A 64,094-nucleotide genomic window follows, 5' to 3' on the forward strand; every position below is an offset into this window, starting at 1 on the left:
TCACCTTTCTTAACTGTCTGTCGGGCTAAAGATAGAGGATAAATCACTATAGGGGGCAAAATGTGGCCAGGTAGTGACAAAAAAGGAGCGGAGGCATTATAATGCATTCCGTCGGGCCACTTGATCTATGGAGCGCCGAGTCTCAGCCCCCTGTGAGAATGGAGACCTCTGCTGTATGCCGCCCGTTTTGACGATCGATATGGGCCAGGGACAGTGAACGGAGAAAGTTCATTAAGCATGCAAAGAGGTGTCACAAATTCACAATGAAGATGTCTGAAAACAAATGCCTGCATTGATTTTCAATGGGGACCCAGACAAGTCTTTAAGCGCTGGCTCTGTGAAATGCCACGTGTACACGACATTTGGGGTCGGGATGTCTTTAGCACCCGGCCAGCAGCACAAAACACTTATCAAGTACGTGCCCTCCCTCTGATAAACCTCGAGACTGAAAGGCAGCCGTCCATCAAGCACAGTAAGCTGGGAATTGCATGTATTTATTTCTGCATCAATTTCGATTGAATTGCGGGCATCAGCCTTAATGGATCGGATCACTTACCTAAGAAGTCACACTTTATGCTATATGGTATGCTGACCTAATCTTAACCATCCTTTACCTCACTATACCAGTTAGATATATTCAGTGGTTACGGTGGTTCCAAATAGACCCTGCAGCTTGCTGCATTCATGCACTGGCAGATACAAAGCTACAGTCTACCATTCATTTTCAAAGGAAAGAGACACCTAGTGTTTATGCAGCTGCTACAAAATCTACAAAGCTACAATCCAAGTTGAGCTTGCTTCAAACTGCAGATACAAAAACCTTCAATACCTCTATGTGTTGTTTCACCGTTTCCACTCACCGGATCTCTCTACACACAATCCCTCTTTGTAATCATTGGGAGGGAGTTATATTATTTTTAAGACCTACAAAATGTCTTCTAAATCCAGTTTTCTGATAAACTTATCAGTGGACCCACAGAATTATTTGTAAAATATGTTGTTCCAGGGACCCCCCAGAAGCATTTTTTTGTTAAAAAACATTCACTGTAAAAGCATATAGCTATATTCAAAGGTTTGCACACATTTTCACAATTTAAAACAAAAGAGCAGATCTATTTTCAATTTAGCTATTTTCAAGAGCTACATTTTCCTCGGGTCTAAATGGGTTAACCGTGTGTGGGGTTTTTTTTTACATACAAATCTGCATTGATTTTTGCAGACAATGAAACAATAGCTGTGACAGCAGGTAAATGAAAAAGAGGTCTGTATTCAACAATCAAAATGAAAACAAGCACCAAAAACAAAACCCTGATCAGCTAAAGATAAATATACAGAGAAATCTGTATCAGAAGGAAGCAAAGTTAATCTAGATAAAGTGCCCCTCGAGGCACAGGTCTCCACCAAGCCAGGTCATTTTGTTCCAAAACAGGCCAATGTGAAAAGGGTGGGATATATTCCTCAGCCTAGTAGGAAAGTCTGTGAAAGATTTCACGTGAATTGCACATTTGATTTGAGGCTTTTGTTCAAAATGGGCCAATCCTCCAAACTTTGAAAGCCAATGTTAGCCAATAGAGGTTATGCGCATGCATAAAGAGAATGGTAGATCGAGTGAATGGCAAATTCATTTAATGTTGTCTAAAGTCGTTTAATGCAATCAAATAGGACTTTTCTGTTTGGATGTATGGGCTGTCAAGGCCAGAAACTAGTTTGCCACTCAGTAGGGGTTCCTGCATAATTTCCGGGTATGATGATGTCACACGAATACCCTCTATTAGGATGGAATATGAAATATCGGACGGACGGACGCACACACACAAAGTGCAAAACATACTCTCTCTCCATGACTTCGGCCTGGTGGAGACCAGAAAAAAACGACATGGCAAGACAATAACCAAACAAAATCACTCATTCATACCGAGGAATAGCTAGGGAAGAGAAGGGGTTTCAAGTGAGTTCTTCTCCTATGGTAACAGTGCCAATGTGGTTCAAAAAGGGCTGCTAGGGTTTATGGAACATCCTCAATGAGTCGTTAAAGGAGAACCTAATTTTTGCAAGTTTGATAGAATATATAATTTCGTGAATCCATCTATTGTGCTCGTTTATATATTTTTTCACTCATGAGACGCACGGTTTTCTGACAAAGCTGGATGCACCACGGTGGATTAGACTTGTACCACCGTGCCACCCCACCCCAGCACTCGTCAGACGCACGATTGATGGCAACGAGCGTGATGATCACTTCACTTCAAGAGTGTCTCTGTGAGAGCTATGCTTTGTAGATTTGTATATTTTGTAGAGATCTGCCAGTTTGACCGCAACATGAGCGCGTACAAATGGAACCAAATGGACACTTATGGGTCAATTTGGTTCCATTTGTACACTCATTGGTTATGGGGGTCCATTAATGAACCAGAATGTGTCAACCCTGAGTGGGAAGGCCTATAGCAGTCAGAGAGGCTGCCTCATTTAACAGGTTCCAGGTTTCAATGCCCACTGTTGAGCACTGAGCAGGGCACTCAACCCCTACTTGCTCACCCATTAGGAGTTGCACTCTAAACGACTATGGCTAGAAAAGGGGAAATTCAACATGGGACTTTCCTGTGACACACTCGTAGAGACAGGAATTATGGGACTTTCCTGTGACACTCGTAGAGACAGGAATTATGAAATCATATAAAACTTGCCGAAACAGTTGGTGGCAGAGCTGCAGCAGGCTGATAGCAGCTTTATTATTTTCTCTTGCCCCCTTTATGACCCTCATCAAATCCTGTAGGTCTTCTCAACGAGGAAACTTATGGCCCTTGAAAAAACAGCAGCTCGGAGAAGCAGTGGGCTATGAAGATAATCTTTTTATTGACTCCGGCTAAGAACGAAAAACAGCTACAACGTCGCCGAAGATAGAGAAAACCCCATAAAAATGCTGGACGGATCTATGCCTCGGTCCTATAGGAACAGTCAGGCAGCTGCAAACAAATAACGATCATTTTCTGTATCTCCATCAACTCTGAGGTGGTGATTGCAGTGATTACACCGTTGCATAATTCATTAGGCTTTAACAGACATTTCGAAAATGATGGATGACAACAGCTGCCACGCTGCACGCATGATGGCAAAACAGTGCACATTGCCAAACTACCCGATGAGACAGTACTGCAAATTTATTTTTTTAAAGTATAATTTGGCACGTAGAGCATTTACAAATGCACAAGACTCCAAAACAGTCTCTGAGAAAATGTAATCGAGCATTAGTTGTAACTCAGTCAAAGTGGTGCCAATGCTTTATGGGCCAATTATTATTTGTCAATCCAGGGAGGGATGTGTAGATAATTGTGTACATCAGAGGACATGAAGGTGTTTTATGCTACAAGGTTTCTGAATGCATCACTGCAACGAGAAAACCATCTGACACTAGTTTATATCCAACACATTTTGCTAGGGTATATAAGACAGGGTTAAGCAATTAAAAACAGATTGACTTTCAAAATAGTCAATGGGGCTTTGCACTCAATATCTGATTAAATACCTCATAAAAGTGAGCGACAGCTACAATACTAGAGGGAGTGACAACATTGTCCTGGTAACACCATAGGGTAAAACCGACCTATAGAATAAACATGGCTTAAAAAAGGCTCTCTTCAAAACAGGCCTGAAAATCCACCTTTCAGGATGCCAAAAGAGGGAGGTAAACCTCACGTCTCCCATAGAAAGGACATTCACTGCCTTCACCTCACCCCCCCTTTCTACTCTGTAAATATTGTATTTGTGCCTTTTCTACTCTGTAAATATTGTATTTGTGCCTTTTCTACTCTGTAAATATTGTATTTGTTTTTTTTATTGTTATGCCATGTTGTAATTGAATACATACAGTAAGACCTCAATGGGAACAAGTCATTTTTGGGTTATCCTCTTCAACCTCTTGTGCATGACTGTACTCCAAACTTTTCAACACAAGGCCCGCATGCTATATGCAAACAACACGTAGAAGGATCATCTATAAAGAATTGGGGCCTGGCAGACGGTGCAGCATGCGAGTGCCACGAGCTTGAGCAGACTGCAGAGCACATAACCTGTCCCGAGGGCCTCTCCCCAGTGGGACCATGCAGAGACGAGGGAGCAATAATTATGTCTGTACATGCACAAATGTGTCCGTGGCAGAGACTTGGGCTTGTCCATGGCAAACTTTTGATTTTCCTGTTTTACAGTACACACCATTATAATGTTCTTATTTTTTATCATAAGACGCAATTACTGAATGCCAAGTCTCATGTAGTATGACTGATTTACTATGACACTATGACAAATTATGATTCCACAGTGGTTCTCAAACGTTTTATTTGCAAGGACTCTGAGCCCCATAACTGAGTGTACAAATGAACCAAATGGATGGACCCTACAGATCTATTTGATTCCATTTGTACACGGTCGGCGTTATAGACCCGTTATTTCTTTATGTGTTTCTGGTAATATTGTCCACTCATTTAATGTCTGTGGTATTTTTGACAAAATGTCCATCACAAGCCAACGCCCGATTTGGATATTTGATAATACATAAAAGACCCAAACATGAATTTGTAGTCTCCCTGGCAATTAATCACTCTATTTTTTTTTAAATGATTGAAAAAAGCTCACAGCGCAACGCATAGATCTGCTATTTCCCTTATTTCTCAAAGTTATATTTTTTCAAGAATTTAGATTTGACATTTTTAAAAGATCATCCTGTTTTTATATACAAAAAAAATGTAGGAAACATAAATGGATATTACCTCAGATCGACCAAATGGGTCTGAGAAGCACTGATGTAATGACGCCAATTTGAAGCATAGTCACATTAGACACGGACGGTAGTACAGAAATGTTGACTCTAATGTCGCCATTTGTTGGAATATGATCTTACCTGGGCCCGAGTCTTCTCTCTGCAACTCCTTCACACTCTGTCACTCCAACATGGCGTTGTTACGCTGAAATTGGTGACCTGCTGAAATATGTGTGACAAGAGTAGACAATGAGACGTCACATAAAGTCAGTGTCCGATTGTTTGTTCATTAGCAGAGTTTAACCTACTGTAGTGGTATTTAGACCACGTATTTAAAGACCGCCGTGTACGTTTATGTGAAGTCACATATTTTGGCAGGTCACCAATTTCACAGTAACACCGCCATGCTGGAGTACACGAGTGAGTGAGCGAGGCGCCAAGGTTTTGGGTATTCGAATTTGTCTTAATCGCATGAAACCTATATAGCATCCCTCATCTGGGGCGAACATTCAACAAAAATAGCAGATTGACAGATTGTGAGCGCTATTTACGGCTATGAGATTTGGTGTTGTAGAGCAGTGGTTTTCAACCAGTGGTCCGGGGACCACCAGCGATCCTTGAGGGGGTTCCAGATGGTCCCCAGCTAAATGGAAATGGACCCTTATAGATCTTTAACTCTTGAGTGTAAAATGAAACAAATGGGTCCATTTGGTGTCATTGTACAGTTCTCAAGAGTTAAATTATTGTTAAACATCTGCATTACTTAATTTACAATAAGTCTACACAACAATTGTTATTTTGATTGCTTGCCTGTTATCTCTCGGAAATGTATCAATCAGTACAGCATGGAACGATAACAAATATTCTATAAGTTTTGGGTCTGAGAGGCAAAATATCATCAAATGGTGGTCTGTGGCTCAAATGCCAATTAAATAATGGACCTAGTATGAAAAGGGTTGAAAACCACTGTTGTATAGGGACAAACTATAGCAGACCTAATAGAGGCCTGGGAGTCCCCGACTCCCCAGCCAAGTATAGGTTTTAAAGACAGGTAAATACTCAAACATTCCTGCCCTTTGTGAAAGTTGGTGTTCTCAGGCTATAAAAGTGGTGAAGCTAATAAACTATAAACATTTTCCAGGCCAGCCAGACACAGATTACTGAACCTCCTACAGCTCGGGCTCCCGATTCAATGTATCGCAGCCAGGCAACGCTTGTGGAGAATTTAGAGAGTTTAGCCATTCATGGTGTCTGGCCCTTCAACTGGCTAATTACCCGCCTGTGAATTTATCGATGTCGTGACATTTCTGTACAACTAAAGAAATTGCTAAAGTTTTGTCAACTGCCCTGCTTTCCAATCCACTAAGCACAAGCCTTCAGCCTTAGCCAATAGCATCTCTGACCTCTGAAATACATCAGGACATAGGCCCAGTGCTACAGTATTTTATTAGCCAGACTCTGAGCCTCCAAAGAACCAGTGTGCTCAGTCGAGTGGGCTGGAAAACAGGCTAGTATTTTATAGCATGGCTCTGCAGGAGGCTATAGCCAGCTGCGCGTGCGTGCGTGTAAAATGTATTGTGCACAGACTGCACACCTCCAGGACATAGGCTACAAATAATTATTTTACGATGTTCGATATACACATTGGAGCCACGTCGAATCATGTGGCTCTCTCAGATCCACCTGGTTTGATTTGTGTTTCGGAATCATTCACAGAATATGAATAATGAAGACAAACACTTTTCTGCAGTGATCTCAGTGATCTGTGCTTTAATAGAATGTTATCAAACGATAATCACCAGTATGTTCTTATCAGGACCATGCAAGGGAGCCAGTATGGACATTTCCACATACTGCCTACCATGAGTAGGCGGGCTAGGAAATGTGGAAGTGAAATTACTGACTCCTAAGCGAAAGCGTAGTGAAACTGTGCTATACAAGACCTTTGCTTGATTGTTTACGTGGCCGGTTAAGACTGAGGTTAGGGTTAGTAGTCGCCGTGGACAACGCACCAAACGCAATGGCGTACAATGGTGTCAATATGTAGAAAATGTCCATAGTGGCTCCATAATTTGCATGCTCTTGATAAGGGCTAATGACGGAGATTAAATCATCTGATAACATCCAAAACCGCTAAAATATGGCATAAAGGTTTCCACCACCATGTTCACAGTTTGTGTTGTTGCGTGTGGCCATGACATCACTCACACACACACACACACACACACACACACAATCAGTCATGGGAAAACAGCTTCGAGGTCCCTACAGGGCCAGGGGGTGGCCCCTCATTCTCCTGTTTTGGCCGGCATCTCCAGGTCTCCTTTTTTCTTCTAAGTTGGTAAAGTACCACTGAAATGTATTTTGTTTGATATTTTGGTTGCTCACATGTACCCAGTGATTTAATACCTCTGTGGGGAAGTTGGTTAATAAAAACTGTTAAACTTGTGATTTTGTGATGTCCATCCTTTATGTTGAGGTCTCCAATTCAAGCCACTTGTATTTCTTACATACTTTGTTTGGAGACCGCAACAGTGTTGCCAACAAGGCATGAGACTCCATGTTTGCATTTGCAATCAAATCGTCACAAAGGATTAGGGGGAAATTAGAGCCTCCGACAGTTTAGTGTATATTTTCTCTGCCCTCAGTTTCTCATCTGCACACACCAGTGTTGATTTCGTTGACTAAAACTATGACGAAAAATGTTTGTCAAATAACTTTTTTCACTGACAAAAACAAACTTAAAACTAGGCTAGGATGACTAAAACCATTTCATTGACAAATTAAAACTATAGAGTAAAATGTTAGGGCGGGACTATAGTGGAGAACAGATCCTGTAAGGATGTTTGCTTGCGCTGGGTTTTTCAATCTGAAAGCAGCTCTACAAGCTCAAGGTGTTGCAGAAATAATGTCTATTTTCAGTATGGAACCAAGTGTAAAATCAGGCATTACAACGCCATCAAGGCCTGCCCAAAATACTTTTGTCGACAATGTAATTTAATCAACAAACTAAATGCAAATGTATTAAAAAAACATTCAACTAAAAGCAAATCTATCACTGTATTTTGCCTTTTATAATTATTTCTCCCACTCAATATGTTTCTAAAGGATGTTGCATGTTGCTGCAATTATTTTTGTAGAGAAGTTTTAGTCATCATAGCCTATCATTTTTTTTGTCAGTGAAAAAATATAATTAGTTGACTAACACTTTGTCAGTTTTAGTGGACGAGTATAACTTAACTCGTCCACGAGCGTCATGTGAACCATGACAAACTGGTCAGGCTACTACTTTGCCTCACTCTCAAAACCCACCTCACCCCTGCCCACTTTGACAGGCTGGAATAGCTTATGGTTGACGACAGAGTACAGCGTCTTGCAATGGGTCTGGTCCATAAGATTCGATACACCACCAAGATATACCCATACCTAAAAATATTTCCTTAATGTCAACAACAAAGTCCACACCCACAAGCCACAACACCAGAGGGAGTTCAACAAACCATGTGCAGGGGAGAAAGAACACATTACACAACGGAGTTACATGGAAATACAAAACATGTCTAAGCGCCGCTTCAGTGTGCACCATCATCAAACACAGTGCAACATCAAAGAGAATACCTCGTTTCGTTAGTCGTTCATCGTTGGCCGCGTTGTGGAACGGCGGTTCTTCTTGTTGAGTAATAGTTGCTTAAAGTCTTCAGACTGTATTTTGACCGTCTCTCCTTGGCTTCTTCAGACTCAACGTCTTTAACTTTAGCAGCGCGATATAACACTAAGCAAGTCTACAGAGCTTACTCATGCAGTGCAATCATATCTCGAGTCAGAGTGACAGGTTTGTTTACGCACCTGTGTGCAAACATGCTATTAAGCATAAATCAATAATGTGCTATTCTAGTGCTATTGTAGCCTACAGGGAACTTTTGTTCCACCCTTATCACATCATGCTTTTAAAAATGTAACCAAATTATTGTATATAGGATTTATACCTTATGAACTGAGACACGGAGACATTAAACTCTTTACACAATGTATTCCCTCCATTTTCAGTACACAACCACACCACACAATTTGCGCGCGCCTCAGAACTGGTGTCACCTCACTAAAGGTCCGACTATCCCCCCAGACTGACAAATAAATCAATCATGCCCTTTTTCTTCACAGTGTACCCAAAGCCAGTGTACCCAATAAATATAAAACCTCTTACATTACATTAGTGACAAATAAAAACCTTTTGGATCTTGATTCATTGGCAGAACTAAATGACACAAGTTCACACAACCCATTTAGGACTGATAGGCCAATTCTAAAAATGCCTTCTAAATACTGACCTGATCCTGATGAAGTTTTTTTTTTTAATCTAATATTTATTTGCTTTGTTTAATTGCATCCCCACATTGGGGATTTTCAATGAGGCAAAGTGTTGTTTTGTTTCCAAAAGTGAATACAGTGAATTACAAACAAATAATGCATCTCGCCAGCTGATAGGGAGTCCCTATGAATCACTGCAATTATTTTTTATAATTTGGCACAATTGTGATTCATGGGCTTGGATCCAGGCTATTAGTATAGTTTGCACTTTGCACTTGGAAAGTATATGAATGAGTAGGGAAATTAAACTAAATCTAAATATGTGTTGTTTAAGACAAACAGTAGAATGAAAATGCATGATGCAAAGCTTATGCTAATAAGCACTGATGAAAACAGCAGGTAAATGCAGTCATTTCTAATTTAACCACTTGAACAATTGCCAAAAATAGCTATAATCTACAAGTTTATATAAACCAGCAACTGGCCGGTGTAAAATAATAAAAACAAAACTGTTGCTTCTGCTGTGAGGGTCATCTGAGGTCACCTGATCATCACAGAGATAGCCTCACTACCAGGCTTTCATTTTCGTCGGTGCAAAAAATGAAAGCCTGGAGGAACGCATTGGCCGCTCTGGGCTATAAGTGGGAGTCAACCCTTCTGGGTGGCCGTCGCTCCAAATTATATGTGACGTAGCGCTGCACTGGGGGGGAGAGGAGGGGCCGGGGTGACTGACAGATCGGTGAGATCCAATCAGGGCGTGCGCAAATCTCTGCTGCGACCCACCCCTCTAGACCAGAAACCTAACACATTAGCTCAGGCTATCACAGAGATCACTCATCCCACCCGTCTCCTCTGATACAAAGTCTCCTCTCCTCTCCCTGTGCAACTCGCTTACAGGGAGGTGCTCCATTTGCACTCTGTCTTCTCTCTCATTTGGCTTTCTTCTGTACACTTCCCATCTCTGGTAATGGCGTTTACCCAAAGATTGGTAAACGCCATTACCAATCTTTTCCCCGCTCCCATCCACGTACTACTTAGTCTACTTTACACCTCCTACCACCATCTCCATCAATCTCTCTCTGCTCCCTCCCACCTTTTCAATCCATTCCATACATCTAAGGATTCGGTCTCACTGGGACCGGCACTCAGGTGTCGTTGCCCCTCCTGAGTGATTTATCGTCTTTCAAAATTGCTCCTGTGCTCAATGCACTCTGGTTCCCCAATTCCACACACACACACAGTCACACACACACGCACACACACACACACACACACACACACACACACACACACACACACACACACACACACACACACACACACACACACACACACACACACACACACACACTTCAACCCCGTCCGGGAAGAAAGAGTCAGTGGAAAACAGGGGAGAGAAACTGGGAGATAAGCAAATTTCCACCCATTTGGGACCTTACAGTACTGGCAGCTAAAGCGGTGGGGCCTTGGAATGGTTTTCATCTCTTGCTATTCCTGGTTGGAACCCCATTCAATTGGCAGAGGAAACCCTGCAATAGTCTATGATTGATTTGACAATGGGAAGAGAGTGGGCTGGTGGACGCAGGCATTAGGAATCTTTTGGTTTGCGGATAAATAACATTACGGTTATAGCTAAACTGCACACTCTCTTCGCTAACAAGCCAATTAGACAGACCACAAACAAAGGAAGTGGACTACCCTATGATGATAAAAAGAAAAGCAAGGACCAGCTCCCAGGAGCGATGTACAAGATATTCCCAGCAGGGACTGTATTCCTTCGATGTGGTCTCCCTTTCACGCTCAGAGATGTGACGCAACCTGGGGGCAATAATTAGGCTATGCCTCCCGGCCCTATATCTTTGTCCTTATCTGTAGGCGTCTCAGTTGCTTTCTTCTTCGGTGTAACAAATGGCACATAATGGGCAATTAGGACTGTGAACTCTACACACATGGGGGTCGACAGGTATGTCGGAGAGAAGACCATGCAGGGCCGACTTAAAGGGCCATTTCACTGCTGGAAGAAACTGCGATCAGTCAAGGTTAATATTTGTAGTAGATAACAGTAGCACAATTTGAAATTTGCACCCTATGGCCAGACAAACAATGAAGTCTGTGGATTGCTGAATTCCTACAATGCCCATAATGCTTTATTGCACTTCCCCTAGGAAGTGAGGGGGGAGGCTACATGGAGGTGTGACTTTGTAGTCCAGGAAGGAAGGTACCGTGCAGCTTGATTCATACTTTGTCATACAAACGTGTTGCTGTGCCAGAAATAGCCGATCTACAAGTTGTCAGCTTCTCGATCGGCTATTTTCTGCAGGCGATACCGTTGTGTGACAATGAATAAATAAATGAAGCAGAAGTCTGGCTCACGACCTGTCCCGGGCCATAATCTTTTTGAAGAGACAGATTTTCCCCCGTGCATTTTTGATGGAGGGCACGTACACCTCACTCTTTCAACACTGTCCCAAATTTATGCTAATCCCCCTGGCACCTCCTTGAAATCGCAGCACATATGAAAACTGATTGCCTTGTTTATTTCCAATCCGGTGTTATCTCTCCTGGCAACGGGTGCAAACTCCTGTCAGGGGCCGAATGTTAATGTTTTTTTAACTGCCCAGAAATTGGAATGGGGGGGGGGAATGCTTATGCAAGACAGTGAGAGAGTTGGTAGAGGGAGAGAATGAGACTGAGAGAGCGGTGTTCCCGTTCTCCTTCATTTTGTAATTGAAAAAACAGATGATATTGGCGTTAACGGTCTTTCAAAGCACTTTTTCATCCACTATAGTGTTTACTGCCATTATTTGTTTCTCCTCTAGAACTGTAATGCCACACTTCCCAAGTTCACACCTGGACAGACGCACATAAGATCAAAAAGATCGTCTCCTTCAGCAGTTGTCAGCGCATCATAGTGTGATGGGTTGCGCACAGCTCCCCAGGTTATTTTGGTTCATTGCAAAGACGGTTCGAATCCCATTCCCCATCATAATGTGTAGCCTTTGTAAATTATACTATTTACAGCCTATTCTGCATTTGTCAGACTTAACACGCTCGTGGAAAAGTTTGAGATGTTTTCACATGTTTTCTGCCAGAACTTTCAAATCTTACATTGGATCAGTATGCACGCAACGTTGGGAAAGTTTAAATGCCAACGAGGTCAGTCTGCTAATGGGGCACGAATATGTATTTGGAATACATGAATACAGCAGATCACAGACATATAGAGCTAGTTTCTGCCGGACAGCAACAATATATTATATTGATATTGTGATGAAGAAAATTCATATTATCGTCACAATATAAATATTGAGGCATTTGGGCAAGAACAATGTGATATTTGATTGTCCATATCACCCACTGTAGTTCTCTTTCAAAGGCTTCTCCTGGTGCAAACAATGCAAACTTCAAATCCCAGAATGCTTTACTGTAGTAGACTAGGTCAGGGGTGAGTCCATGATGGAAACATTTGCAACACCCTCCATTGACGGCCATCCAAATCGAAAAGTTTGATCTGCTTCCAACACTAAAAAGTATCACCGCTTTGCAGATTGAAAGAGGATACTTCAAGGTTCCCTTACAGATGGCAATGTTGGTGAGTTTAACGTCGATTAATAGCAGATCAGACTTTTCTGAAGCATTATTGATTTCAGCTGTTTATAGTACACTTACGTTTTTCAGAAAACTGTTGGGATTTAAGACATTTTGTAGAATCGGCCTCAAGTCTTAATGGGTTAAGGCCCGTGTTGACAGGTAGAGCTCACAGAGGGAGATTAAGAGGTTAAGATTAAGATTAAGATCAATGAAGAGGCCAGTCTTTAGTGTGAGAGGGAGATGTGACCAGGCAGCACGCGTGCTGAGCCATGACCCTGACACAATGGGACGATGACGATGCTCTCTTCTCTCCTCTCTTCTAGGGCCGGAGGAAGATGAATCTAACGTTGAAATAGATTTTAGAATGGTGGCTATATTCGCCAGTTCAACTTGTATGCCCTACTTACACTTAATACTCACAAGCCTTAAAATCAGGGACGGCTGCTGGCATAAGCAGTCTGTGGGGTTGGTTGCGTATAGGGCCACAATCACACACTGTGATGATGATGTGGTCAAGAAGAGGAGCCTGGTTTCATCTGATGTGCGTCTATGGTTTCTGCAGGAGCAGGAAGAAAGGCCAAACTCAAAAAAATACCAGCAGGAGTATCAAACCACGGCTTCATGTGCATGATTGAAAGTGTCACGGTTAAAGAAATGAAAAGCAGAGCATCCGGTATGAAAGCACATCAAACAGCAGTAGGTATAACACCACGATTTAATGGTGAATGAAAAACGAATCGTATATAGAGACTATAGACCAGTGGGTGTTGAGTCACCATCGTGTGCACGATACCAAAATGAGCTTGTAGATCCGTTGAGAACCACACTGTGTTAGAGCATCTCGTGGCCCAATTATGTTCCCCTGGCCCAGCAGTTATGAAACAGTGATTTGGTATTACCGTAACCAGGTCAGTGATATAGCCTATACGAGGCTCAGTCAGTATGCCACATGAGATGCATACATACATCTACCCGAGTGCCTTTATTATGCAACATGTCACCCGAGCAGCGTTAAGGTACAGCCTGTTGACACATTGAGGACAGTGTGCCACATATTGTGCCTTGGAGCATGGGGATCACAGAGCCATTAGGCTACATGTATATATTGCATTAAATAAATTAGGTTAGCCAGACATTGCGTGCGTGCGCGTGTCTCTCTCTCTCTCTCTCAAAGTGGTCGACCAGAGTCCAACTACTATGGCTCTGCACACCTCTAGGCTATACCTGTTATGGGTACTTTCTCCTTATAGTCCCTTCACATCCCACCCTCACATTAACCTGTGGGTTGGGGGCCCACTGGTGGGCCTTGAGGATATTGCAAGTGGGTCCCCGGATAATTGACAAAGCACTGTAAGATTTTAATGATAATATAAAATGAATATAAAAAAACCTATTTAGTTCCTCTGATCCAAGCCGCACGCACCGCAGTCAATTGATTGATGATTGAGGATGAAAGGCATGTGGCCCGTTCTGACCGCGGCAGCCGTTCGGCCTAAGTGGTCAGGTGGGTGGGCCGCCAACACTTTCAAGATTTTCAAGCGGGCCCTGCTCCAGAAATGGTTGAGAACCACTGTCTTATGACATCATTGTAACTCACAGGTGTATACCTGTCAATGCCCGTGATATATATAATCTTGCAACGCTTTAACCTTTAGTCTCAGCTCTTCTTCCCAGCCACTCACATTTTCTTTACAAATGACTTGTAACCGGCAGCTCCCGTCAGAAACCTATACCCCTGACCTTTTTGTCTCGTGTATGAAAAGTGCCCTTTTCAAATGGCAAATCAAAAACATGTGTTTCCGCACACGTTGCATGTATCTATCTATTATCTGGCTGAAGAAACGAATGCCCTGAATGATTTCTCAAAAGGATAGACACTCAGAACTGATCAGGTGGGCTGACGATACGTTGGGATCGAGCTTGTGTTTGTTGGAGATCAACACACGGACCCCCCATGTTGTTCCATTGGACCCCAGGGGTCCTTGAGGAGTTACGGGCCTGTAACTGTCTGAAGAGTGTAAGAATGTGTTTCATTTGGATTTGTCACGTCACGCCTCCATATATGGTGACGCCTCGTGACACATCACACCTCCATATGGTCACGCCTCTTGACATGTCATGTCACGCCAGCATATACGTATGAAGATCACAACACTATCCTCATCAAACCATGGATAGCCAAATATGGAGAAGACTGGATCACCTCAAACCTCAAACTCTTAGATCTCCATATGGAGCTGACCTGTTCTGACATTCCATATGTTTATCCTTCCCCACCATGGGCTATAGCCCATATCGTACGGCATATTATAGCACGCCGTTTTTTATCATTTTGAGGATTTGAAAAAAAGACGAAAATCACTCTGCTCGGAGTGAATTTAGACTTTTATTTATCCTCTTTTTTCATCATTTTTGACCATGGGCTATAGCCCATATCGGACGGCCTACTATAGCATATATGGGGCTGATGTCACGTGATGCGGCTTGCCTGGGGTGACCAACCAACCACGGGAAATGCACGATTATAGTAAATGGGACCTGGGGTCGCAATAACCCATATAGCCTACATTTGGGTCATTTAAAAATAGCAGATCTACAAGTTCACAATGTGACGAAGTGTGAGCTTGTAGATCTGCTATTTTCAAAAGATCTTTTATACATTAGATTTTTATCTCTGGGATCCTGATATTAACCATGCGAACAGTCTATGGTAGAACCAGTGTAAGTTCCACATCATTGTCATGTCCTTTTGCTGAACTGCAGGTATATGAGGTAGGAGATGCTGCCCCCATGTGGAAAAGAAATGACCCATCATATTTTCACCTGTGCTTGTGGGTTTTATATGGCTTTAAATGTTCTGATGAATTGAAAATGGAGGGCCCTGATGTATAGTATGAGTCATAAAGTAATTATGTCGTAAAAACAATTGATTGGAGAGTCTCTTCATCTGTGATTTACAACAGCTGGTCACCACAATAGGCCTCTCCCGTACACTCTCAGTAACCTCAGTAGTTAATTTAACTCTGAGTCAGATTTTAGTGTGTAAAAACCTCAATGAGAAGTGCCCTTCTCAGAAAGTCCCTAATAGGCTACCCTAATAATACTAGGGAATACTATTCATAACTGTGACACTTTGCAGAAATTCACCATGTTTGTGTGCCTCAATGGCCAAGCGGATAAGTCAAATGATATCCGTAGTATACCTAGTAGAAGTGTGCCGGTTCAAACCCGACATACTCCTAGTAGGCGGTGATGGTTCAAATCACTGACACCTAGAGTAGGAGTGGTCCAGTGGATAAATCAGATGATATCCATAGAATACCTAGTACAATTATGCTGGTTCAAAACCGACATACTCCTAGTAGGCGGTGCTGGTTCAAATCACCAACACCTAGAGTAGGGGCAGGTAGGTAGGAGGAGAGTAGGGGTCAGGTAGGTAGGAGGAGAGTAGGGGTCAGGTAGGAGTAGAGTAGGGGTCAGGTAGGAGTAGAGTAGGGGTCAGGTAGGAGGAGAGCAGGGGTCAGGTAGGAGGAGAGCAGGGTGGTCAGGTAGGAGGAGAGTAGGGGTCAGGTAGGAAGAGAGTAGGGGTCAGGTAGGAGGAGAGCAGGGGGAGCGTAGGAAGGGGAGGGGCCAGGCAGGGGGAGAGTAGGAAGGGGAGGGGCCAGGCAGGGGAGAGTAGGAAGAGGACGGGCCAGGCAGGGGGAGAGTAGGAAGGGGAGGGGCCAGGCAGGGGAGAGTAGGAAGAGGACGGGCCAGGCAGGGGGAGAGTAGGAAGGGGAGGGGCCAGGCAGGGGAGAGTAGGAAGAGGATGGGCCAGGCAGGGGGAGTGTAGGAAGGGGAGGGACCAGGCAGGGGGAGAGTAGGAAGGGGAGGGGCCAGGCAGGGGGAGAGTAGGAAGGGGAGGGGCCAGGCAGGGGAGAGTAGGAAGAGGACGGGCCAGGCAGGGGGAGAGTAGGAAGGGGAGGGGCCAGGCAGGGGAGAGTAGGAAGAGGACGGGCCAGGCAGGGGGAGAGTAGGAAGGGGAGGGGCCAGGCAGGGGGAGAGTAGGAAGGGGAGGGGCCAGGCAGGGGAGAGTAGGAAGGGGAGGGGCCAGGCAGGGGGAGAGTAGGAAGGGGAGGGGCCAGGCAGGGGGAGAGTAGGAAGGGGAGGGGCCAGGCAGGGGGAGAGTAGGAAATTGCGGATTGTTTAAAAAAAAAGAAAAAAACGATGGGTTATAGCCCATCGTTTTTTGATTTTTTTAGAAAAATTGTTTGTTGTTTGAGTGTTCCGGAGGAGTTGGGGAGGAATTGCGGAGTGTTGCGGAAAAATTGCGGCCTGTTTGGGAGGAATTGCGGAGTGTTGCGGAAAAATTGCGGCCTGTTTGGGAGGAATTGCGGAGTGTTGCGGAAAAATTGCGGCCTGTTGGGGAGGAATTGCGGAGTGTTGCGGAAAAATTGCGGCCTGTTTGGGAGGAATTGCGGAGTGTTGCGGAAAAATTGCGGCGTGTTGCGGAAAAATTGCGGAGTGTTGCGGAGGAGTTGCGGAGTGTTGCGGAGGATGAGAAACATTAGCATTTATCCTCGTTTTTCATCATTTTGGACCATGGGCATATAGCCCATATCGTACGGCATACTATAGGACGCCGTTTAACATCATTTTTGAGGATTTGAAAAAGAATAAAGGGTTATAGCTGTGGCTCAGGTGGTAGAGCAGGTCGTCCAATGATCCATGGGTCGGCAGTGTCCTTAGGCAAGACACTGAACCCTGCGCCATGCACTATTGGTGTCTGAATGTGGGAAGCTGGCGTTGACTGTTCGCCGCTTCACCATTGTAAGCGCTTTGAATAAGCACGTAGTCAGTGCATAAAAAAGCGTTATACAAATGCAATCCATTATTATTATTGTCATGGCAGACCACTGAACCGTATTTGTGCCATAAAATACCTTATTGAAAGAATAAAAACAAAAACAGACCTTCCTAGTTTTCATGCACTTCTTTAATATATCAGTTTTTCATATTCACAACAAATACATTAAGCGCTTTCTCCTTATAATACAGCCTTAAATATTATCTTTTTTTTTTACACACAGAAACATTTTGTATTTTCTCAGAAGTTCACCTATCAAAATGTATTTTTCTTTTAAATCTTTGTTTCTTCATTTTTAAACATGTGATATCTCATTTCAGTTGTAGTCTCCATGCCTCCTAGCAAACTGTATTTTCCTTTGTACAGCTATTTACACGGTGAAAAGTTATCTCCCAAAAAGTAGTTCCAATGATAGTTCTCAGTTGAAAGGGGTTGATAATGTCTAACCACTTAAACCCCTGTAGTCTTAAAAGGGATATTTCGCCCCCCAAAAGTACCTTTCTATCAATTACTCACCCCATGGTGACTTGAATTCATGGATAGATTTGATTTTTTGTCAATAATTTGCCAATAATTTGATGACCAGAGGCACAAAAAGTCTCATTTGTTCTCTCCATAGGGAACCACTGAGGCTAAAAAGAAAAACAAAAAAATACCCATGAATTCAAGTCTCCATGGGGTGAGAAATCAATTGGAAAAGAAAAAATCTCTTCGCCTAATTCCATAAGCTCACCCTCCATTGCAACACAAGCTTGTAGATCTGCAATCTTTTTGGCTAATGCCCCACCCAGAATGTGGACGCTGGGGTTCAAGTGGTTAATTGGTCATTCTCCATCGTACGTCATGATGCATTGCATTGTGAGTAGAGAGGGTGCAACAGCTCGTCAATTTAATCGATTATAAAAAAATAATAATCATAGAGCAATACTTCGGGCATGTCACTATATGTGGTAACGGTAAAACAAAAAAAAGTCTAAAATGTTCCAAATACAGTGAAAATAGCTGATCTACAAGCTCACAGCGCGGCGTGATGCAACGCATTGTGAGCATGTAGATCTGTAGTTTTTTTAATTATTCGATTAATTAAAAAAAAACTTTTGTTGATTATCCTACAACAATCGCGAAAAGAAAATAAGCAGCTCCAATTGCTTGTTAGATGGGTTATTTTCGGTGCGTGACTCCGTCACCAACCATGTATAAATCAGGCTTTAGGTGGTGGCAGGCAAATACGAGAAGTGTGGGAATGTTTTAAGGACAAAAAAAAAAAAAAAAAAATCACACACCCACACCAAAAAGCATAGAACGGTCTAACACAAACACAAATAAAGCCGGGTGTTTGAAAAGAGAGTGCAGACTAGGGTTGGGATCCTTTAGGATTTTAACGATTTCGGTTACTTATACGATTCCATCTTAACGATTCCTCAGCGGTTCCCGTTAACGATTCCTATTGATGCGATCCTCCCGTTTACCCAGTTTTTGAAAATCCCAAAACCTCTGGGTTACTTGAGGGGGTTCCAAAAGGGGACATTTGGTTCCATTTGTATAGTTATGGTGGTACTTGAGATTAAAAAGGAACCACTGGTATTATATCCACATACCAGCTCTGACAGTGTGATAAAACCAGTTACAGAAAAGGTTCCAAAAGTGATGGAACCGATTCCGTGTTCCCCAATGTTAGATCCGGTTTCACCGGTTCCAGATCCCAACCCTAGTGAAGACCCGAGACAACGTCCGTACAACGTAGTCCGTAGCTTCGACGGGGCAGTGCTCTGAAACACTTTTAGGTTTTCCCGAATAAAACCTCTTGTAACAGCATTCTCACAGAAAATAACATCTCTAAAAAGGAAAACTAAATACAGTATACTGTTTTTGAGTCATTGACCGTTTTAAATCCTCATTTCGTACGCTAGCGACAAAAAAAAAAGGACTGTTAAAGAGCGAGGACCTCGGTCAGGAGCAGAGGAGATAAGAAACCATATCACTTTACATGTTTCCCTCAACTTAGGGAAATCAATTTACATACATGTTCAAGGCAGCGTCAGGATAATACCTCCTGTGTCGTATTCTAGGACATAGGCCTACGTCTTTTGCTGAGCTCTTGGCGGAATCATGACTTTATTAAATGGTTCACGTACGCATATCACTTGTTAATTTTGTCCTGTTCTTTTTTACATTAAATGTAATCAGAGCATTCTTACAATGTGCAACAAGGGACCGCTATACAGTCCGATGGCATACCGTTTCTCAATGTCTGGTGGGGGGACGAACCAGGGACCGTCCAGGTGGACGCTTTCAGGTCGGTAATTGTGAGTGTACAAATGTACTTTATTTTGTTTGTTTTTAACACTGAGGATTTAGAGTGTAGATAAGGGTCCCAGAGATAAAAAATAATCACACCCGTGTGAAGTGAGTGGTACAACTCAGTGCTGGGGACCCCAGGGGGTCTACGGAAGTTCCAGACGCACAGGAACGCGGCCAGGGTGAACCGGCGAGCCGCCTCGTGTCCGAAACGGTTGAGAAATGACAGAGTTACCGTGTGGGGGTCGACGAAACATCCAGACCCCCAAGAACGTGCCCAGGGAGTTGGCCCGGTTCCGGCGAGCCGCCCCGTGTCCGCAATGGTTGAGAAATGACAGTTGCCATGTTTACCAACCAAACGCTAATTCGTGTTCGGACAGACACAGACCCAGCCAGGGACACACATAGCTGTCTATAGGAGTGGTTGCACCACTTAAAAATAAAGTTGGGGGTCTCCATATCAAACTGGGCGTCCTGAGGAGGAACACTGCATTAGGCCCCGAACCCCATTTCATAATTCCATTTGTTGCGTTTAAAATCTCTGGGATCCCCAATCTTCATCCTCTCTCAGAGGGCCCTATTTTGCGCATATTAATTAATTATCAGGTCTCATGAATTAACTTAAGTCCTGCAGCTGTGGCCAATGCCGTTTCACTATTTTGATTGGCCAAACAGCATTGACCACACCTCCAGGTCTTAAGTTAAGACATAAGACCCCGAGAGTCATAGATACAAACGACCACATGGAACCGGCAAAGGGTTGGTGGTACATTTTAGTTTGGTTATTTCTCCCCTTCAATATTACCAATTGGTATTGTATTTTATTTAGAATTGGAAATCCTTGTAAGGATGGAATGAGCAAAATGACACAAAACAGCGGAAAGATGTCAGAAAACTGACATCTAGTGGTGAGAAGAGGGTAATGAACTGGACTTCTGCTATCACCTGGCACCAAATGCAGCCAACAGCAGCAGGAGCATTCTATTCAGGCTTCACGCCAATGTGGGTTTGGTTACTCGAAATAAAGTGAACAATGTCAATCCCATGGTCTTACCGTTATCACTTAAAACACGTTGTTTGTATGTTTTAGAAACACTGTTAAGGCTGCAGGAGGCTTTCTAAAGAAATGAGTGAATGTGATCTTAGCCTACACCCTGCGCTACAATTGACAGTTCGGCTCTTTGCAAGATGAATCACAAGTTAGAATTTTAGATTTTGCGTAGGGGGTCATCAACTCCGTATGACACACAATTTAGTCCATAAAAAAGGCAAGTCGCTCGTTTGCCCCGATCCATCTCTACAAAGTGCAAGTACATGAGTCACAAAAGACCAAAACAAGCTTTAAAAAGAAAAGACTGATAGCTTAAAATAAAGCGCTTTTGAAAACAAAAACATCAAACAACAAAGAAATAATCAGTAAAATAAATTTCACATAAATAAGTCAATATCCGCAGGCCTGCCTGTCAACAGAACAAAAGGCAAAAAAAAGAAAAAAAACTACAACCCTTGAAACACACATTGGAATTAAAAAAAAAAAAAGTACAGGTATGGTGTATATTATAAAGGAACTATGTGACTAAAGGAGGATTTCTGACATTCAAGCCAGAAGGTCAAGGTCGTTTCAGCAGGTAGGTTGCAGCCTTTCAGTCAAGAAGGCGACAACGATCAACTTCTCCGCTTTAAGCTGAGTGCAATATTAAAGCCACAAGAAATAAAGAAAACAAAACTACACAACAATTAGACAACATGCACTTGGCGTTAGCAAGAGATGTGTGTGGAGGGGGTGGCCCAAAAGAAAAGAGAAAAATAGGGCCGGGCAATTAACCGAAAAGGATGTTTAGAACAACTAACAACCTAATCTTGCTCATGTAGGTTAATCGAATAATCCAGAAGCAGGTAATATTAATATATATCCTACTTCAATCATAGGACAATGGTGGCGTAGAAAAACTGTGAAAATAGCCCACAAAAAATCTCAAGCTCGGCTATTTTCTCTATTTAAAAGAAATAATATTAGTTAATTAATCTTAATCAAGGCCAACGTTTGAAATGACCGTGACACTGATTTGAAGTCATATTGCCCAGCCCTGAAGCAAAGAAAGACGTATCGCATTATCTGATATCATATGTTGTGAACCAACCCTGCTGGTATAGCCAAAATGACAGAAGCCACAAGTAAACGCTACTTACGGCAGAATGCAATGTAAACCCTGGGGGTTAGCAGCTGCTAAAAAAACATAAACACCTCGACAACTTCTGTAGAAGCTTCTCTCTGACCAGCGGGAGCGAGGAATCCCCTTCTTATTTGTAGCGTTGCATTTGTCCTCCCCCCAAAAACAGGAGGACCTGCATTTGGCAGGGAGGGTGGGAATGGACCGTTCTCTTCAAGTAGAGCAACAGGCCAGAAAAAGTCTTATTCCTAAAGATTATAACAATGGCATCTTTCTTCCATTTTCATATGAATGTGCTATTCAACATGGTAGTATGATTTGAGCGACAATCTCTCGCCGTGAATCAGACGGTCGCAGTCAAACCTTTTAAGTGTGGATTTCAGCAGAGGCAAGATAGAGAAGGCAAGATTACAGCACTGGAGGGTTTGGTCAGCTCTCTCATTCAGACAGAGAAAAAGCCCTCTCCTCAGAGCCGTACAGTCCTGTGCTGCATGAGGCTAATCCATTTAGAATGTTCACAGGACGGAATGCTCTACTCTCAACACCACGACAAACCAAACCTAAATCAGCTCAGTCCTCCTCTTCAAATTCAAACCGAGAAAGGCTAAAATAATAATAACAATAATAATAATTAGCATTCCCCCCAGTTATAAAAAAAATAAGGAAAATTGGAAATGAAAAAAAGAAAAGAAAGAAAAGTAAACAAATCAGTCTTTCAAGTCATCGTCCAACAGGGTGGACCCCTGGTGACCCCCCCAGCACACTGCAGGGCGTGGCCTGCTGCGCTGGCACAGGCCTTTCGTCTGATGCGGACAATCGGCGGGCGGGGAGGGGAGGGGAGGGGAGAGGGGGGGGGGGTTCAAAAGCCCTCGACGACACCACCGTCGGTCAAAGTGCGGTTCCAGTGGCCCCCGGCGGCCAACTGACCGTCCAACGTCCCTTTCCGCCCGGGGAGGTGTGCCGCGTGCCTGGCCTCCACCCCACCCCACTAAGGCTGGTCATCTTCTGACCCACTGACCTCCGTTTCACATCCTATTTTCCCTTAATTGATCCATCCATCCATGCACTGAGCTAGCATGGCGCAGTGCTCAGTCGATCCACGGAGTTCACAGTCTCCTCAAACTGGTTTGGTATGGATAATCTTAGTGTCTTTGTTTTGGTGTAACTTTATTATATGTGCCCCCCCCCCCTCCCCCTCCCATTGTGTTTCATTCAAGTTGTCTTGTTCTGATTCAATGGTAGTTTTGTGGCAGGTTTCAGTGGTTTGCCCACCAGAGAGCTCGGTCAAAACAAGGAACTTGCGTCTTTGATTGACTTTGATGTCGTGTTTGATTTTAGATTTTTTTTATATGTTTTTCTTTCTTCTTTTTTCGATAATGAATGAATCCACCGAAGGAGCACAAGACTTTTTGAGAAGTGACGAGGAATGAACTTGGTGGAATCTTGCAACACTCTTCTATTTTCCTTATTTAAACGCCGAAAATTCCCCTGCAAGGGAAATAAGAAGAGAAAGTAGAAGAGAGCCAGAGGCCCATCAGTCAGCAGTTTAACCACACGAGGCAACATTTCATTTAGAGTTTGAGCAATTCCACACAGCCCAGCCTGACTCAAGCAATCTAGAGGTAGATGTTAAAGTACCCTTGTGTTCAACCCCCTTATCCAATTCCCCATCTCTGACCTGACAATTTGCTCTGGTTAATACTGGAGACTAATTGGACCAGTATGTGTGTGTGTGTGTGTGTGTGTGTGTGTGCGCGCGCGCACGCATTACTACTGTTAAGGGGTCAGGATTAGAGCTGTGCAAATTTAAATCCAAGTTGCACGTAGCCGTCGTTCACCGACAACAGTAGATCTACATCTGCCATTTTCTGCTTTTGGGTTAGGGATAAAGCTGACAAAAGAAAAAAATGGCAGTCATAAAATCGGCATAGTAGTAGTAGTAGTAAGTATAGTAATACAAAAGCTGTGTGTGTGCTTGAATTACTATACTAGAATTTGAATTTGAGAATACGTTTCGCGGATACCCCTTAGTACCAGAGTAGACGGAGCGTTTCTAAAGACTTCCACTCTATAGGGGGGGGGGCGGTGGCTGGATGGGAACAGCAAGATTGGCAGTTCGAACCGGGGCTCGCCCAGAGTTAGTGTGGAAGTGTCCTTGAGCAAGACACACGTGTGTGCGTGCGTGCGTGCGTACCAACCATAGCCGCCGGCCTGTATGGGGGTTTTGGGTGAAGCGCAGGCGTACAGGCTAAAATCCTCCGTCTGGAATCCGGCCCGGTTCAACGACGGCTCCGATGCACTGCGGTGGATTTTGGGTAAAGAGCGAGCCAGCAGCTCAATAGACGCCAACAGCTAGTGGGAGAGAGAGAGAGAGAGAGAGAGAGACAAAAAAGAAAACAAACACACATACAGACATGGGTCAATGGTCATTGGTCAGAATCATCAGCATTGAACCTTTTCTCCGTAACCAATCATTTGAATCAGTGGTTCTGTGGAGGGACCAAAGATCACAGGAGGTATTTTACAAGCTCACACCGTTGTGAGCTTGTAGATCGGCTTAGATAGGGTTAGCATGTTTGAAAAACACAACATTACACAACATCCCCTAGGGTAGGTACCCTCACAAAAAACATGCAGTAATCCTGGTCTCTAAAACTGCCTGATGGAGGGGAAAGGAACTGGTTGAAATAGCGTGTTCCTTCCACGCGCTACGTCCAACCAGGGAAACTACAGGTGTAAAGAAGCGACTTGGACACTCATGCATAATTGTCACAGGGGTGAAAAATGGGTTACAAACTCGTGGGATAAACGAATTATTAAAAAACAAACAAAAAAACAAATACATTGTGTGTGTGAGCGTATCTCCAACCCATACCCCTCAACTCATTTTAAACAAAAAAGAATGGAAAAGTACTATGACCTACATCAAAGTTAGAAATAAATACAAGTAAATACAAGCAGTATTAAAAGCATGAGCAGGTTGTATATCTGCTCTGAAATCCGTATAGCGGTACTGCACAATGCGTGATCAGTAGTTCTCACACTCACACAGATTAGGAAAAAAAGTTAAAAAGCTAACAGCGCGACACGAAGTTAAGCGCTGCCTATATGACATGTAAAACATAAAACAGGGAAGTCATGTTTGAGGATCAGGTTTTCAATTTGTAGCAATCTGACACCCTCTGGTGGCCAAATGTGAAGTTCTCATTCACATCACACCTCACAGCTTTATTCTAAATCTCTTAAACCTGATCTATTCCTATTAAAATAAACCTGAGTTGCAAGTGTGTATACAGGGTGTTGTTGGAGCATGTCTTTATTGTTTTTTTGAGCATGTCTTTATTGTGATGTTATTCTTTTGTACCTTGGCTTGTACTTCTTTGCCTACTGCTGTGCCGTCTCTGGCACCTGAATTTCCCCTGGCGGGATCAATAAAGGTATCCATCAATCCAACTGTACACCACCCATTTAGGCCTGAGATCATATTCTAAAAATGTCTTCAACATCCTGACAGTTTGGAGGGGTGGGTGGGATTGTTTGTTTTTGTGTTCCTTGCTTTTGCTGTTACAGTATGTGTTGTTTTTATGTGTTTTCTTTAGTCATTCATGATGTTAACGTGTCTTATTGTGATTTTTTGTCTAAAAAACATTTGATAACCAAAAAAAAACATCCTGACAGTTTTCAGAAAAAGCTATGTTTCTATGTCAGTCGTTCTTCGATTTTTCAAAAATAGCAGACCTACAAGTTCGTAGCGCTCATAGCGCTCGGTGGCGTGCTATGAGCTTGCAGATCTGCTGTTTTTCAATAGCTAAAGCATAACATAATGCATGCGAAGAGCGAAAGCGTTGCGGATGTCAGCTGTTGCGTGGCCAATGGGAGGCATTGTTCAGCTGTTGTGTGGCCAATGGGAGGCATTGTTCAGCTGTTGTGTGGCCAATGGGAGGCATCGTTCTTACTTGAGGAAAGAGCGGTCTCTCCTCCCTTTTCTTCTTCAGACAGTCGGCTATCAGCCTCCTCATGGCCTTGGGAGTGTTGCTCCGGACCTTGCTCAGGTCCGGAGCAAGGTAACCTCTTCCCACCATGAAGATGATCTGCAAAGGCACAGAGAACGCAACGTTTTGACCCCACAAAGCACACATACACAACATGTGTCGAAGTCTACTTGAGAATGATTATTATACGATATTATTCTTAAAATAAAAACAATGTTGCTTCATCCTCGAGTGCCTGGATCTCCATTTTTCTTTTATTTTTTGCTGTTGAGCAGAAACTTTGTATCTCAATATTTAAACTTATTTTTTTCTTTAAATGATTGCCCTATACGTTGTCGTGCAACAGTGTCGCATAAAAAAAGAAAGACATCCAAAGTGGTTAATGGAGGTATTTCTTTGGTAAAATAATGTGTTAAATAACTATCTTCTGATAGTAATCATTGATATAGAGGGTATGCGCATGCTTAAAGTGAATGGCACATCGAGTGGCAAAGTGAGTTTAACATTGTTTAATGCAATCAGATAGGACTTTTCTGTTTGGATGCATGGGTTATCATGGCCAGAAAATACTTCTTTGCCAGTCAGTAGGCATTCCTGCATAACTTCCGGGTTTGATGATGATGTCACGTGCATACCCGCTATAGCGTTTGTCCAGTAACATGAGGCTCCATGTCTCTCCAGTTCTTTAGCAAACAGAATATGCATTTTCGGGTTGGGAATGGGATACCAATTTTATCCAATCAGGGGAGAGAGAGAGAGAGAGCTCATACAGGATACACATTAATTTAATACATAGACCCACAATGGAAACAAGTCCCCAGAACGTTTTTGTTATCCACTTAGCCGTAATGCCTGACTGTACCACATGCTGCTTACATTACTGACTAAAAAAGTATTCATTCAATCAATCAATCCATAACCAATGGCTGTGTACAATTGGCTGGCAATAATCATCATGGTTAATCCTCATGGTTATGTGTACATTGTAATACAGCTGTAATGAAACTGGTACTAGTGTTGATTTTGACAGCACATTTTGATTCAGTTTTAGTCATAGTCTTTTAAGTTTTGACTAAAATGATGTTTAGTTTTAGTCACATTTTTGTCATCTGAAATGTTTTAGTCGACTAAATATCCTAAGATTTTAGCCGGGCTAAATATACAGGTGATTTTGGCGAATAAAATGTATGATGATTAATTAAAACTAAGACTAAATATATTATTTCATCGTCATCAGTGGATCATTGAACGTAATCAACACTAGCTGCAGGTACCTGGTCTCTGTTGTTGATGTTTGAGTAGGGCAGTGTTCCTGACATCAGCTCGTACAAGACAACACCGAAGGCATAGACGTCAGACTGGAAGCTGTACGGGTTCTTGTCCTGCAGCCGGATTACCTCTGGGGCCTGCGCACGCACACGCACACGCACACGCACACACAGACAATTTAAAATACTCGTAATCGTAATTATTTGAGATATTCACAATTATGTTAGTGTAATTGTCATATTCATACATAGTCAAAAGATTGTGGGGAAAATAGCTGATCTACAATCTAGCGAATTTACTGTGTACTTTTCACTTCAGTGGAATTCTTGATCACATAAACAATAATATATATATAGTCTAGTTAGCAGGCATAGACTGCACTCTCCAGGGAACAGAGACGGACAACTTACTGCATCAACTTATTTATTAGCACGACACGTTTCGCCGTGAGCTTCGTCAGGTGCTACAGTAATAGCACTTGTAGTACTTGTTGTAAGCATGAAAGTTGTAGGATGAATGGATACAGTAAACAGCAGTAGGAGCTTTTCTTTGGTACAGGCCCAGGTACAGTATGGATATACGAAAAAAAAAAGAGAACCTCTTTTAATCCAGCACAGTGTGCAACCACACTGGTCTAACTATAGTGCACTCACCATCCACAGGATGGAGCCAGAGAGCTGTTCAAACTGGTGGGATCCGCTCCATCGGGACTTCACTGTGGCCAGGCCGAAGTCCCCGATCTTCACCGTCAGGTCCTCGTGGAGGAAAATATCTGGGAGGGGTGCAAGTCAAGGAAACCTCCTTCCCTTCCACTTAACAACTCATTTAGACCTGTGGACCATTCTACAAATGTCTTCTAAATCCTGACAGTTTTCTGAAAAACCTCATGTTTCTATATCAGTGGTTCTCAAACTATTTCATGTCAAGGACCCCCAGAATTATATGTATTTGGCCGCCGACCCCCATCTGAAAATATGTAGTTCCAGGGACCCCCCCCAGATGCAAAGATTTGAGTTAAAAAAATGTTCGCTAATAGGAACAAAAGGGGTTCCTGCCCAGAATGGGTTAAACCTTATACAGTTGACCGGAGTCACTCAAGGGTCCATACTTGGTCCACTATATATATATATTTTTTAATGTCTACACTATAGATACTTTCCCCACATGTTCTCCTAATGCCCATACAGCCCTACAAAGCCAAAGTGCAGTAACTACAGTTTTTGGACGCACTGACGTATTTGTGTATGCCAAAGTCTGGTCAAATTAGCAATCGTGATGTAGGCTGTAGGGGGATAAACAATTACCTCAAGAACATTATTTACAATTAGTGCCACTTACAGTATTTGCCGATATCTCATTTGGCTGACAAGTTTAAACACTTTTAAAGCCAATATCAGCCACTTTTTAGGCGGGATCCAGGGACCCCACTTTGAGAACCACTGCTCTGAAGCGAGTCGTTTGTAAAGGATACTGTTGCTCTTCAGATCTCTATGGATGATGGATTTGGCATGAAGGTAACTGGGGAGAAAAGAATGACAAAACGTTAGCAGAACAGCACTTGCATGACGTGATACAACCGTAGACCCACACTGACATCTAATGGAAGCGACCATGTTCAGCTAATTAAACTATAGACTGATAGATCATGACTATGTATGGAGCTTCTGTGGAAGACAAACGGTTACTGGGTTCAACTGTAATAAAATGTGGAGACAAAGCATCTTCTGATTTGAGAATCTTATTTCAAATCAGATTTTTTTTTTAAATTATGAATCAAATCTATAGCTTTGTCTTCATTTAACCACTCTGGACTTGGACCACTTTATTCCATTCACGCCGCATCTCAAAAAATTAGAAATAAATCAGCCAATCTAGAAGCTTGTAGATCGGCTACTTTTGGCCAATGTCCCCCCCGCCCAAATAATGTATACCTGGGCTTCAAGTGGTAAAGCTGCTGTTAAATCAAACAACCTTGGTGTTTGTGTGTGTGTGTGTGTGTGTGTGTGTGTGTGTGTGTGCGTGCATGTATGCATGCGCTTATGAGTACTTGCAGCCGTGCACGTGTGCATGAGTCGAGTGCCCACTCACTCCATGCCCTGTGCGGTCTGCCGGGCGATGTCTATGAGCTTGATCATCTCGAACTTGGTCTCGATGATGTGCAGGTGGTGGTAGAGGCTGGAGCCCTCACACCACTGGGTCACGATGGCCAGCTGAGGCTTGGTGGTGTAACCCATGAACAGGAGGATGTTCACATGGCGCGTTTTCCTGCCGCGGGACAGAGGGGGAAGGTTCCACTTAAAGTGTTTCTGTTGCCACAGAATTGTGAGCCCACTGCGTTTGAACTCCTCCTGACCAATAAAAAGCATCTGAAACACTTAAAAGGACCACTTCACCCCGTCGTCATATGATTTGCCATAACTAATTCTCTTTAAACGACGTAAGGCACCAGTTCTACTGACTCTCTGTGTCTCAGAGGAGGGCTGCTGTGGACAGTTCAAAAACAGTGACATCATCAGTAGGCAAGTTTGGGTATTTCAAACAAGATTTCAAACTGCAAAAACAATGGTTCCAACTTCCAATTCAGCATGCTAACTTACCCGTAAGATAATGTTTGTAATTTCTATTAGCTTGGAATATCCTACCGGCAGGCAGGCCTCTGAACTGTCCACGGCCCACCAGTGAGATGCAGAGGGAGTAGACGCTAGTGGTGCCATCTTATCAGAAGCATTAGTAAGGAGGACCAATTATATGAAGGTAAGGTTGAAGACAGGGCAAACCCTACTATACTTAGTTTACAGGGGTCCTTAAAACTGCCGCTGTGTTCTCACTTTTCAATCACAACAATGATTGAAAACGCTGTAGTGTGCATGACAGGTGGCTAGGGTGCGGTGACACGCTGCCAGATAGACCAATCACGCATGCATAGCACCACTCCCGCGCGGCTGCTTGTTTACGTTGGTTTTACATCGCATGTGGAGTGAGACCGGTCCGTCGCACGTTTCATTGTTTCCCTCCCGGTTTGCCCCGCTTACACGGAGACAAATTAACATTGATTTTACAATATAAATTGGCGGTCCCAGAGATGGAAATTCCATTAACCGTAATGCCTGTTGCATATCAAAGTGGGGGAATCACTGGCATATGTTTTCAAATGGGGGTCCGTGGGCTAGTACCGGTAATAGGTGTTATTTTGGGGGTCCTTGACATGAAAACATTTGGGAACCACTGCTCTAGAGAGACCGTCGTCGTCTACTCTAAACGGGGCCTAGGGTCCATGTGGTGAAGGATAATGACGGATACCTGAGGACTCCCACTTCATTCTTGAAAGCCTGAAGTTGCTGAGGCGTGGGAGCGGTGACATTCAACATCTTCACCGCCACATCACCTGCGTGAGAGCATGGAGACAGTCAGGACCACACTCTAGGATCAACTTTACTACACTCTATAGGATCAACTTTCACACAAGAGATGTGTGAATGGATTGAATAGAATTAGGGATGTTCCGATCACGTTTTTTTTCCTCCCGGTCCGATTCCGATCATTTGATTGTGAGACATGCCGATCCGATCTTTATATTTTTATATATAACACTTATGCCATATCACAATAGCAAATATTCTAATCTACGTCACTCTAGTCTAGTCTGTTGTGTTGCCTTTCAATTATTGAAAGGCAAAATGTGACTATACTTTTATCACGGTAGATTGACTGTCAGTGTTTCTATGAAATGCATGGAATCATAGCAAAAGAATGATGTATTGGTTAATTAGAGTGAATACAGCTTATAGAACTGAAGTCAAGTTAAAACTCTTAACCCATTCTGACCGGGAACCCGTTTTGGTGTCAGCATCATGTTATGCTTTAGCTATTGAAAAATAGCAGATCTACAAGCTCATAGCGCGCCACCGAGTGGCGCGCTACGAGCTTGTAGGTCTGCTATTTTTGAAAAATCGAAGAATGACTGACATTTTTAGAATTTGATCTCAGGTCAGAATGGGTTAATCAGACCCAGTGTGTGTCCAGTGAAAACCTCGTATGAATCTGATCTCAGGTCAGAATGGGTTAAAGAGCATCTCTCTCATGCCATCATGCATAGCGGGGGGTGCATTTCCTTTGTTTTCATCATATGTGTCATTCACGCCTCTGAGTGTGACTAGTCTTCGTTTGATGATCTCTGACTGGGACCAGAAGGAAAACAACTAGCATAAACACAACAGTTTTTTTTTACAAAATCTCACTGCTTATACATCTTTCTTTGAGATTTACATTAGACAATTAAAGATTAAAGATCTTTTCTCCCCGATTTAGATCTTTTGAAAATCATGTGATCGGAGGCGATTTCTGATCAGCCGATCCAACCGGGACAACCCTAAATAGAATGTTAATGTGCATACCGTCACCGTCGAGTGGAGACCTTGTACTGCATGCCCAAGTCAGGAAATGGAACCCAAAAAAAGCTTGTAGATCAGCTATTTTCACTACTTTTAGCTTGACATGTTTGTACGATTAAGTAGAGCATTATGTGGAGGAAAAAAAACGTCAAAAGTTGAAATATGTACAAGGTTTCTGCCCGACAGGCGACAATATTTCAGCATTTTTGTATTTATTGGGCATCTGAGGTGAGACGTACCGTGCCACTTTCCCTTGTAGACAGTTCCAAAGGAGCCAGAGCCTATCCTCTGGCCGAGTGTGATCTGACCCTCAGGAATCTCCCAGTCGTCACTCGAGTCTCTTCTCCCCAGGCTCTTCTGTTCAAGGGAAAAACCCAGCCAGCATAAATCCCATAATTATTTGACACACACACATACGGGTATTTCGGAATGTACACATGGTTACATTTTATGTGTTTTTTTTTGTCACAGCGCAACATAATGGTGATTGCAAGTTATTTGCAACAACCACCAATGCAGCGAAAAATGAAAACGGGACCGCCACATTTTCTGAACTCTCCGCAATTCTGGCAATAATCACATTCTTTGAGACACACAAAGAATCACGTGACGTTGATCTCCTTCCCCTATTGGCTCATAATGACACGTGTAGTCAGAAGAATACACCTCAGGACAACCAGCACTGACAATCTCGTGATTAAAAAAAACGCTCACAATCATATCACGGAGACTTAAATGTATCGTTAACAATGGTCCTTTGTCATACACTGGGATCAATTCACCTTTGCCGAGCTGCAGTTTCGGTACCGGTATTATTGCAATAATATTGTAAATAGCATACATATTTTGGTCACAATAATCATGACATGAGAGTTTCATATTACCGTCCCGTCCCTACTCAACAGTACAGACTTGCAGAGCTCACAATGCGCCACGTTTTTTGAAACGTCAAGCGGACCAATCACCGCTCACCATCTCATTGAAACGTCAAGCGGACCAATCACCGCTCACCATCTCATTGAAACGTCAAGCGGACCAATCACCGCGCACCATCTCATTGAAACGTCAAGCGGACCAATCACCGCGCACCATCTCATTGAAACGTCAAGCGGACCAATCACCGCTCACCATCTCATTGAAACGTCAAGCGGACCAATCACCGCTCACCATCTCATTGAAACGTCAAGCGGACCAATCACCGCTCACCATCTCATTGAAACGTCAAGCGGACCAATCACCGCTCACCATCTCATTGAAACGTCAAGCGGACCAATCACCGCTCACCATCTCATTGAAACGTCAAGCGGACCAATCACCGCTCACCATCTCATTGAAACGTCAAGCGGACCAATCACCGCTCACCATCTTATTGCGGTCCTCGGACGACGACGACGACTTGCGCTCCCTCTGCGGGCACGGCGACTTCTGGGGCTTCACGCTGGTCATCGACGCAGGAGGCGTGGCCGAAAGGCCCGGCGTGGACCCTGAGAGAGAGAGAGAGAGAGAGAGTAAACGGGTAAGATGGACAGGAAAGGGAGTTAAAAAAGATGGTGAGAGGAGTGAGGGAGTGAAAGATAGAGGGAAAACTTGGGTGTCAGGGTGGGTGTAGTGGGTGGGGGGCGTGTGGTGGTGTGGTCTGCTGTGTGTCTGTGGTGTGTTGTAGGGCTGCAACTATCCATTCATTTCTTGCTGTTCATTCTATATTGATTACTTTGTAATAGTTGTGTGCGCGTTTATTGTTTTTCCAATTTCTAGACCAACGAACCGTTAAAACACAAAAAGGTGCAAAAATAGTGAAAATAGCTAGCTAAATCTATACGGGCTCACAATGTGTTGCATCGCAACGCTTTGTGAGCTCGTAGATCAGCTATTTTCACTATAAAATATATATATATATTTTTTTGAATTATATTTAGTTGTTATTATCGACTAGTTTGATTAATGGTTGCACCCCTAGTGTGTTGTGAGGTGAGGTCATACACCACATGCAGTGAGGGAGAGGAAGTGTGGGATACTGTATGTGATGTGGCGGCACCTGCTTCGATCTGACGCTACGGTTCTGTTTTGTTTCATCGCAATATTCCAAAACCACCAAATCCATAAGATTTATATTCTGACCGGGATTCGAACCCGCGTCTCCCGAGGGCGAGGGCCGGCCACGAGCTAAGACGTAATGTCCCGCTTTGAGCTCCAGGCAACACCACTCGTCAACCAGTAGGCGTCCTACCCAATCACAGGAGTCCACCTCCAGCTACCACAGTTGTGTTAGTTATTATTGTAGTAACAGATTGTCTAAAATACGTTTTTGTTCAGTAAAGAAAAGGTGCCGGATTGCAGCTTTAAACCGATCAACAAACCGCGTGGGGCGCCATTTCAGCACACGGGCATAATTACCAGTGTAACCACCTTGAACTCAAACTGGGGTCTCCACCAAATTACTGCCAGATATTAGGCTTCTCAGGCAGGGCTAGCCAGTTTATCCTGAGCTTTGGACAGGCTACTCTACTATACTCTGTTACACAAATCTACCCAAAGGAACTCATCGAGAGAAACTTGTTATTTTACATCCACACTTGCATTTGACACTTGCATTGCGATTGCATTGTTTGTTATAATGACAAAAGTTTCATTAATGATAGATAGCTACTCTGAAGCCCTAATGCGTGAAAGCAGCGGCCTAATCAGTTTGGTCAGCGAGAAATGCAAAACGGACAAACTTGGGTATGTCTGGCGGAATCTGGGGTGGAGGGGCGGTTGAGGGTGGGTTGGGCGCTTGGGGGGTGGGGGTGTAGAGAGCGTGAGCGAGAGAGCGTGTGAGGTCAGAGTCAAAAAGAGCAAACACACAGGCAAATGTGACACAAAGAAAGGGCAGGCAGGTGATCAAGGCCGAAGTTGCGCGCCAGTGTTGCAAGCAGAAAAAAAAGAAGAAAAAAAAGGCAGATCTAAAAGGCTCGAAGGGTTGCGACGCAAGCTTTTAGATTTGCCGTTTTTGCATTTAAAATCAGGCTTTAGGGTGGTTGAGGTTAGGAGAGAAGGTGGGTGGGGGCGTAGAGGGGACACACCAACACACACCAACACACGGACACACACAGAGGGCCTAGCTACCTCGGAATACAGGCTCGGGCTCAAAATCAAAGACTATGTCATTGGGGTAGGAGTATAGGAGGGGACTTGAGGTCCGCGTTCGGTGCTTCCTCAAGCAGCGGGCGGGATGGGTCGGGGGGGCTGCAGGGGGGTAAGAGAGAGACAAGACACACAACCATCACCCTGAAGGCCCTGATGACGTCCAGCTGCTCCGCTGGGCCGACAACTCACTCCTCACTCACTCACTCCGTCAGGGGTTTCCCAAAGCAGGCGATACCCCCCCCCCCCCCCCCCAAACCAATATCTTGTCCCCAAACATTATGAATTAAACATCTGATCGGTATGTCCCTTCAACAGGGGGTCATTAATGTGTCCGTACTAGGCAAGACTTGTCAATGTCTGTGGCAAATCATTGAATAAAAAAATATTTAAACTTTTCATTACAATGTTATTTTGTTCCAGAAATGTGTGATGAAATTACTGACTGTACCGATAGGATCCAGTTATTAAATTAAATCTCAAACACGAAATAGACTGAATTGTATGCATGCCAGTACACATAGTGACTGGCTTGCCAGTTTTCATCGGAATAGGTAGGACACTGATTTAATTAATGCAGAAATACAATCATTTGTTAAATGTGTAGCACATTGGCATAACGTTTTACATTTAGGGTCTATGTGTTTCTGGTAACATTATTGACCACTCACTGTTAAAGTATGCAATCAATCAAACTAATTGTGTATGTCCAAATGCCCATCACAAGCTGGCATGGTGATGACCCCTGCCCTTCACTCATCTGAGTCGAAATAATAATATATGACAACACACACCCCTTTTGTCGATGACTTCACTTACAGCTGTTAGATGCTTTAGCAAAGCCGTATCAAAGGAAAGACGTCAAGGAAAAAATCAAGCTAATGAATGGGGCTTCAATTGACTGAAAATAGCAAATCTACAAGCTCACAATGCGTTGCTTCATGGCGTGTTGTGAGCTTGTACATCGGCTATTTTCAATGGTTTATAGGGGCTTAAAGTGGTTACTGACTTTGTTGTGCTACTTTTGCTGGGGACCCCCTGGAACCCCCTCAAGGACCCCTGGGGGTCCCCCGGACTGCACCCCACTTTGAGAACCACTGGGTTAGGAGAGATGGAAGCAGGATTAAACAAAAAAGAAAGAAACGGAACTAGCTGAACGTCGAGGGCCGTGGAGGACACAAAAATAAAGAGCAGACAGACAGGACGGTGGGACAACGCCATCGAGTGGGAAAATGGAGCCGTTTGGACGTCGTTCTTACCTCCGTCTGACCTCTGTAAACTTTGATCTCCAATCAAGTCCTGAAAACCAAACAGAGGGAGATTTAACTCATCTACTGACAGTCTCTCTACGGCAGTCTGCAGCCACTGCCAGTGTTTTTGAGCAATCTTAATCTTTCAAGACCCACGGAATATTCTGTTCTATGAGTGTCTAAACACCAAATACATCAAAAGAAAGAAGAGAGTCTCTACTTTCATCAGGGGAAAAAATGCGTTTAGAAATGTTCTGTTCTTTATTTAGTTATTGGCAGTTGAATATAGCTTTTTGTCCACCACAAACGCTGTTATGGGAACAGAAAGCAGAGAATTTTCAATTTTTGTAACATCTCTAATATACTAACGCAGAAAGGAAAAAAATCACCGGTCATGGGTGTCTGCCAGAAATATCCATCTATGGGCGACAGCCCTCCCCTACTTCCGTTTCACAGGAGCTGCCCGACGGCAACTGTGGGGGTGTGTTCGGGAATCCACACCGGGAATGTGCTCCGTTCTTTTTTTGTGTGCACTGGGCGGTGACGTCATAGAGCGCGCCGAGTGTGGCTCATTTACAAGCGACCAGTTAAAACAACACACCTTCCTGTAACATTGAAAGCTAATTAGCATGACATTAGCCTACCTGCTGTTGGTCTTCTACACGTTCATGTGTGTGTAATAATAAAGCTCAGAGGAGCAATTTATGAGCCGCAGTGCATAGATTTTTCGAACGACAACACAGAGTGTACTGAATGAACAAACGACAAGAGGGCACACCAGTGAGGTCAGTGCGGATTTCCAAACACACCCTGTGAGTTTTAAACGCTGGGCAAATAAACAATGTCAACATGTCTGTTAGGGTTCAGATGACATTTCCCTTTACCATACTGCTTTGGCGCACTCACCCCACCTTGTGGATAGGGGGAGGGCTGTCTTACTGAGACAACATGTAGTCCAGGAAGGAAGTGAGACCAGTGTCCGTGACATCACAGAGACTTTGAAATACTAACATATCTAAAAACACATATTACCCACATACAAACTCCCAGGAAAGTGTTTCTTGTCTCCCAAACATCATTAAAATAAGATCTGGTTGCAAAAGGGGTGAAGTGGCCCTTTAATGCAGAATACAAGTTCCAATCACGCAAAGATTGCGCCCAGGGGTCCCGGAAGCCCATGGTGAAGACCCACGACATGCATGGCAGACTCACATCAATGTTAACAGGCTCAATGGTGTTGATATGGACGTTGGGGGCCGAGGACGAGCGGTCCCGCTGGCCAAACTGGTTGCGGTGGTCCTCCTCGCCGCCACCGGGACGGAACCCCTGGGGGATGGGAATGGACTTGGACGGGGACACAGTGGCATGGCACAGGGACCTGTTGCGGGGGAGAGACAAGACGGCTCACGTTGGGAGAACGGCGTGAGGGCGGAAGAGACTCAAAATTGAAATACGCAGGATTCACACACCTTCAAAAAGCCCCCCCACCCACAAAACACCAACGTTATAGAGTGGCAAAGTTTGTACTCACAGAAGACGCAAATAAGATGGAAATAGGACATCTCTGTTAAAGTGGGTTTAAGGGATATTTTTGAGGGGCGCTAGACCCTCCAACGTCTGGCTTTCGGAAATTAGGTCATAATATGGCAGCCAAGTCTACATCTTTTAATGACGAAAAAACCAGCACCCCATGTGACGTCATGTGGTAGTCAAGTCTATGGACATGTACTTCTTCTGCTGCTGCTTCCCCTACAGTTACGCCCTTGCCTCCTATGGTTTTATTCGATAAGACGTCTGTAGACGTCTTTTGCAATTTGCACTTAAAGGGCTCCATTTTCGTCACCGCTAAACCCCTTATCCCTAAACTTCTTTGCCTTTTTGTTTACTATTTTGCAAAACATTTATAGTTAAAATGGCCAGTCTACAAGCTCACAAGGTCTCAATGTAGATTGGCTAGTTGAACTATTCAAAAATGTTTTGACCAGGATTACTGCATGTTTTTGTGAGGGTACCTACCCTAGGGGACATGGGAAGAACATGCAAACTCCACACAGAAAGGCCCTTTCGCCAACCCCGCCTCTGGTATGGGCACTGAACACGCCGCCAGTGCCCACAGTGTCCCCAGCGGGAATCGAACCCAGGACCTTCTAGCTGTGAAGCGACAGCACTACAGACTGTGCCACCGTGCCCCCAAAAGCTCTAAATTCTGAGTAATCATTGCTGTATAGAGTGTTTGTTCAGAAACAGGGGTCTCTCCAGCTCTTTAATAAATGTTCAGCTGGGTCATCAATTTCATCACATCAGGAACCAATTCATCAGCTTCCACGTTAGACCTTTATTGTACCAATTTAAATTTTGCCCTCTCATTTTTTGGTTTCATCACTTCCAATTTCACTTGTTTATCCTGTAACTGCGACTAACTCAACATCCAGGGACCCGATGCGTTTCCAATATTGCAGGTTTCTATGGACCGTTATTATGGGGCCCCGGCTGCAGATCAAGGGTGTGATTGCGGACCAGGCCTGACACTTTAATAAAATGGAATCGAATTGTTCAGATGAAATTGGTACCTTAACCGGTTATTCTGATACATACACAGAATACAGAGCTATTTTAACCAAACAAACGGATATACATCACTTACACACCCCTCAGATCAAATAATAGCATAATATAAGCTCAAATGACAACGCACGGGTGATTCTGTGATGGCTGCGACAGGCCTACTGCACTAGTGTGGCCAGGAGGACTCACCCAGAAGAATCGGACGGAGGCATCGAGGGGCAGACCTCGGACACGGGGGTGGTGCCTTCAGAGGACATCTCCTCCTGGGTGAGCGGGTGGTGCTCAAAGAACTTGGACACCAGCAACAAGCTGCAGCAGAGAAGACATTGACACAACGCTAAAGAACTTGGACACCAGCAACAAGTTGCTCGGTGACTAGGCGACAGATACGCTGCGTCGCTTTGTATCTTTTGTAGTTTCCCGTTGCGCCCGGCTCTACAAACTCACAGCGCATGCAACCAAGTGTAAAACCAGCCATTACAATTCCATCAAGGCCTTTTGGTCATCGACCAAAAATGATTACTCGACACTAGACCTAACACTAAAACATTTCAGATAACTAAAACGTGACTAAAACTAAATACATTTTGATTCAAAAGACCAGGACTAAACAAAATCTAAATTTGCTGTCAAAATCAACACCGTTTCTCTCAAACTGCGACGTCACGTGTATGTCCTATTGCATTGTGGGGGGGGGACGTACTCAAGCTGGTCGTAGTTGACACACATGAGGGGAACCTCGGTGCTGCAGCGCTGGTGGAACTTGTAGCCACACGTCTGGCAGCGGAAGCCCTGGAACAGAAGCTTCCGACAGAAGTCACAGAAGGCCAGGGTGAAGAAAGTCTTCCTCACCTACCGAAAATAAAACACAGAAAGACAGAGACACAGAGAGAGAGAGAGAGAGAGAGAGAGAGAGAGAGAGAGAGAGAGAGAGAGAGAGAGAGACTTTTTCAGTTCTGTAAGTCAAGGTAAAGTTTAATTATGAAGCGCCTTTCAAAACAAATGATGTACATACGAAACAATACATACATATTAAAACTATTAAAAGAAAAGGATTAAACAAAACATAAAATAAGCTTTTTGAAGGTATCGACTGACTGCGTTTTGTCTTAATGCGAGTGGAAGAACATTCTACAGAGTGGTGACTACGACTGCAAAGGCCTTTGGTTTGTTTTGTTTTTTCCTTTTTTGGGGACCGTGACAAGGCCTTTGTCCGAGGACCTAAGCAGTCTCACATTGTTCTTAGGGGACAATAATGCTAGTTACTGTAGATAGGAAGGGGCCAAACCACAAAGTGACCCCAATCTACATGGTCAAAAGCCAGTGTTAAAAAATCTGAGTGTAAAAATAAATGGTAGGCCTACCAAATGTTATATCATATTATACATTATAATAACAAGCTATTTTTGCCGGGGGGGGAGGGCACATGCTGAAGATATGCTGGGCTTCTACGGAATCCAAATGACTGAATTCAGTCGTGGCGAACAAGAGAAAGGAGGCAATATGTTTCATCGTCGTCGTTGTTTAATAGATGATAACCGCCATACTTACAAAGTTGTGTGTGGTCAGAGGAACGTTTTCCAACACTTCGACATGTAGCTCCTCTCCTGTAAGCCACGAGATGTCTGTGTCCCAGCCAATAGGCTTCTTATCTCTGAAACAGGAAGCAGAGGGTATTCGTTTTTTGGCCCGTTGCATTTTACCCCCCTCTCACCGCTTAGCCCGTAGGACTACATGCAGTGACACATATCGCCCTCCCCACCCGGCTTCCCTCCCCCTCACCACTCAGCCCGTAGGACTACATGCAGTGACAAATATCACCCTCCCCTCTCACCGACCAGCCCGTAGGACAACATGCAGTGACACATATCGCCCTCCCCGCCCACCCCCTCTCACCGCCCAGCCCAGGCAACTTTAACGCTGCGCCAACCAATCGCCCAGAATGTGGCATCATTAGGCAACATGAAGCCTAGTGTATCGTGTATTCTATATTTAGTTGACTAAAACTAGAATAAAACTAAAACTGGCCATGTCCTAATGTGCGATTTGTGAAACAGTGTGAAAGGAGTCCTTCACACTAGCACCGTTTCCTAAACAATTAACACAATATGCAAAGTAAGGATGTTTTAGTAACATTGTTCCTGCTGTTCTACATGCAGCCTACCAGGTGAATAAATCAGATGGCGGATTTGCTTTTATGAAAAACATCCGAGACCATTAAGGTTTTATGGAAGATGCTTCTGAACATGCTGCTATTTTGACCACTTCAAATCCTCAAAATCTTAAAAACACAAAAAAAAGAAGATCTACAAGCTCTCAATGCTTAGAGCATTGAGAGCTTATATATTTTTTTGCTGCGCAAAATATGCATATGATTGAAATCAGTCGTGGTAACAGGAGAACTTCAACCCATTCTGGACGGGAACCCGTTTTGGTGTTTTAACTAAGCATTATGTTATACTTTAGCTATTGAAAAATAGCAGATCTACAAGCTTGTAGGTCTGCTATTTTTGAAATATCGTGAAAATGTGGCACAAATCTTTGAATATATATTCTTTCAGAAGACTTTTTTATTTATTTCGACGTCAGGCCTAAATGGGTTCATGATGTGTTTTAAACGTGTATGTTCTATTGGTGTCGTGACTAATCCGAAGGGCCTTACCCGTCCTGTATCCTGTAGACGGCACAACATTCTGGGATGAGACCCCGCATCATTAGAGCTTTCTTCAGCGAGTCCCGTACAGTCATCCCACAGCGGGCGGGGACCTGGAACACAACAGAGGGTCACAGTCAGCCAAGTGACACATGGATTGAAAGCACATGGATTATTTTTAGGTCAAGTCCTAATATGCGATTTGTTAAAAAACAGTAAAGGAAAACATGCATACGGCCCAGTGCCACCCATCTGGCCCCTTAGCACCGTAATGATGTTTGGAGAGACAAGAAACACTTTCCTAGGGGGGTTTTTATGTGGGTAATATGTGTTTTTAGATATTTTAGTATTTCAAAGTGTCCATGATGTCATGGACACTGGGCTCACTTTCTTCCTGGACTACATGTTGTCTCGGTAAGACAGCCCTCCCCCTATCCACAAGGAGGAGCAGTGGACCAAAGTATTATGGGAATTGTAGTCCAGGAAGGACGTGAGCCCAGTGTCCATGACATCATGGATGGACACTTTGAAATACTACTAACACATATTACCCACATAAAAACCGCAGGAAAGTGTTTGTCTCCCCAAACACCATTAAAATAAGATCTGGTTGCAAAAGGGGTGAAGTGTCCCCCCTGTTAAGTTAAATGGGTGGGCCAGAGAAGGTTGAGAACCTGAACCAGTGCTTTGTTCATAACGTAGCATGGTCCACCGGCAGAGTAGTCTGAAAACAGGGAATATATCTGCCATAAGCCAGACTGATACGCAAACAGAAATTACATTTACACCTGAAAATGGTACCGCTTTGGGATGCTTTCGCTCAATCATCTTTCCATCAAATGGAGTATTTGCCCTACTAAAAAAGGTGAAAGAAAATGCCCTGGAGTGGCAATCAGTCCTCCTTGGAGGTCTTGGGTCTTATTTTATTACGATTACTTATTATAAGTAATCGTTGTTTTTTCCCTGTAAAGTCGCTTATATATATATATTGGTAGTTGCGGGTTGCACAAAAGTAGTTTATATAGAATCACACAATCACTTTAACCACTTTATCCATTTATACGTTGGCTATTCAAAAAGAACAGATGCAGGGCACATCACTTGCTGCCGGCGAGCTCACACATCTTCCATTTCTGAAAGTTAAATAAATAAATAAATGTTCCCTGGCTGGCACAGAACCTTTTCAGATGGGGGTCCACATCCACACAGCCAATAACAATAACAGTTTGGGGGTCCTTGACATGAAAAGGTTTGAGAACCACCACAGTGTTGTTTTTTGGCAGCAAATTTAGATTTTAGTCGTAGTCTCTTGAATAGTTTGTCACATTTTAGTGACCTGGAATGTTTTAGTCGACGAAAAATATCATAAGATTTTAGTCGTCTAAATCTAGTTGATTTAGTTGAATAAAATTAATTTTAGCGGGCCTTGATGCTGTCGTAATGACTGTTTTTTTTCACTTGCTGAAAACAGCTTATCCACAAGCTCACAACGCATCGCAGCGCGTTGTATTTTCTGCATGCAACTAATTGTAAAATGACTTGTACTGGATCTCTTGTCCACTAGTCCCTTCCTAACATTTTAGTCTAGTTTTTATGCGTTGACGAAATTGTCAATATATTTAGTCTTAGTTTTAGTCATCATAGCTTAGTTTTTATTTAGTTTTCCTCCGTTTTAGTCGACGAAATCAACACTGCTTGGCAGGCCTGCTTGTATGAAAAGCTTTCCGTCTGCAAGGCGACAGTGTCCCGCTGTGCAGCTAATCAAAGTAAAGGGGGTCACCTACATTCGCTCCCTCATTCCCCCTTGGTCTCACACTGCGCGCCAATCTGTTGGGAGAGTCAGACTCTTGGAACACAGACCTTTGTCAGAAATAGGCCCTTCTCCACACAGTTGTGGAAAAGTAACTACAATACATCTACTCAAGTACCCTTTTTGATGTACCGCTTACTTTGACCCCATTTATTTTACATTTGTACTCCACTGTGAGTTACTTTGTCGTTATAGATTATTACAATACATACATTCGACAGGTTAATGTTTTATACTATCTATCTATTCAGAAATAGACGATCTGCAAGCTCACAATACAGCTAGAATCCTCCATCGGCTATTTTCCAAAGATTTTGCCTTTTTTTATGTAGTACTTTTACTTTGGTACTGCAAGTAGGCTACTTATGTACGTGTTACTATATTACTTAGATATTTTGGGGGGATTTTCTGCCTTGGAGAGTATAGTGACAGTAAACACAGAGAGAGAGAGAGACGCAGCAAAGGGCTCGGGAATCGAACCTTCGACCCCCTGCCAGGCTACATTATAGAGCCTACATGTGGTATGTGCCATAACCACTATTGGGCTTACCACCGGAAGCACATTTTTACCCCAATACTTTAGTACAATACAGAAATACAGGCCTTTTTTTGCAAAAGTATTTCTAGTATAGAGTATTTCTATATTGTGTATTGCTACTTTGACTTAAGAAAAACATCCTCCCATGTACACACATGTCATACAAGGCTGGCATCCATGTGCCTCCATGATTAAAAAAATGATTTACATATATTTTTGGGGGTCCTTGACATGCGCCGTCCATACAAAAACACAATACAATACAGATAAAAGAAAGACAAAGTGTAGTGTGCCTGCACACAACACCATGCGTTGATGCCATGTGTGCATATGTGCAAGCACCCAACACTATACATCCATACAAAAACACAATACAATACAGGAACAGATCGACATGGTACAGGGGACAGAACAACGGAAAGTGAAGTGAGAAATGACACTGGTGGTAAATACTAAATAGTGCTGATAGTTAGTTACTCGTGATTACAGATTTGAGTTGTTTTTAGCCACCTTTTCAGGTTAAATTTGAAGGTCAGATAGTTGGAGGTCTCTCTTAATTCTGTAGGGAGACTGTTCCAGTGATGGGAGGCTCTAACAGAGAAGACTGTTTTACCAAACACACTACGTCTGATTGGCACTTTACAGTCCCCTCTGGTTCTGTTCTGCCACCACTGTCCGTTCGATCTATGAACTGTTTCAGTGGTGGGGGTGCAAGTCCATTTAAGATCTTAGAAATGAGGCAGGCATCTGCAAAGTGTTTAAAGCCGTCAAAATTAAATAAGTTGTACTTTTGAACTATATGGCAATGGTGGTAACGGTTGGGCTTTTGATCCAGTGTTTTTAATGTCTGTTTGTAAAGTGATTCTATGGGGTTTAAAGTTGTCTGATTTGTCTGTGACCAGGTTGTGAAACAGTAGGTTATGTGTGGAAAAAATCATAGCATGCATGAAGAGTTTGGCTGCATCTGTTGTTAGATATGGATGAACATGACATTTCCCTAGGCCTAGGGAACACACGATGCCAGGCTCAGCTGACAACTGACAGGGTGCTTCCAAGTAGACACAAAACAAGGCCTTATGTTACTTTTTAATTAATAAGGTGCCGGCATAAATAGGCGCGTTTCAGCGTCAAGTCTTCCTCAGCATGTATAATAATAATAATAGAATCTTGAATTTATATAGCGCCTTTCATGAACCCAAGGATGCAGTTTACATCAAAATCAATGAACGACGAACAAAAACTATTTGCCATAAGCCTGAGAGAATGGGTGTCTTTTCAAGGCAGAGTCCAGAGTTGGGACTGGGAGTATGGTTCGCTTGCTATATCACACGCTGAGGAAGGCTTGATGCCGAAACCAGTCAGTGTATGCCTTATTAATGAAAAAAGTACCATAAGGACTTCGGAGTGGTGCTGGCTATTCTTTGTTCTATTTCTTTCTTTTTTTGATATAATTTTTATCCCACGATTTTGTAACCCATTTTTCACCCCTGTGTCAATTATCTAATGTGATCCTGGGCTCTACACACCCTCCGCCAACCTAGTTCCCATACATGGGGGACATGGGGAGAGCCACGGACTTGGACTCATGCTTAATTTATTTATATTTGACATTTTTGACGACATCGGTATCAGCAATTACGCAGCCGAGTCGAGTAGTGTTTCTTTGTACAGGGTGTGTATCTGTGTAACTGTGGAACCCCCTCAAGGAACTATGATGGTCTCTGGTGCAATTTCAGACCCACTGGTGTAGTTGAGTCATTCCAGTGAGCCAACATACACAACATCAGCACCCTGACTCTGTTTGACCAGAATGTAACAGAGCCTTCATCTCTATATATACACACATTTGAGAGAATGAGCGCACATGTTTGTGGACATTCTCTCTGTGGACACCAGCTCAGGCACAAGCCATATAGACCGTGTACTATGCAGAGTATGCGGAACTGTGCGCTGACCAAAACAACGCACTTGAATTCTCTTCTCAGTGCAACGTGTATTGATGCGATGGCCCGGGAATGTGAACGGACAGTGGACACACAACATTCACGGAGAAACACCACCACCACCACGGAACAATAGCAACACAGCACAGAAAACACATGGTCAGTGGGCACTCGGATTGCACTGCGACACAAACACGCGGCGTTAGACGCAAAGACCCACCACAGGCGGGTCGAGCTTCTAGTTAGTAACACCTTCGGAGGACGTAAGGAAGAGGCACAGTTTCTTTCCAGCATAGCTGCTGTGCATAGAGCCTATTTGCCCAGTCCTAGTACAGCAGACCTATACGTACCACCGTCCGCTGCTTGTTGGGTAGAAACACTCTGACGATGGGCTTCTGTGGCGAGCGGGGGTTGGCGCGCGCCGCGTCACTGGGGCTCTGCAGCACGGCCAGGGTGTTGGGGGCCGATGGGTAGGCTTGGGCCGAGCCTCCGCCGCAGCCCCCCGTGTTCACGTCCTGGAGGCCCGGCGACGGGGAGGAGCAGGAGAAGTCTGTGCCGTTGCCCATGGCCTCCAGGAGCTGCTGCTCTCTCTGTTGAAGGGCGTCCAGCTTACTGGTGTACTCCTCATACGCCTGGAGGGGGGTTGAGAAACATCATGTCGTGACAGACGTTAATGCTGTGTTCACACATTTCCAGTGGAAGCCAGCGACATGAAGATACAAAGCTAAACTACATCTGCTTTTTAAAGCAGTGGGATTAAAAAAAAGAACACGGAAACTGGCCAACGAAAATAATACGTCTTGATTTCATAGCTACTTGGAGGTTAGACCTATTGGATATTTATAGGTTGAATTAATTTTAATAGTTTAAGATGAATAGGACGAAAGCATTCTTCCACAAATAGCACACGCACGCACAGACACAGGAGTAGCTACATTTCACTTTTTATGTCTGTCCTGCAGTAAAATAGCCGACAGTTCTTCCTGAAATATATAATATATTTGACCATAACCCTCCAAAAGTCACTCAATCTGCTTGTCACTGGACCGTTCCTCATACACTCCAAGGGCTACAACTAAAGTGTGGAGTTTCCAAAGGATTCCTCTTGGCGATGGGAGTGAATGAGTCATTAGTTTAGCGAGCATGCAAAGCTTTGCTACTGTAGCTAAACTGCCAACATTAGAGTCTAACATACACAACATACAGTCAACATATAATATACTGTAAGGACTGCTCAATAATTATGCTATTTGAAAAGGCCAGCTTAACTATTATTGTTATAGTGTCTATTAGTTTAGCATGCCATGTACTGTATAAGAAGTAGCAATGATTGCTCCTCTCTGAAACATGTGCACTGTTGGGGGCTTAGGGATGAGAGGCTTGCCAGTCTTGGCCTAGCAAGCCAGGCTGTTATATACCTTTGACCTATGGACGGAGGGTTGTCTCTTACCTCCAGGTATATGGACGGAGGGCTGTGTCTCTTACCTCCAGGTATATGGACGGAGGGTTGTGCTCTCCTCCGAATTTATCCAGCAGGGCCTCCAGGTGCTCTTGTGTCAACTTTATCATCTGCTTGATGTTCCAGATCTGGAGGGCAAAGCGCAGAACGTCACGAACACACATCAACCAACTGGCGAGAATTTGTGAAAAAGAGCAGCGTGCCGGCACCAGGGCTTTGACATTTTAGTTGTGTAATTTTTATTGTCATACAAATGAATGATTCCATTGTGTTTTGGGGCATTTAACATTAATTCAATGACATCTCCGTTTGTCTTTTATGCTTTGTAAACAATAAATTCAGATATGACCGCCCCCCCCCAAATAAATAATGTGCTATGTAAAAGTAGGCCTACATATAATCCTGTATTAAAATTGGCTCATTGACACAAAGTCATAGCCATAAACAAATCTGATATGCCCATGTATAGTCACAATGACATATATGGAGATCCAGTTGGATAGGCGGTCGTCCAGAATCGTCGATTCGACCGATATGTCCATACATATAGGCATAATCCAGAAACGCCAAACCAATATGGATTGGGTAATGCCCATATGGGCGTGCCCAGAGCCATCTAATAGAAGAGTTGCGATATTGAGGGGGCAGAAAACAGCACAGTCACGGGGTTCATGTACTCGCACAAGCCCATAGACTCCAATGGATTCCGTAAACACAAACAAATCACTCAGCTCCATATATGGGCACAAAAGCGGGACAGACAGACACACACACAGACATGATCTGCTATTGCAAATTAAATTAAATGTGTTTATCATGTAAACTACGGGGGTACGGGTTGTAATTGCTTAGCGTACCCTAATCGGACAAGTGGGGCAGCAGGGAAAGCACCTTAGATTCTGCATTTGCACACGTTAGGAGTTACTCTGAGGCAAAGCTTGTCAGACAGACTCAATCTTAGGCTAGCAAGTATGGTGCCCAGGTCATCGTGACATCACATGACATCAGCCCCATATATGATGCCCAGCAATTAAAAAATAGGGACAAACTAATAGAAGTCTATGTAGAAGAGCCGCTATTGGACTGTTCCCAAGAAGTGAACAGAGTTTGCGTAACTCTGGGCATGCCAATAGGCATAATACTGATGACATCAGATATCTCCATAAATGGGCACAAAAAAGACACAGACAGGTCCGACACCATCTACGACTCGGTCGGATAGCTGTTGCAACGTAGGTGCGAGGCCCAGACCTCTAATAATTATATACTTTCCAAAGTTGTGAGCTTGTAGATCTGCTATTTCTGCCTTTTAAAAAAAGGTACAGTTACAGCATGAACATTATTCAACAGTTGAAGCTATGTAAATGTATGTAAATGATTCTGACAATTATGCAAAAATAACTGCGATTTAGCTCAAAGAATTGCGATCAGGCGATTATGTAATAATTGTGACAGGCCTAGTTGGAAGACGTATAGGAAGAATCTAGCAACAGAGACCCCCACCACACACACACACACACACACACACACACGCGCACGCGCACGCAAGCATTTCCCGAGCCTCCCACCACACCCCGAACTGTGAAAGAGGGCAATGTTCTGCGTTGATGTCCCAGCCAGGCATTCGAGGGTTTGCACTCGGTGACAAGGTGAGAGTGAGCAGCACAGCTCTGGAACATTCCCACTGGATTGAGGAGTCTAAACAGAATGCAGTTGGATGGTTTTTCCTTTGCTTTTGAACCACAAGAAGAAGTTGGGCCTGCAATGGTTATGCCCCCCACCTTCTTGAAGAACTGTTTGTACACTTGTATCGGCCATTAATAATGGCCATGTATCGGCCATCATTTGTCTTTTTCAGATTGTTAACTTTTGGCCTGGCGTCCCTAATTTGGAAGTGTCATCATATTGTCCTCAAAAAGACATTGACATTGATTATCTGTGGTCTAGGACTCTCCAGAATTGCATCAGACCCAAACATATATGGCATCGGTCGGGCTGTAGGAGCAGGGATTGAGCTGTTGGACTTGCTAAAAGGGCTGGCTTCTAAACCAGTGTTGTTTTTGGCAGCACATTTCTATTTTAGTTTTAGTCAGTCTCTTGAATAGTTTTCATTTAGTTTTAATCACATTTTAGTCACCTGGAATGTTTTAGTGTTAGTCTAGTTTTAGTCGACTAAATATCAGTTCATTTACTAGTCGACTAAAATGTATTTTGGTGGGCCTTGATGCCACCGTAATGACTGTTTTTTTTACACTTGCTGAATATAGCCGATCTACAAGCTCACAACGGGTCACAGCGCGATGCGTTGTGAGCTTGTAGATCTGCTATTTTCAGCATGCAACAAAGTGTAAAATGACTTATACTGTATCTCTTGTCCACTAGTCCCTTCCTAACATTTTAGTCTATCGGTAGTTATTTGTTGACAAAATCAACAGTATAATATACTGTTGATTTTGTCAACAATCAGCCATGATGACTAAAACTAAGACTAAATATTATTTAGTCTTAGTTTTAGTCATCATGGCTTAGTTTTTATTTAGTTTTTATGTTGTTTTTGTCAGTGAAAAAAGGTAGTCGACGAACATTTTTCGTCATAGTATTAGTAGACTGTTCTGAACTGATATGGAACAAAGTCGAGGCAGATACATTATGTCTATTGACAAAACATATCTTTACTCAGTCCACTCGCAGCCAACAGCATTGGTTCATGATTTATACTGCATGTTGTGGCTCTTTGTTGGTTCCAAACATTTCTACCTTGTTGTCCCAGAATGTAACATTTCTGGTTCAAGTCCTCTTTTTTACTTTGAAAAACCAATACATCTAAATCCAACAGGACACAGTTTTACTATGTTGTGGCTCTTTGGTTGGTTCCAAACATTTCTACCTTATATCCAACAAACCCACTGATGCACCTAGGGACTATGGATGTACGCCGGTCAAAGAAAGAGATTGTCCACAGGTTCAATGTCATGTTGTTGCATTTACTTTCCTTTAAAGATGGTACATTACAAGCAGCTCCTTCTGTCATTTGTCTCTTCTGTGTTCTATCTGGTAAAACTGGTTTGTCCACCAGGTGCATGCCGCTCCCCAATCACCCAGGCCTACATTATGCTCTCTCTCTCTCAATCAATCAATCAATTAGGCCTGGGGAGGCGTGCCCTTGGTGTCCAAACAGTGATTCCAATACATAATAACCCCTCAAACCAATACCCAATAATGCCAAATAATAACTACAACAATTGTGATAATAATAATAAATAGACATACTAAACAGTGAGGATGGCTTCTACACTGTATATAAAGGGATGCTGGCCTTGCTGGGTAAACTTCCCCCTGTAACCTCCTCTGTCCCCGGCAGCTCTGCTAGTTAGTTACCAGCTACAGTATACTCCTCCAAGTGGTTGCTTTTGAACCCTTTTAGACCCGATTCTACAAAGGTCTTCTAAATCAGTTTTTTGTTAACTTATGTTGCTACTGTATATATCAGGGGTGCTCAAACCTTTTCATGTCAAAGACTCCCAAAGTTATATGCATTTGGCCACAATCTGGTTATTGTTGTTGCTATCTTGGCCAAGTATCTTCTTAGGAAAGAGATTTCTGATGTCACCCTACCAATGTGAACCGTCGTGCTTTGATATTATTTAGGGAATTAGTCGATATTTTGGTCAAGATACTGTTTAGACTTTAGAGCTAATTGTAAAACACTTCCAGACTGCGTCCAAGGATTGTTCTCAATGAGAGTCTATATTTACTACTGAGAAGTAGATTAAGGGAGTAGAATAAATGCGATGATGAATTAAAATAATGTAGAGATATGGGTAAACTTAAAGTTTTCCAAAAGCTAAGCAATAAATAGCTTAAATAGAGTAAAAAGGACCATTACGTTTTATTGGGATTTTGGTTAAATTGTTTAACTATCTTTTTATTTAAATTGTTATTACTGTTGCTATTAAAAGGGTGGACGTAATAAGCTTAGACTTCAGTCTATAACTTTTTTTCAGAAATGAAATCTTTTCATGGACATCCAGCACACACCAGCCATGCATGTTCATGCATTCATTCATCAATCACTCCATAAATGTCGATTATGACTGCCTTGCCAGGCTATCTCTCATTAACATGGCATCACTCACAGCAGTCCGACTCACTGGGGATCGCCTACATCAGGGGTTCTCAACGTTTTTGGCTGGGGACCCCCGGAAATTCTTTGGTCTCGCGACCCCCCCACCACCAATACAAACGGACTGCAAAAATAACCTTAATAATAGAGAAAATACATCATAAATGAATACTGAAACCAGATTTAATCATTAAGGAAAGTTTATGCATGCACCACGTACTATGTAAACTCTTAATTTCCATTTTCCAGCCATTGAGTCGTTTGTTTTTTTTACTAATTTGGGGACCCCCCCAAAATAATTTGGCGACGCCCCTGAGGGGTCACGACCCACGGGTTGAGAACCCCTGGCCTACATGAGCACTTTAACGAGCACTCAGTGGCACTGCACACTTCCAAACGCTGCCGTTTCTTTCCAGTGTGCAGTGCGGTGCACTGTGCATGGCAGCGAGGGGGCAAACTCTTTTCTCATTTGATTTCCACACGTTTGTTTGGTCGTATTCCAGTTGTTATGTCGTCAAATCAGGGTTTTTCTCGAGAATATTTAAAGGCACGTACAAATCATGTAATACCTGATGAAAAACATACTGTCACGATTACAGTAACGTACACTCGTACAGACAAGAGAGGTTATATGTGCGCTTTGTGAAGATTTGAGTCACTATAGGGATGTCTGAAAGTGAGCAAAATAACGATCCGAATATTCAACCTCGGTTACCACGCACAATATTCAATTTTTATCCTAAAAGAATAGATAATTCTGACCCATCCCTACTAGATTTAAGCACTTGAACCCTAGCATCCCTATGACGAGGCAAACATTCACCGAAAATAGCAGTCGCGTCGTAGATCGGCTAGCGGACTTAATATAGAGCTCTGGGGGACCCCAGTCAATATAGGGGGTGTAAGGGATGAAGATAATGTACAAGAAACTATGTAGACTGGTTTCCACACACCTGGAGACATTTCCCAGCACTAAATCAAACAGATATTCAAAATACCTGCATGGAAGTACTTAAAGGGATATTTTACTTTCAAAGAAATATTTGGTCTACTCAGGCTTATGTGAACACCCCGGGCAGTTCTTAAGTTGCTTGATTCAGTAATTAGATATTTGATATTCATATTAGCTGCCCCACCCCCTTCCTATACAAACCTATTATAACTTAAAACTCCATTTTAGAATGATAGATTCATCAAAAACACCCGACCTATTTTCTGTTTCTACGTATTAGAAGGACATAATCAGTCAACAGAAAATAGGTTGGGTGTTTTTTTTTTATCTATCATGGTTAAAATGGAGTTTTAAGTTATAATGGGTTTGTATAGGAAGGGGGCAGGGCAGCTCAAATTAATCTCAAATATCTAAATACTACAGCAATTTAAAACTGTGGGGTGTTCACATAAGCCTGGGTAGGGAAATATCCCTTTAAAGGCATAGTATGTAATGTTTTCCTGTGTTTACAAACAAATACATAAATGCATAAACACAACCACACTCCATTGGCTGATGACTGCTGGTATAGAGGGAAATTATGCGTAAATTAAATGTGTTTATCATGTAAACAGAGAATGGTTATTGCACTGCAGGTCACATTTACTATGGAATTGTGCATTTCCCGTCAGTGTGTTGGTTGGTTGGTCACCCCAGGCAAGTTCCCTAGCCTAAATCAACGATGTGTCCTATGAAATTGGAAGGATATTTCCAACTGTACAAGCAATTAAAATTGCTTAAAATACTTTCAAATTAAAATACTTATTTTATTGAAAACTACGGGGGTACGGGTTGTAATTGCTTAGCGTACCCTAATCGGACAAGTGGGGCAGCAGGGAAAGCACCTTAGATTCTGCATTTGTACACGTTAGGAGTTACTCTGAGGCAAAGCTTGTCAGACAGACTCAATCTTAGGCTAGCAAGTATGGTGCCCAGGTCATCGTGACATCACATGACATCAGCCCCATATACTGTATGATGCCCAGGTCATCATGAGTTTGTGACATGACGTGACATCATCAGGTATGGCTATCCCATATCATAGTAAATGCGACCTGCTGTCGCAGTTAAGCCCATATATGGAGATCCCCGATGTCATCCATATTGGCCAGCACCTCTGTACATCTGACCTCAAACCTCAAACCCTTAGATCTCCATATGGATATATGTCAGAACCTGTTATGACATTCCATATGTTGATCCTTCCCCATCCATCCTTCCTCTTCGATGTCTCCTTTTGTACTTGTACCTGTCCATTCAAACTGCAGACAGGCCTGCACCAAATTATTAGTGCAGCCGCGCCCGGCAGCCGGCGAAAACTAGAGTTCTCAACAGGCCCACCTGTCCATTCAAACTCTAGACGGGCCTGCCCCAAAGTTATTAGTGCAGGCGCACCCGGCCAAAGGCTCAACAGGCCCAAACATTAAGTTCCGGCCCTACCTGGGCCCTCATCAAACCCAAGAGAATGTCCCCGCTACCACCCTTAGATCTCCATTGGCCCTCATCAAACCCTGTAGACCCAAGAGAATGTCCCCGCTATCACCCTTGGATCTCCATTGGCCCTCATCAAACCCTGTACACTCAAGAGAATGTCCCCTTTACCACCCCTTAGATCTCCATGGATCTCTATGGAGCTGACCTGTTCAGAGTCTGAGATTCCATATGTTGATCTGACCTCATCAAACCCTGTACAGACATGTTCCATATATGGTTAGTACAGACTGACCCCCCCAGTGCTCGCCCAGCAGGCTTCTCGCCCTCAGGCGTCTTACTGGACGTATATACAGTACTATGCCTTTAAAGCGACCGCATTTGGGTAAATATACATTTACATTTGTTCTTCTAGACCTGTTCAACCTGGGTAAAAAACAATCCAACTCTCCAAATCTCGATAGAAAATCTGATTTTGCTGGATTTGGGCTGCCAGTCTGAACAGGGCCCAAGAGATGGGATCAGGGATGGGTAGTGTGGGCATGGCTCTGGTGGTGTCAAAGTGAATGTCAGTATTGCCAGACGACTGCTGGAACAAACAGTGTTACACGCAAGGAGAGAGAGAGAGAGAGAGAGAGAGTTGCGAGTAGATTTCCGGTGCTCAAGTGTTCTCGTGAGTAGCTTTAGCATAAAGGGTAGCTTGCTTCTGTTATAGTGTCGCTACGTTTGATATGCAGCAGGTTTAGCTGACCAAACCGTGAATTGATTCTCCCTTAGGAGACGGGAAGACGGCTGTCAGTCCCAACAGTGAAAGGAGAGAGGCGTTGTGTTAGCGTCCACTGCTTATATTCCACAGTTACCCAGTACGAATATGGGTTCAGTTGGTTAGGGTGAGGTATATTATTGTATGTATTATTCAATCTGTCTATTTTTATTGTTATTGTGATTCATGCATTGTGACAAAGCTATTCTATTTTTTTTATATTAAACATTTTCAATTATTATATATTTGAATTATAAGTCTTTGGTCCGTCTGATATGTACCCTAAGCCTCTGGTTACAGTTAGGAACCAAACAAATGAAAGTCTTCTAATACAGTATAAGCATAAGTCAGGAAACATTAACCACTTGAGCCCCATTCTGGGGGACTTTCGCCAGAAATAGACGATCTACAACCTCACAACAACTTGTCGCGCGACTCGCAACGTGACACATTGTGAGCTTATAGATCTGATTGGCTATTTCTGGTGAAGAAGTTTGGTCCCGTGCAGAAGGAAACGAGAGGAGACGGACCGAGTACTAAGTATAGAGGGCTTTAGCTCCATTTATGTCCATGACACAGCTTAAAGAGAGTTCCCTTTTAAATATCTGACATCATGTGAAACAGTGCGATTGTGTCATCTTTACATGGCTCTTCTGGCGTAATGACAACAAGAGGTGCTGAAATACACCGGTTTGGTGCCACACTTGTTGTGACAGCAATATCTTACTATTGGGGTCCGAGCGGTTGGGCCTTCTCTGGCGTACACACTGCTGGTGCGTGCGTGTGTGCATATGTGTGCACGAGCGTTTGTGGCAGTGGTGGACTGATGGTTAGGGTACTACTGTTGCATCTGTTGCAAATAAAAGTATATTGGGCAACAAAACAAAAGCACTTCACTCACAAGTTAGCCATCATCAGTACTATCATCATTATTGTCATCATCATCATCACCACCACTTTGAGGCTGGTATGACAGTGGGTCTCTTGTGAAAACAAACTTTCGCCACCTCAACAAATAAGAAACCAAAGTCACTGGCGTGTCTTATGCTGTGTCATCAACAACAACACCGGCCCTAAGCTAGGTCTAGACTAGGATACAAAGCAGCTGTTCTCAAAGTGGGGTCCACCTTCTGGGTTCTTTGAAGGGATTCCAAGTGGACCCTTACATGTGTATGTACATACAAAATGGAACCAAATTAACCGTTTGGTTCAATGTTGTAGCGCCCACTCTCAAGAGTTACGGGGTCCTTCAAATTAATATGTTTTTGAGGACCACTGTCTGTAATAGGCTATAAAGCAGTGGTTCTCAAAGTGGATCCAAGGGACTCTCTGGGTTCCTTTAGGGGGGTCTACTCTACTGACAGCATACAAATGGACCCTGTGCCGATAAGGCGGGGACCTTGAAATGTAAAAGTTTGAGAACCAGTAAACCACTATAATAAAATAATTGTGTTCCGTGTTCGAGGCAATAAGCAGTGCTAGTGCCAGCGGCTCCTGTCGTCGGCTGCAACTGCAGCAGTGTTCGAGCAGCTAGTTTGGGGGTAATAATAACAATAACAACAACAATAATAATAATGCCAATGAAATAAATGCCTGGCCTAGAAATAAACATTGCCCCCCCGGACTTGAAAGAAACGCTCATATTTTTGTCCCATCGCAAAATGCCCGTTTTCATAGAATGTACGCGTGTGTGCGTGCGCACGCGTGTGTGTGTTTGTGCGTGCGTGCGCGTGCGTGCGGTGGAGGGGGTGGAGAGGGCGACGTTTGCACGATGTTTGGATTAAAAATGGATTACATTTTTTTCCCTTCTTTTTTTATGCGTGCATCGTCTCGCCACCCTGCAATGCATTGCATCCCCCCCCCACCACCCCCACCGATCCATGTTACAGCCCCGGTGTTTCCAACATCCAGAGCCCGTCTATCCCTCTCGCTCTCGCCCCCATGATCATCTCCAGACCCCGGTGGTACGGTTGGGTCTTGGAGGGTTCTATCCCCCCCCCCTCCCACACACGCGCGCGCGCGCACACACACACACACACACACACACACACACACACAGTCACACACACACACACACACACACACACACACACGATGCCGTCCAGTCCAGTACAGGACACCACCTCCACTCCACCACCCGTCTCCCCAGCCTTACCTCCTCATCCTGCGGACATTCAGGTATCCTCCCCGCGGAGGAGCAGGTGGCGGGATCGAGCCCACTCCCGGCGCCCGCTGCTCCCACTCCCAGCTCGTCGAGTCCCCGCGGCTCGCTCTCCTCCGGATCGCGGTCCACCATGGTGTCTCCGTTGAACACGGGCGGTGGGGACTCGGCGCTGCTCAACGCCGCCATTTTAAACTGCGAGAGCAGAGCAGCAGAGAGAAAAACTGAGTGGAAAATAATAGAGGGGGGGAAGGAGAGTTGTGACCCCCGTTGGCCATTAGGGGGAGACAGAGACACAACCGGCTCTGCTTTTAAGTAAATGAAGTAAAAGTACTTCAATACTCTGCTGAGCAGTGCTGGCAAAGGTGTGTGTGTGTGTGTGTGTGTGTGTGTGTGTGTGTGTGTGGTGCGTGAGAGATAGTTGTGCATTTTTAGATGTATTTTTTGCTAAAAATGTGCAGACAATATGCCAGTCTTAACAAGGACTAAAGTCAGAACTGAAGTTGGTGGTTCTCAAACATTTACATTCAAGGATCTCCAGTTCTGTATTCATTAGCTATAGGTCCCTAATATATAACTGTGCAGGTTGAGGGTCCATTTGGTTCAATCCGTACCTACACTCAGAGTGTACACCACTTTTCAACCTATCTTCATATAATTGGTCCTCACGACTCACGACCATGATAAAATAGCACTATTTTGTTCTACTCAGTCTGTTGGCAGTTCAGAAACCCCTTACCTGTCCACCAGTAATTAAGTGACATCAACGATGGGGAATTCAAGCTAGTAGAAACAGTGCAGGCTTTCTATTCCTGAAAAGTTGCAATACGAAAATGTAAGCATTGTTCTCACGCTAATACAAATCAAAATATATATTTTTTAAGTTTTTCAAAATCCTGTTTAAAGAAGAAATCTTGTCGCTGGTGGACCAGGACGGGTTTCTGAACTTCCCACAGCCCTCCTATGAGACACAGACCGAGTATAGAAAAAGATGTGGGGTATTTTATCATGAACATTAATAGTGAGGACCAATTATATGAAGATAGGTTGAAAAGTGGCACTTTAATGTCAATGTTCAATCAACTTCCACTGACATTTGTTTTTAAATCCATGGAACTTTGAATTTGAACTTGGACAGGACAGGCATATTTCTTACCATGTTTTGGACTAAAATAGCTCTTGTAGATCAAATTTGGAAGTTTTGGTACTTTTACTTTGGTACTATAAGATTTTAATAGAGGCCTTTTACTTGTAACAGAGTACAGTTTCCCTTTCACCCGTGTAATCAGTCTGTTTACAGTAAATAAAGCCATACAGTATACAGTAGCATGGCCCGTGATCCGTGAACAGGTGGCACACTTCTACAGCCTGCGTTTAGAGAAAACTTTAAAATATGGACAGTACACCAACTATCTTAATATCTAGCATTTAATCTATCTCACCATTACACAAGTGATCATGTGAAACAGGGTGAATTTTTTACTACTTTCGTGTGGAACTCTTATCTTGTATGATGAAGTAGGGCATTAATATCCCAAAAACTAGGCTTCTTCTTGAGTAATTATAATATTTATTCTACTCACATTAGGAATAGTTGACACTTGTATGATGAAGATATTTACACCTGTAAACCTGGCTGTGATGTGCGTGAAGTTATTTTTTTCACCAATTTGTTGTCCTCACATTTTCAGGTCTTCCAACAGATGCTGCTGATCGTATGACAGAAACCATTCATGTTTTACTTTACGTTTAATACATATGAAATCAAAACATGTTTGTTTTGCATTGTGTTCAAAAACACAACGCCTCCTCCAAACAAGACCCAAGTTGACGCATAACAAGTAGATGCATAAACATTAATGGACAAAGAGCATCTTTACAGCTTTTTTCATCAACGATCATATTGATGGCATGATCAAAAGTGCATTCAAAAGAATGTCCCGTACTCTTGAGTGAATTGTGTGGTTGCCACAGTTCTGAAATAGAACGCCGTCAATGCTGTCTGTCCACCAGGAGAAAGACAAAACACAGTCCGAGGTTCTGTGCGCCTTAAGCTCCAGGATCATCAAGTCCACGTATAACCGTCTGACTGACAGAGTCTCATTTCTTCTTGGTGGCTCGCTTCCCTTCGCCCTTCTTCGGCTTCACTTTCCCCCGCAGCTTCCTCAAGCGACGCATCTCCTCCTTGAAGTCCTGGTGTTCATCTCTGAGGACAAAAGAGGAATGAGGAAAGTGTGTTCGTTAGTCGCTCCATCAGGTCATGCTTACTGCAGGTTACATCCAATTTTAAAATGCAGTCTCCATCCTTGATTGATTTTAGCTGGAAACACTTCCAGTTGCCAGAGGTAAAATTCAAACACATTAATCAAATCATTAATTTAACTCACGACCATGTTCACATGGTATGGCACACAGATTCATAGGTAGTATACAGTACAATAAAAAATATATACAATACACATACATACAATAGAGCCTTCAACAGCCTTCATGGACACACTCACAGCTTCAGTAAAGTACATTAATCCGAAGCCTACTATTTACACATCACTTTGCTTTAGAATATTGGCTGTGTTCTGTGTTCATTTATACAGTATACTTCGTTGCATGACAGTGTCACACTTCGAAAATAGCAGATCTACAAACTCACGAATCACATGAGCATCGCGTTCTGAATCGTGAGCTTGTTTTTGCTGCATGCTAGGGGTGTTTCTCGCTCAAATGTTTTCAAAAACGTTTTTGAGAGCAATGTTTAGCTGTAAATGACATTATGTGTGTGTTTACAAATTACCTCCACAATTTCCTATCTTCCCATTAGTACCCATTAGTGAACATCATACATGTTACCAATGTCATGGACAAAGTAGGACACATGTATACACTAATTATGGGATTAAGTGTTAAATGAACTATAGGAACATTTTTATTGTTGAATGTTCTAAGCCCTAAGGGGACCAAAGTGGAATTAAGTCATTTACTGTTTTTTTCTTCTCCTTTCTTTCTTTTTATCTTCAATTACCATACTGTGTGTAGGTTGCAAGCAATTAAATCAAATGCTGGCAATGCATTGCCCATACACAACTCCATACAATAAAAAAATCAGCACAAACTATAGTACCAAAACTTGAAGGCGGGAAGAAGAAATGCAATACCTGAATAGTCCCATAAACCTCAACTTCTGGGTCATGGCATAGTAGATCTTGTGCTGGGGGTACCAGTCGTACACCTCCTTCCTCTGTGCCAGGGGAGGCTCCTTGAACAGCTGCACCACCTTCATGGACCTCGTGTCCGTCGGACGCACCACGTCCCCAAAGATGCGGGCGCTGAGACGAGCCATGCGGACTGCGTATGTGGAAAGACCAGCCATCTCTCTCTGTGGCAAGAAGGAAATGTGATCCTGCAGTTTAGATTATGCTCAAAGAGAGGGATCCAGGGACACCTGGAGGCTGGCGTCATTGAGGGGCTCCCCAGCAAAAATAATGGTGTATGTATACAACACTCAGTGAAAACCTTTCACAAAGACTTGTGAGCTTATAGATGGGCTATATGCCATCTTTGAAATAGGGCTTAACTACTGCATGTCCAAAATATAGCGGTATTCTGACGAATTTAAAATGCTGGACCCCTATTGTAAACAGGTGTAATGCTTTGCTTTATGGTGTCGTCCACAGTTAACAGTTTTTGTATTGAGTTGTGCTTGAAATTGACCTATTCTGCATATTGTTAAATACTTCAATCAATCAATCAGGTTGGACAATATAGTATATAATTATGTACTAAACCTAATCTAATGACACGTTTCAAATGTTTGATTAACACTGGTACATGCATGCACAAGTGTACACGGTGGTGTGGATATTGGGTTGTTGACATGACATGCATTATGAAAACAGCCCTCGACTCCATAGTATGCAAAAATGAAGGATAGTGTTAGCATGATAGCACCGTCCGGAACGTTACCTGAGTAATCAGAGGAGACCCGTACTGCCAGCTAAGACAAAAATGTTGCAATTCGTTCAGAAATATTGCACAGGACTGCTCATCTTTGTTCTAACGACCGATACGTTAAATCAAACTGATCTGAACGTTATAGCTAACCTTCAAGCATGAACATCACCCATGAGCATGAGCCCGCTTCCGCTTGCGTAACAATGTTGACAGGTCCGGGCAGGTCAGCTTCCGTCTTGTTTTATAAAAATGCTCGTATGCATGTTATCTGCTGTCTAAATTATTTAGCAATAAGGAACATGACTTGACTATTAACATTAAAGGATCTGCAGCACATATTCTGTCCTCATTTCTGTTGTACCGTGTCGTCCAGTTATAAAATCATCTAAAAGTACGTGTCCTCATATCTGTAAAAGCCGTAGAGCAATGCTGAATGTACACACAGTTCCGTGTTGCTCAAATAGTAGATACATAATATAATGTATCTACTATTTGAGCAACACGGAACAAAAAAGAACAAAAAGAACAAAACAAAACACAAAACGAGAAAACAAAACCAATATCAATATTCTATAATATAGAACATTGATATGATGTTTTCTCGTTTTGTTTTGTTGTTTTTGTTCTTTTTTGTCTTGTTTCTGTTAACTGTATTGTCCTGTCTGTCTTTGTTTTTGTTTTATGTTATGTTTGTTTGTTTTTGTTTTGTTTTCTTGTTTTTTTCCCTTCTGTTTGCTTTGTTGTATTATTTTAACCTGACGCTGCCAGATGAAACAAATTTGTGTAGCAAGCTTTTTGGATCTGGCAGCGTCAGGTTAGTATTATTTTACCTATGAAAGCCATTTATTTGTTAGAAGGGTAGGCACTATAAGCTTAGGCTTCAGCCTACACCTTTTTGGTCTATGTTTCTTTTGCAAAAAAAAAGCAGGCACTGTATTGATTTGTTATAATGATCAAAATAAATACACTCTAAACTCTAACTCTCAAGTATACCAATTAATTAATTCAGTCTCTTTCTTTCTTTCTTTCTTTCTGTAGGTCTGTACATTGTCATGGTATCATTACATAATTTACATGTTATTGTGTTTGGTCCTCTGTCCCGTAATTAAACAATTAATGACCAACTCCATAACAAACAGCCGTTAACGAATATAATTCAGCATTATAGGCTATAGATGTCTAAACCGTTCTTACTATTTCTAACAGAAGAGGGCGCCAAATACGAAGAAACAACGGAGGTTGCCTTTTGCCCCCACAACGGTAGGCCTATTTGCTAAACTGTCACAGTTTTACAGTTACACATCTCTGCTGGGTAAATAGAAAGTCTGGTGACTTGACGCGCGTCGCGATCGAGGTTTAAAGGGTAAATAATGAAAACGTAGGCCTTGTCTTGTCCATTTACTCTAAAACACAAGATCAATTAAATGTCATAATGAAAAACCTGTGGAAAGGTTTGTTTTTACTTTTGAATGGCCAAAAAGGGGGCATTTATTGCACACACATCTTAAACTGAATGATTGGCCTACTGTACATTGTTATATCGAATACCAAACAATTAAGGTCGCCCTCTGGCTCTCTCTGTCTGACACTGCAGTTATGTTTTGACATCTGACGTCAGCGACTCTGATTTTGTAGCTACTTTCGTCGTACGACGGTGTCGCACCCAGAAAATAGCCGAACTACAAGTTACGCGGTGTGTCTCTCCGCCCGCCAGGCGGTGCTGTTTCAACGGAGGATAAAGCATGCAGCGATCGAGCATCATTCTCCCATCACTTCACCATTACAAGCACGACCCCCCCCCCCCCACCCACCCCATGATCCATTACCACAATTCCTAGGACCGAAAATGGAACAAGATACGCAAGGCTATCAAAAGAAAATTGTGGTTTCATTGTATAAGGCCCTAACTGAATTTACAATACTCTCAGATATCATGCTGCATGAGGAATAGCAATTAATACAGAATGTGTTTATGTGGAAACCCTATGAATACAAAACATATATATATTGTCTGTGTATTAAAATCAAGGGAAATGTATTCATGCAGCCCATTAATTTACAGCACCCTTTGCCCAGTAAGGAAAACATTGAATTAATAAAACAGGGCCATAGAAGAGTTCTGTTATTATTTGGCCTATATTCAGGAAATAATCATGATATGGTTCCACTGGGTGGAGGAACTGTAGTTTGACAGCAGCTTTGTCAAACAAAGGGCTTAAACTAGGCTAGGCCCTATACTACTTTTTCAAATTAATTTTCATAGTGGTGTTTTAATTAAATTATATGTAGGCCTACAATAATTCTCTCAAAATATGTGTCACTTAAGAAAAGAAAACATTTATGATATTAATTATATTGATTAACATTTTGTGTAAAGTAGAATACAGTACAGTAAAATGCTAACATTGAACTGTAAAGTATATAAGTGGTTCGCACAGCTGGCTGCAAGAGAAGGGTGCAAACGAGGACAATGAGGTAGTGCGAGACAAAGAGGAAGCACCTGTTCACAACTAAAGCCCTCCCCTTTATAGGCCTACACACCTGACTTGGGAGAGAGCACTAAATTGGGTCAAAGTTTGCCTGCAGGAAAGCTCTCTCCAAAGGGGGACAGACTGGCACTGAGCTGTTTAAGATGAGCCCTGTCTGGCCACATGCACCTGCGGTGTCCAATTTGTCGTTCAGCTACGTTGTGTGAAATATATGGCTGCCGTGTCATTGCATCGAGACATGTCGTGAGCTTGTACAGGAACAGGTTAAGTAGTAAGTACTATAGGGTCCTGTCCCCAGGTCCAATTCCAACACGCTCTGTTTTACGTGTTCCCCCAAATTGACATATTAGCCTGTTGACCCCCATTTTAAAACATTGGGGATATTCTTTTGGAAGTAGTGCAGTGACGTACAGCAAAGCATTTGAATTTCAACAACCCCCAGTTTGATATGCATTAGGCCATGTACACTTATTTGATAACATTTGATCTCTGGGACTGGGACCCCCCAATCTATATATCATCAGTGTTCATTTAACTCTGAGAGTGTACAAATTGAACACTCAGACTCAGAGTTTAGTTTATATCTCTAGCCAATAGACAGTGTATGAACAAAAACTATAAGATGGTGCTCCTCGGAGCACAGATCTCCACCAGGGCCCGCGAACTTTGGAAACTTTGGAAATGGTAGGTAGAAAATAATGTTTCGCAAAAAAAGGGGAAAAGTCCCAATGGCAGATGGCATCAATGGATGTCCTGGGCAGCTAATTTGAGAGGTTCACCGTTATGGAGTAATGGATGCTAAAACAAATTAACAGGGAAATGCTCGTTACGTGTTGACGACTCCCCATCTGTATAGCAGGAGTCTTTGACAGGTGGGTACCAGCGACTGCGAGTGCTTATGAATTATGCAGCTGTACGCTCCGTGCAATGGTCAAAGTGGAGCTCAAATCAACTTAAATTAAAACCCCTTAGGCTGAACTTGGCAGTACACAGTCAAATCCTCTGCTTGTTGATTTACCTCAGAGAGTAAACATAACCAAAATTACATTCTCGCAAATGGATAAATTAAACGCTGACGATTTTACTGTGTACTTTGTAGAAAACCGAATTCCGAGACAATTTGTGAGCTGGAGGTAATTTAAAGCATGGATACATTTCCTATAATAAACTGATTTGGGCTTGTTAAATCTAAATATTGGTGTCTGCCAGAGCCACGTGTGTGTGTGAC

General features: G+C 43.1%; 2 protein-coding genes across 6 annotated transcripts; both read right to left on the reverse strand.

Annotated features, from left to right (window-relative positions):
- Positions 1-17,620: 17,620 nt before the first annotated feature.
- On the reverse strand, positions 17,621-56,624 carry braf (B-Raf proto-oncogene, serine/threonine kinase; the record flags this gene model as incomplete). Of its 4 annotated transcripts, none has more annotated exons than XM_080756889.1 (20): positions 17,621-23,455; positions 24,166-24,319; positions 25,924-26,058; positions 27,234-27,365; positions 27,882-28,000; positions 28,700-28,746; positions 29,317-29,493; positions 30,529-30,613; positions 31,859-31,976; positions 32,982-33,103; positions 34,725-34,844; positions 36,002-36,041; positions 37,205-37,370; positions 38,747-38,866; positions 39,261-39,409; positions 40,109-40,211; positions 41,220-41,323; positions 45,852-46,133; positions 46,987-47,088; positions 56,424-56,624. In XM_080756889.1, 20 exons carry the CDS (start codon positions 56,616-56,618, stop codon positions 23,433-23,435), a joined length of 2,493 nt encoding a protein of 830 aa, XP_080613015.1. In that variant the 3' UTR covers positions 17,621-23,432. The 4 variants fall into 4 exon arrangements, with proteins under 4 accessions (XP_080613015.1, XP_080613012.1, XP_080613013.1 ...); XM_080756886.1 differs by having other exon boundaries at positions 24,162-24,319; positions 56,424-56,618; XM_080756887.1 differs by lacking the exon at positions 34,725-34,844 and having other exon boundaries at positions 56,424-56,618.
- A 1,535-nt stretch (positions 56,625-58,159) lies between these two features.
- On the reverse strand, positions 58,160-60,579 carry mrps33 (mitochondrial ribosomal protein S33). Of its 2 annotated transcripts, none has more exons than XM_080757262.1 (3): positions 60,528-60,579; positions 59,582-59,802; positions 58,160-58,635 (listed from the first exon to the last, which is right to left on the reverse strand). In XM_080757262.1, the coding sequence occupies exons 2-3, from the start codon at positions 59,794-59,796 to the stop codon at positions 58,530-58,532; spliced, it is 321 nt and encodes a 106-aa protein (XP_080613388.1). In that variant the 5' UTR covers positions 59,797-59,802; positions 60,528-60,579; the 3' UTR covers positions 58,160-58,529. The 2 variants fall into 2 exon arrangements, with proteins under 2 accessions (XP_080613388.1, XP_080613387.1); XM_080757261.1 differs by having other exon boundaries at positions 60,390-60,577.
- Between the last annotated feature and the right edge of the window lie 3,515 nt (positions 60,580-64,094).

This window comes from Protomyctophum bolini (genome assembly GCF_963924005.1).
Source record: "Protomyctophum bolini genome assembly, chromosome: 23".
Taxonomy (NCBI): domain Eukaryota; kingdom Metazoa; phylum Chordata; class Actinopteri; order Myctophiformes; family Myctophidae; genus Protomyctophum; species Protomyctophum bolini.

Excerpts from the sequence above, each read along its gene's own strand:
- mrps33 (XM_080757262.1), bottom strand. The coding sequence starts at position 59,796 with ATGGCTGGTCTTTCCACATACGCAGTCCGCATGGCTCGTCTCAGCGCC. Across the intron at positions 58,636-59,581 it reads AGGTTTATGGGACTATTCAG|AGATGAACACCAGGACTTCA; the intron begins GTATTGCATTTC and ends TTTTGTCCTCAG.